This window comes from Rattus norvegicus, chromosome 11 (genome assembly GCF_036323735.1).
Source record: "Rattus norvegicus strain BN/NHsdMcwi chromosome 11, GRCr8, whole genome shotgun sequence".
NCBI classification, from domain to species: domain Eukaryota; kingdom Metazoa; phylum Chordata; class Mammalia; order Rodentia; family Muridae; genus Rattus; species Rattus norvegicus.
The window spans coordinates 83,374,409-83,446,497 of NC_086029.1; the positions used below are offsets into that span (position 1 = coordinate 83,374,409).

The 72,089-nt window shown below is 47.0% G+C and overlaps 2 long non-coding RNA genes across 2 annotated transcripts in view; both read right to left on the reverse strand.

The window, feature by feature from the left end:
• Positions 1 to 29,827: 29,827 nt before the first annotated feature.
• On the reverse strand, positions 29,828 to 41,613 carry LOC134481012 (uncharacterized). Its single transcript, XR_010056158.1, has 3 exons — positions 40,476 to 41,613; positions 35,818 to 35,981; positions 29,828 to 35,243 (listed from the first exon to the last, which is right to left on the reverse strand). It is a non-coding gene; the product is annotated as an uncharacterized LOC134481012 (long non-coding RNA).
• A 28,327-nt stretch (positions 41,614 to 69,940) lies between these two features.
• Positions 69,941 to 72,089, reverse strand: part of LOC120095679 (uncharacterized) — a 4,175-nt gene continuing 2,026 nt past the window's right edge. The window contains exons 2-3 of the long non-coding RNA XR_005491404.2: positions 71,299 to 71,474; positions 69,941 to 70,662 (exon numbers count right to left, since the gene is read on the reverse strand). This is a non-coding gene — a long non-coding RNA (uncharacterized LOC120095679). The remainder of the gene's footprint in view (positions 70,663 to 71,298; positions 71,475 to 72,089) is intronic.

The window sequence follows — 72,089 nt, forward strand, 5'->3', positions numbered from 1 at the left end:
ACTCGTTGTGTTTACATACTGTTTGAGTCCAGGGTACCATTCTCATCGAATCATGGACGCTGACAATAGGTCCCGTGGAAATGGCTTCACAAAGCTTGTAGTCATATGTTTGCCTCTGCAACCAACATCGTGTCCACGCTACAGCAGGGCAAAGGTTGCTCTCGCTGAGCATTAAGTAGCATTGTATCAGAGGTATGTGGGAGAGTGGCTTTGTCAGTGAGGGGGTGTTGTTATCAAAGAGGGACTAAGAGGGACTAAGAGCTCCTGAGAGCTCAAAACAATGGTTTTGATACTCCAGATACTGTGACAGTGCCCAGTCACCAGAACAGGCTTCATATAAAGAACTGTCAGGGAACGTTAAAGTTAGCTAGGTAGCTTCAAAGGTCAGAGAGGCCAAAGGCTGACAGGCATTGAAGCAGCTGTGGTTGAGGGAAGAGGAGGGCGTTTCTTCTAGCTCAGACCCATGGGCAGAGGTCAACAGCCAGCTGTTGGCGGTTCAAGGATGGGGGGAGGGGGAGGGAGGTTGTGGGGGATCGGGGATGCCACTGAAGCTGCAAGGGGAGAGTGGGAGATACCATTGAGGCTTTTTGGGGGGGAGTGGGAGATGCCACTGAGGCTGTGTGGGGGTTGTGGGAGATGCCACTGAGGCTATGTGTGTGGGGGTTGTGGGAGATGCCATTGAAGCTGTGTGTGTGGGAGTTGTGGGAGAGTGGAGATGACGCTGAAGCTGGGGGGGGGGTGGGGAGCGAGAGATGCCAAAGAGGCTGCAAGATGAAAAATAACGGCTGGGACAGGACCCAAGAAACAGGAAGCCTGCAGGAAGGAGACAGCGAGCAAACAGGAAGAAGCTGATCCTGGCTCCCACCTCCTGCCTGACTGCCTCCCTCTGGCGCCCCGTGTTGCAGGGACTAACACAGTTGGCTGTCAGAGCTGAACTATGGACGCAAAATTCTAGGATTACCCATGAGGAAGTTGGATGTCCGGTTGGGAGCACAGAGTCGGGGACTAACTATCTTTGTTCCTTACTTCAGGTTTCGAGCATGTAAAGGCCCCTAGAGGAAGTAGTTCATGGGACAATCCCGAGGTTGAGGTTGGGGACACGCGCAGTTACCTGTGTATCCCTCCCAGAGGCTGGTACTCTGCCCTGGCAGGGCACTGGTGTGTAGTATGGAGGAGAGAGTGGTGTGGCAGAAGCCTACACAGGTAACCTGCCACCTTCTCTCAACAGCCTGTGGAGTTCCTGTCCCATATTCACCAGGGCTGTGATTCCGGGCCCTGTGGACCTGCATGGGGCCAAGGAGCGGGTATTGAACCTTTTAGCTTGAATAACCCAGGTTTGGCCCCAACTCCGTGAATACTCTTAAACTCCCTTCCTGTCCTTACTGTTTTTTCTGAGTGAGTCATCAACAAGAATTGTTCTCAACTAAATAAGGCACTGTGTGGCCTTGGGCAGGTCCTTAAACCTCAGAGTCTCTGTTTCCTCAGAATGCCTTCTTGGTCCCTTGATTTCTGTGTAAGAAACAGGATGAGACTTTGGGCCTCTTCACCTTGTCATCTTCCCCACACACCTCCCACCCCCCTTCCCCCTGCCCTGCTCCTCCTTGCAGGAGTATTATTTCAGCGTTGTGCGTCATGATTTTGCTTTGAAGGCCGTCAATATCAGAAGGCAGAGATGTAACTTGGAAAGAAAAAAACAACCCTCAAGTCCCAGGATGACTGGGACTGGCTGGACAGAGATGGACAGCTGAGGCTGTGTCTGGGTCCCTGGGTGTGGAGACAGAGAATAAAGCAAGAGAGAAGAGGAGGGAGTGGAACCTCTCACATCTACCTGAAGGAGGCCAGAGACCAGGTGTGCCCAAAGCCCCAGGCTCCCGATGAATTCCAAAGCAAGTGAGCCTTTGAAGAGACTCAAGAGACTAAGGTGAAGTCTCCTCCCCTCTGGCTATTTCAGAGCCCAGTGGGGATGAGAGATGTGTACCTCATGAGAAAAGGGATTCGGGTGGCAGATGTTAGGTGGTTCCTTTGCTGAGATGTCTGTCTATCCGTAGTATGGATTTACCTGCAAGATGTTGGCTGCCTTCCTGGCTGAGCTCAAGTTCTTGCAAGTTCTGGTCCAAGTCTGAGAATAAGCCGGGCGCGTATCTGAGGACCACAGTCAGTGTGAGTGAACGCTAGGAAGGCTTGTATTCCCATGGCCTAGACCACTGTGGTGTCACGGGTCCATGTTCTGGGGGCACTGGCGAGTGGTAAACAGAGGGACTGTTTCCCAGAGGTGAACAGAGGGGATCCAATCACAAGACACTCTGTGTCAGCCAGAAAGGGGGTCAGCAAAGAGTTAGTTATTGGGTCCTGAGGACCGGCAGGTGTTCTTAGGCCCACTTGGCATCCCACCAGCCACCGAGCACCTGCTTCCTCAGAACTCATTTAATTTTTTCCCTGTTGAGTGCAGGTCTTGGGTGAAGAGTGATTTGAGATGTTTTCTTCCTTCCTCTCTTTTCCTTTCTTTCCACATTGTCTTGGAAATGAGCCACTATTGTGTACAGATTCCTGGTGGCTTTTAGAACAGGACCTGGTGGGCTGGGGTGGGGATCATTTCTCTGAGGTCCTTGGGACAATGAGAAGTCCCTCTCACTCCTGCCAGTCGGATTCATCCATATTCTAGTGATTTTGCTCAGTTTCCCTCCTTTCCTTGGAAGAGGCAGGGTGCTGCCTGGGTAGAGGTATCTAAGCCCAGAATGTATTGTCCTAAGGTCCTGACACACAGCAGAAGTGGACCAGCCTTCTCTCTTCTGCTTAATGCTATCCTGCTGCCCCATTTGACTCAAAGGATGGGGCCACTGCTTGATGAAAAGGTAACTCTGTTGTGTGCTTGCTTGCCTGTGTCTGAAACCTGACTCTTACCCATGCATTAACCATCCAGAGATATCCAGAGATGTTCAGTTCAATCATCAGGGTAGAGGGGTTAGCATAGGACCTGGGAAATATGAGTATCATGCAAGTCTTAGAAGCAATATTAGTGGGAGGCCATATTGGCTCCCCAATGACTTAAAAGAGCAGAAACTTCCTCTCTTAAGTTCTGGAGCCCAAGAGTAACAGGGTTACTGTGACTTTGTTCCTTGTCTCTTCCCATTGTCTGTGGCTGTTGATATTCCATGGCTTGGGTTTGTGTTGGTTACATTTTTGTCAACTTGACACAAGCTTAGAGTCAACTGAGAAGATGGAGGTCAGCTGAGGAATTGCCTTCAATAGATTACCTATAGGCAAGTCTATGGTACATTTTTTGATTGATGCTTGATGTGGGAGGGCCCAGCCTACTGTGGGTGGTACCACCTCTGTAGGCAGATGGTCCTGGGTTCTATAAGAAAGCAGGCTGAGCAAGCCATGGGGAGCAAGCCAGTAAGCAATGTTACTCCATAGCTTCTGCTTCAATTCCAGCCTCTAGGTTCCTGCCTTGAGCTCCTGTTCTGGCTTCTGTCAATGTCTTAGGGTGTCTATTGCTGTGAAGAGACACAATGACCAAGGCAACTCTTATAAAGGCTAGCATTCACATGGGGGCTGGCTTACAGATTCAGAGGTTCAGTCCATTATCATCATGGCGGGAAGCATGGCAGTGTCCAGGCAGACATGGTGCTAGAGAAGGAGCTGAGAGGTCTACAACTTGAGCTGCAGGGAGAGATTGCTACACTAAGCCTACCTTAAGCATGTGAGACCTTAAAGCCCACCTTCACAGTGACATACCTCCTCCAACAAGGCCACACCTACTCCAACAAGGCCACAAACTTCCTAATAATGCCACTTCTTATGGACCATGCATTCAAACAAGGAGTCTATGGAGGCCATTCCTATTCAAACCACAACAATGAACCAAGACTTGGAAGTGTAAGCCAAACCCATATTGCTTTTGGTCATGACATTTATTATAGCAATAGAAAGCAAACTAAGGGATGGTCTCATCTCCTTAACCTTCTGGGTCATCACTACCCCATCTCTCCTGAGTAGCTTTAGTCTACCTCGTCTGAGTGTGGTCAAGACTCCCTTGGCCTTACTTATGAGGCCTGAGAACCTCAGATAAATGTCACCCCACACCAGCCCACTCATCCTGGTCTCAAGAGTTTGAATTCAGTCAGATCTGCAGAGACCCCTATGGCAACTTGTATGGGTCTCAGGATTTAGGACGTCCATTACTTTGTGGAGGCCAAAGAGGAATAAGTTGCAAAGTGACGGGTAGGCTTGATGCCTTTGGTCACTGTCAGGGAGCTGTATTGTAGCTTGATTCGATGCATCATTCAGGATGGTAATGTAGATCCCAGCTCTTTAAGCAGTGAGTGTAACCCCATGTGGATTGGGTAAACTGAGCGTGGAGGTCACACCAAAATTGTTGAAAGTTTCTTCAACACGCAGTTACCAAAAATACATTCAAAAATCAAACTCCTCATGAATCCAAGATGTGCCTGGCAGCCCTCGCCTGCCTTGCATGGCGTGAGGCTGATCACATAACAAACATTTCGCTCTGTGATCTCACCATACCAGGCAGCACCCACAAACCCTGCCTGAAGCACCTCAACTCAGACATGAGACCGTTGTCTGTTATGAGCGACTGTGTTTTTACTGTACCCAGAAAGCTTTTTTGTTTCATAGAAATACAATGGTTAACATATAGAAAGCAAAAAGGAAATTAAGTATTTCCCCACTGCTGTTCTAAAGCATGTACGTATCGAATGAGTGGACCTTTGCTGTGGATTGTTTGAGAAGGTTTGATTTTAAAAGTCGATCTTTGAGTTGCTGACTTGCATTTAATAAAATCTTGCACCTGGCAATGGTACAATGGTAGTTCATGACTTTAATCACAGCACTCAGGAGGCAGAAGCAGAGGGAGAGAGAGAGAGAGAGAGAGAGAGAGAGAGAGAGAGAGAGAGAGAGAGAGAGAGAGAGAGAAAGGCAGAGAGGTAGAGAGACAGAGAGAGAGTGACAGAGATGGAGGGAGGGAGGGAGGGAGGGAGGGAGAGAGAGAGAGAGAGAGAGAGGATTTCTATGAGTTCGAAGTCAGTCTGGTCTACAAATAGAGTTCCAGGATAGTCAGGGCTATCACCCAGAGAACCTCTATCTTGAAAAACAAGCAAGCAAACAAACAAACAACAACAAGCCTAAATAAAAACTTGCCCATTGAGTTTTGGCTTGGGAATAGGACAGGATTGCCAGTGGCTTCTGAGATGGCCTTAAACATCTACCATTTTGTACTATGCATTTGTACAAAGCATCATAATAAACATTGTCAGTTTTAAAATCAAATTTCAGTCAACTCTGGGCTATGTTGAAGATCTATGTCAGTAGCAAACCTCCATTCAAGATTTATTTCTTTAGGTAAAAGCTGTCACATCCATCTCATCAGAATGTAAGTGGTAAAATGACATGCATGCCAAAGAATTGTCAAATAGACTTTTTTACGGTATGTGTTTAGCATTGTACACCTATTTTAAAGTCTTACTTACCGAGGTTCACAGTTCCCACAGTTCCTCAGGGGCCCTGAATGGGAAGACTAAACTCTGATGTAGAGGAAATCTCGGAATTCAGGTATACTTGGTACAGAGTTCATAAGGATTTTGTGCCACTGTAAAGTTGAAGGGAAATCATTACATCGAGCCCTGGTGTGGGAGATTGCCTGCATTTTAATTTCTCTGTGTTTTTAAACCACCCACATAGATGGTAATTAGTCAATACTTAATTAGATCTCACTGATCTCTTTGCTCACCTATGGCTGAGCCCCTGATACACCAGGGTATATCTCTAGATGAGACCTGCAGAGGGCAAGTTTAATTATAAAAGTTTCTAGGGGATAAGAGAATATTCCAGAGCCCAATATGAGAGACCATGGCTGGGGAGCACAGATTTAGGTTATCCTGAATACCATGTTCCAGCATGGTATGTGTCTGAAGTTGTTGTTGTTGTTGTTTAAATAGTAACAGAATGAAGAAAGCCGTAAATGAAGGCAGTTTTCAAATGTCTTTGTGGAAATGTTAGGTAAGCAGCTACAGCAGTAGAGAGACCTTTATTATAGGCCTCGGATGCTCTGAGCAAATCCTTAGGATTTGGTTGGAGGAAGCTTGTTCTCTGTTGATCCATCCCTAAAACATTTACCTCTTAGTTCCAAAGATGTTAAGTCAGACACAGACGAGGGCAAGGCATGGCCGTTAGAGTGGATCAAGGCAGTCCAAGATAAACTGTAATTAGGCTCTGAACCTGTAACAAAGTCCAACCTGTTGTCCACAATTGTTAAAGTTCTAATCTGTTAATCAGCCCTGAGGAAGGCGGGAGCTCTTTCAGGAACATCTGTGCACATCGCTTATTCAGTGCCCTATGTCCTTATGAGAGGAAGATGGATACACGCGTGTGCTCGTGTGTGAGAACATGGTGAGAAGACACCATCCTCAGGCCAAGAGAAGCATCTCACACCCTGCTCACTCTGTGGCCTGGATACCCACTGTCTTAGTTAGGGTTCCATTGCTGTGAAGAGATACCGTGACCATGACAACTCATATAAAGGACAACATTGAATTGGGGCTGGCTTACAGGTTCAGAGGTTCAGTCCATTATCATCATGGTGGGAAGCCTGGCGGGGTCCAGGCAGGCATGGGGTTGGAGGAACTGAGAGGTCTACCTCCTGTTTTGAAGGCAGCTAGAAGACTGGCTTCCAGGCAACTAGGATGAGGGTCTGAAAGCCCACACCCACAATGACACACTTCCTCCAACAAGGCCACATCTCCAAATAGTGCCACTCCCTGGGCCAAGCATATGCAAACCACTACACCCACTCAATCTTCCAAGCAGAGAGGACCGGTATTGTGTTATCAGGCCTGGAAGACAAATGCACCTAATCCTTCCCCTGTCTACGGCCATTCTTCTGGGCTCAATTGATCCACACACTAAATGCCTGCTCTAGTTCTTCCAGGGGTGTCTCTGGGTCTGAAGCCGTCTCTATCCCCAAAGATACTTATTTCGCCTCGCTCTCATACACCTGTATTCTTTTTCATTGTTTCCTCAAAGGGACACGATAAAAGGAGATGGGCGCTTGTTTACAGGGGTGCCTGCCCTTTAATGCTGGACAAGCAAAAAGAAAGCAAGTAAGCCTGTAGTCCCTCATAAGGTATCTTTCTTAGTGTGTACAGATGTAAACCATGGACGCTGCATCCATGCTGGTGGGGGAACTGCCTTTCAGCTCATGGCCATGCTCCCGAGGCGATCCATGCTTAAGGAGTCTTGAACCCATCACTCAATCCTTTGTTTAGATGGATTGTGTGTTGTTGCGGTTAAAAAAGAAAAAAGGATACCACTCCTCACTTTTCTCCTGGGCTCTCTCTGACCGGGGCAGTGGCTCTCTCGCTAGTTCCAGCTCCATAGGAACTAGCACTAATTTATTTCAGCGACTCCACTCTGCCTCCAAGTACTCTCTGACCTGGGCAGTCCGTGAGCCGTTCCAGCATGGCACCTTGCCACTCTGGTCTCTAGAGTTAGTTTCAGCACCCGTGGGGCCATATGGAACTAACCATAATTTATCTCTCTAGTATCTCTCTGGCGGCTCTCTGCTAGCCTCGAACTCTCTGGTACCAGCTACCAGGGCTCTAGAAGTCCAGCCTGGGCTAGCTTATCCCAGCTCCCTACCAGGGACTCTGCTCACACTCCCAACAACCCAGTGAAACCAAGACTCAACAAACTGCAACCCAACAATCAGATTTATATGTTAAATTCTCAGTCCACAATACGTCCTCACAACAAAGTCACAACCAATTGATAAGGATACAAACATCCTACCTAGATAAGATAACTTGGCCTACAGAAATCCATCCCAACTATCTTGGCAATTCAGGACCGTCTGGATCTGGGTCATCCTCTGTCTCCACCTTGATTCTCCCAGCTCCTCTCTCCTGCTTCTCTCTCTCCTTCTAAAATATCTGTTCCTGCCTCCCTTCCTTCTCATCCATTGACAGGCCTCGTTTTATCTTGTCTGCCTTCACCTGCATAATGACCTGAACCTACAGTGTGTTTCTTCAGTGCAAGGCCCTTCGCTCCCCTAAGCTATGGAAAGTCCTCTGGCACCACCTCTTTCTGGTTTCCTGTTCCAGGGGTTTCTCAGGCATGATGGGTGGCTTCATGGACTCCTTCGTGCCTCATGAGTCTCCATTCTCCTCTTGTTTTGATGCTGTTCACCATTACCTCGTGCTTTCTGCCTCACTGTACCTTTGTGATTTCCCCAGCAGTTCAGCCCGCTCAGGAATTTCTGCTTCTGTTCTGACCTGGTCATTAATTTTCAAGAATCAATTATCATACTGTTCACTTCTGTAATTTTCCTATTAGTACATATGTGTGCATGTGTGTGCATGTGCATATGTGTGTGAATGTGTGTGCCTGTGTATATGCATACGTGTGCATACATGTGTGCATGTATGTGCACATGTATGTACATGTGTGAATGTGTGTGCATATGGTGTGCATGTGTGTATATATGTGTATCTGCATGTTCCTTGGATGGGGCACTTGTGGCAAAGTATGAATGCATATGTGTTCATGTATGTGTATGTGCATGCATGCATTTGTGTGTATGTGTGTGCACGTGTATATGCATATGTGTGTGCATATGGTGTGCATGTGTGTATATATGTGCATCTGCATGTTCCTTGGATGGGGCACTTGTGGGCAAGTATGAATGCATATGTGTGCATGTCTGTGTATGTGCATCTTCATGTATGTGCATGTATGTATGTGCATGCATGTATGTGTGTGAATGTGTATGAATGTGTGTACGTATGTGTATGTATGTGTGTATATGTGCATCTTCATGTTCCTTAGGTGGGGCACTTGTGGGCAAGTATGAATTCGTATGTGTATATGTAACTTGAGGTTAGAGGTTGCCACTGTGTGTCTTCCTCCATCATTCTCCATGTTATTTACAACGGCCCTTTTATTCTGTTGCTTCTAGGCCCGTGGTGAGATGGACCATGTTAGCAGGACAGGACAGGCATGTAGACACATGGAGGAGGACACTGCCCACCTAAAGAGGGAGGGAGAGAGAAGAGACAGAGAGAACACTACCTAAAGATGTTCCAGCTTTCTCTGCTAGGGAAACTGAGGCACAGGATGGGGAGTGAATGAGCCAAGGTCACACAGTGGGAAAACAGTGACCTTTGGACCTGGGTCTCCCCAGTCCCACATTCAAGTCTTCTCTCTAGGTCTTCTTTCTTAAAAGTCTGTGTACTGGAGGGGGGCACAGGGGACAGCAGTTCTCAACATTTCTCTGGACCTGATCCTGCAGGAAGAGGCGTGGGGGGTGGGAGAGAGGCAGGCAAGGGATGAGGATGGGGAAGGAGGCGTAGCCTGCTCTGCTAAGCATTTGACCTACAGAGACAGAGGACTCCTCAGTCCCTTCAGCAAAGCCAGCACATAGGAACATGATATCCCAGGCTCTGAGAGAGAGAAGACATGGGACCCAGGCCCTTGCACTCACGGATGTAGGCGGTTGTAATAAGCAAGGTGGGGCTGACCTGGGAGCAGTGGTAGTCACCCCGAAAGGATTTGAATCATCTGACACAAGCTTCCAGTGTAGCACCTAGAAAGGAGTCTGGCATGAAGTACATTCATGAATTAATCTCTCCCAGTCAGGAGCTCATTCAGATGTGGGAGGAGGGGGGTGGGACGAGAAACAGGTCACCGTATCGTTGACCCCGTTGAAAACTCACTAGTTTGGTTTCTATCACCATCATAAACACCACAACCAAAGGCAACGTAGGGAGGAAAGGGTTAATTTTACACTCCATCTTGAGGGGAAGTCAGGGCAGCAACTCAAGGCAGGAACTGAAGCAGAAGCCACAGAGAAATGCTTTTACTGGCTTGCTCCTGATGGCTTGTTCAGACTGCTCTCTTACACCACGCCAGAACCACCTGCCTAGGGGTGACACCTCCCACCGTGGGCGAGGCCTTCTCACATAAATCATTAATCAAGAAAATGCCCCACCGTCTTTCCCACAGCCGATCTGAGAGAGGCAGTTTCTCAGCTGAGATTTCCCCCTTTCAAGAGATCCCTGGGTTTTTGTGTCAAGCTGACAAAAACGAGCCAGCCTAGAAGAAGAAAAAGGAGTCTGGTTTTAAAAATAAGACATTTCCATACACATAGGAGACTACTTTTATTCAGTTTTTACCACCGTTTCAATTCCCTGTAGAGCCCATGAGGAGCCTTTGGTATGTCCCTGCCTCAATCCACAGCCTGCAGGGCTGGCTTACCAGAAAAGGCACCTTGGAGAGCAAAGGTTGGCTGTTCCCGGGGTGGACAGTGAAGATGGCGAGGGAAGAGACTGACAAGCTGCTGTGTTTCGTTCTGTCCCCAAAGGTGGCAGGCGGGGCTCGACTATGATCCAGCCTCTGGGGAATGCTGCATCAATCAGTGGAGCCAGCCGGGCCCTTGCCAGAGATAACTGTTTTGGTCAACCTGTGGCCAGAACCTGCTTCCACAGACCAAAGGTTTATTACTGAGTAGGCAGAGCCTCTGCAGAGAGGCAAGAGACATATTTGTAAGTGGGTGTGGTCAGTGATTCTCAGTGGTCCTGGAGAGACAGACAATGGGCCTCTCTCTGTAGTCCACATTTCAGCCCCAACAAACTTGCAATTAACCTGAACAAGTCCTGCCCAAAAATATCAACACCAAGTGAAAAATTCCATTATACCAGCTGATCTTTGACTGCTCGCTGAGAAATTCACTTCTCTTATCGCCAGTTACCAAAACCCAACACTGCCATTGGTGAAGCTGAGTATTTCTGCAGACGATGGCAGTAAGCAAACCAGACGACCCCAGTGTTTGCTTGGCCTGCTGGGCTCTGCATATTGGCCGAGGGTGAATTGACCACTTGGTTTTCTGGTAACTGGCATCTGCTGAGGTGACCTGGACTCACCCATGGGATGGAGACGGAGAGAGACGGTGTTCCTGAGTCAGAGTCCTAGGTGATGAGAGGGGCATTGTGCTAAGAAGCCATTGCTTCTGAATGGTCCTGTTGAGTCTCCTCCAGATTCTCCTCTTCCAGTGTGGGAAGCATTTGGCTAACAGACCCCCTATGCACGCGCGCACACACACACACACACACACACACACACACACACACACACACACATACACACACGCATGCGCACACACCTGTGGGTGATGTTTGTCTGATCTATTTGCAAACAGCTCAACAAGACAAGTTCGTCTGGGTACTAGGGACAGTCAGGATGTGATGGTGTGTGGACAGAACTTGCACCCCCTGCTAAGGCCCAGCTTTTGGGGAAAACTGGAAACTGGGCTGCTTTGCTGTCATGTGTGACCTTGGGAGCCACCATGGTAACAGGAGAGCCAGTCAGTACCAGCCTTGTATCCCCTGGGCCACGCAGTGGACCGTTTTGGGTGATATAAGGACCGTATCTTGAATTGATGATGCAGACAAGGCGCTGTAGCTCACGCTTCTCTGTGCAGTCAGAAACCTTTTCCACTAGGCTTTGCCTAGGCTGTGGTGCCCTGGTACCTGCAGGAATTGTTTGCAACCAGAGCTTTGTTAGGGGTTAGTCAAGACCTTGTATCTGTCACTCTCCCAGTCTCGGGTTGTTACTCTTGCGTGAGAGTCAGGTATAAGGAAGGCGTTCTCGGAGAAAACAGAGAAATCTGTCACTACCCCATCTGTCTCCAGCAGTCTTCTGGGTTACAATGGCAGAAAGCATGCATGCTTGTTTGAGTCACTGGGCTAGTTGGAGACGTGAACTGCTGAGGATGCTGGCCCTGTCTGCTGGGAAACAGCCAACGTTGACAGCACCGTCTGGGATGCCGGGCACTCATGATTACTATGTCGGGTGTCCTGGACGCACCCTGTGACAGTGTCACGGGCACATAATGTTCTGCCGTTCACCTTTCTGGCAGGTCCCAGAGGCTGGGCCACAAAAGCATCAGCAGTAACAGCTACCACGAAATAGGTAGAGGTGCCCTTTGCTTACTCCCCACTAGTTTTTGTTGTTGGTTTTGTTTCAGATAGGATGTCATACAGCCCCCCCGCCCCCATTTTCCAGCTGAGGCTGGCCTTGAACTCCTGATCTTCCTGCCGAGTACTAGAGTAACACGTACGGCACGCCTAGCATCGTTTGGGGTTTGTTTTAATTAATTATTTTCCCTGAGCATGTGAGAAGTTAGAGTGGGCTAACCTAGGAAGGGACAAAAGGACATCGACAGGAATGTACGCTGTAAATGTCCAGCACTGAAGTGACAAGAAACAATCTCAACCTTAAAGACAAGAGTCCAACTTAACAGAAAATGTCTGCCGGCTCTAAACGGAAAGAAGATATACAAACGGCCAAGTGTCACAGAATCGTGAACCATCAGGGAAAACCCAGCCATCTTAAGAAATCATTTCATGGGGTTGGGGATTTAGCTCAGTGGTAGAGCTCTTGCCTAGCAAGCACAAGGCCCTGGGTTCGGTCCCCTGCTCCGGAAAAAAGGAAAAAGGAAAAAGAAAAAGAAAAAAAAAAGAAATCATTTCATATTCACTTTGATATCTATAACAAGACAATAAGAAGGTTTGTCAAGGCTGTGGAGAAACTGGAATCTTCATACATCGCTATATGCAATATATAAAATGGCACATGTAGGGTTAGGGGTCCCGAGTCCGCTCTGCCATAGGGCACAGCCTCTCAGGGAGACAGGACTCAGGAAGTTTGTGCTTACTCCACACTGTCATCGGGTGGGTGTCAGGCTGTAGGGAAGCCCTGGGACAAGGCTCTGGGGGTGGAGAAGCGCAGTCTGAGGTGCAGGACAGCCGGAGCTGGCTCAGGGGTCCTCGGACCTGCAAGGAGGCTGGGGCTGTCGGGTTCTCAGGCTCTCAGACACCCAGGCACCGCTGGATGCTGCAAAAGAGCTGCGAACCGAGTGGGGGTCCGTGGGCTGGCTAAAGTCTGGAGCAGAGAGGAAAAGAGGGGAGCTCTAGCTGGTGTGGGAGTCTTTGTCTTGATGGACTTGAGCTTGGTGTCGGCCGATGGCTGGGAGCACAGAGAAGTCTTCTACGGGAAATTGGATGGCGGCTCTGTAGGTGAAGGCCTTCTCCATGGCTCCCCATGGTGGATCAGAGTGAAAAGAGACAGTCTGTGATTTTAAGACATTTACTGTCATGTCAGAAGTGGATGAGTAAAGCCATACCTAGCTTTTCAGGGTGGGCCTGAGATTATATACCTTTTGCAATGAAGCCTCCAGGCCTTTAGGTACCTCATTATAATGGAGATCTGTCTTGAGCCTACATGACCTGTAGTCCCATCCTATACCTGTGGAGGGGCTTGGGGTATTGCCCATATGTAACTGACGGCCACAAACCTATGGAGGGCTGAGGCTAGTGACAGGGGCCTGGTTTCCCTTGGAGTCAGGGGGAAATGCCTACCATCCCTTCAGGGTCAGCAGGCTGCCTTTCACGGTCCCACAGACACAGCCATTTTGGAAAACAATTTCTATTTTGAGAGAATAAGTGGAGTTATTTTACGACCCACTGGTTTAATTCTGAGGCATATATCCAGGAGATGTGACAATATCTGTTGTTTGTGCTGAAAACCTGTACATGGATGTTTATGGAATCATTATTCCCAATGACCAAACGGTGAAGACAAACCAGATCTTCATCCGCCGAGGAGTGGAAAAACAAAGTGTGGTGGATCCGCACCATGGGATGTTATCTGACGGCAAGAAAGCACGCGGTACTGGTACATGCTACAGCCAGATGAACCTCGAAAGCTGCAAAAGGCAGCATACGTGAGTCTGTCTCTATACAATATCTAAGATACGGAAGTCTACAGAGAGACCACAGATTAATGGTTTCCTAGGCTGGGAAGAGGTATGGGTCTGAAGCTGATGCCTGAAGCATATAGAACTTATTTTTAAGAGAATAAAAGTGTCCTAAAATCGACATGGCAAAATTTACACAGAGCTGTGGATTTACTACAAATGATCAAACTTAAATGATCACCTTAAAGGGAAGGGATACACAGCACAGGGCCTGCAGCCATCATTTCAAACGGGACAGACTCTTGCTGGATGCAGAAAAGGAAGAAGGAGAAAGAAAATATACTTGACTCCACATTTTCACTCTGGCATAGTTCCTCTCACATCTTTTTCCAGATAAAAGTTTAAAAACTGACCATTCTTTGGAAAAGGAAAGTACCTATTTACTCCATCTGGTATACTTGTAATATACCTCTCTCCTTTGAAAATTACTTTTGGAGAAATGCAGTTTTTAGTGACTTGCAGTCTCTTCGCCAAGTGGGCATTTGTCAAGCTCCCAGCACACCTGTTGGTGCTGCTTGGGTGTTTCAAATGTCTCCCTGTTTCGGTTGTTAAAGGCCTTGATGAACAGCCTTGTTCTGGGAGACTATCCAAGATCTTAAGATTGATCCTTGAATGATTCAGTGCTAGGTGACTAGGGGGCAATGTTTGCACAGTTAAGACAAGAGAGAGGGAGAGAGAGAGAGAGAGAGAGAGAGAGAGAGAGAGAGAGAGAGAGAGAGGAGGGAGAGGGAGAGAGAGAGAGAGGAGGGAGAGGGAGAGAGAGGAGGGAGAGAGAGGAGGGAGAGGGAGAGAGAGAGAGAGAGAGAGAGAGAGAGAGAGAGAGAGAGAGAGAGGCAGAGACACAGACACAGACACAGACACAGACACAGAGACACAGAGAGATTGAGATTTATGTGTACAAGTATTTACCTAGACTTGCATGTATGTGTGCTAAGTGCCTGCAGAGGCCAGGAGGAGGGCATCAGATCCCCTGGAGCTGGAGTTGTAGGCAGTCGGAAACGGCCATGTGGAAAGCAAACCCAGGTCCTCTGCAGGAGCAGCAAGTGATTTTAACTTTGAGCTATCCCTAGCCCCAGCATTCTTAATACTTACTGATAACTTGTTCTGAAAGGAGATTTGCTCTCTTAAAAGATGCCGTTTGAGGGACTAGAGATACGGCTTAGCAATTAGAAGGACCAGTTGCTCTCCCAAAGAATGAGAATTTGATTCCCAGCACCCACTTGGTAGCTGACAGCTCTGTAACTTCAGTCCTAGGGGATCTGACCCCCTCTTCTGGACCCAGTGAGCGTTGCACTCAAGTGTTGCCCAGACATGCACGCAGGCAAGACACCGATAGGTACTTTTTAAAAAGTCGTTTAAGAAGGGGGAATAGCTTCTGTTCAGTAACTCGCCTCTTTCTTAAAGAAGAAAGAACCCTGTGTTCTAAACTAGGTTCTCATTTCCTGTCTTGTGCCTTCTTCCTCGTTTCTGTTGAAAATGGATTTGTGCTGTAATATATGCAGTCAATACTGGAGGTTTTCCACCTGGGCCCACAAGTTGATTGCTATCTGATAACATTCACGACAACATATTGAATTCTTTCAAGACATAAATGCTAGCAGATAAAAAGCACAGGAGGTCAGGTGATGCCTGTGGTACTCAGAGGCCAGGAAGCGACTGCATATTGCTAACTGCGCTGGCCTGGCACTGCTGCATAGGAAGTCAGCCATGGGAAGGAGAGGTGCTGCCTGATGGAGGTGTTCTGGATGGTGCTCAGGAAAGGGTGCCTCCTAAAAGGGAAAGGAAAGGCACCCTTCAAAGAAGAGGACTTGGTGGTGGCACTCACATACACTCCATCCCAGCCCTAGAAGGCTGAAGCAGGAGGCCAGCAAACTCCAGGCCAGCCTGGGATATGCGGTTGCAAGCAGATGTCCATGGGTACCTGAAGCTTTCCATGTAGAAGACTGTCATTTCACGGGTAAAGCACGGGTCTCTGGGCTGGGGCAGCAATGCCGTGATGGGATGGCAGCCTTTGTCAGGGGGAAGACAGTGAAGAGAAACTGTAGCTTCCTGCCCCAACTTCCTTTCCAGGACTCACTGTACCTGGTACTACAGACGGGAGAATGATAGATCACCTTAGGACCCAGGGCAAGAAGACCCGCAAAGGCTCTGGCCTCAGGTGCCCTATTCAGAAGCGCCAGAGTCAGATCACCTAAACATGACACCCCCAGCCTGCAAGCCACAAGCAGTTTTTGTGCAACTCCCTGAAACAGGGTCAGACAGTGAAGACTGTTCACTCCCTGCTGGGAGGCACACTCCTGTCCTGACAAAGGCATATTACTTTCCAAAGTAATTTCTCTTACTGCCTTGTTTTGGCTGTCATAGCTGAAGGAAAACCTCCCTCCCAGCCAGCATCTCCTAGTTGCTAACAGGGTGTGTCTGCATGAAAGTTATTGCTTGGTGTGTGTGTGTGTGTGTGTCTGTGTCTGTGTCTGTGTCTGTGCCTGTGTCTGTCTGTATCTGTGTCTGTATTTGTGTGTGTGTCTCTGTGTGTCTGTGTGTGTTGTGTCTGTATCTGCATGTGACTGTGTGAGTCTCTGTGTATCTGTATCTTCATGTGTGTCTGTGTCTCTGTGTGTGTGTATGTATGTGTTTCTCTGTATGTGCGTGTATCTGTGTGTGTCTTTCTCTCTGTGTGTATGTCTCTATTTGTGTTTTCTTTATGTATCCCACTACTCCATACAAGTTTTTTTTTTATTCATTCCAAAAAATTTCAGGTCAATATACCTTGCAAATTATGATCACCGAATCCCTTCTTTCTGTTTACAGTCTTTTCTTTTGGTTGTGTGCTTTGGTCCCACATTTCAGAGGAGTGTGGATTCCACTGGGATCGAGCGGTGTTCTTTCCTGTCCTTGACTTTCCAAAAGATGGCACTGTTTGAAGTTGGTTCAGGATGCTTTTTATTGTATGAAGGGAACACTCTCTTTTTTCTCCCCAACCCCCAGGAATTGATGGCGACTTTTATCGAACATCTTAGCCCTTCCTGGAGATGTCCATGCTGTTTTTCTTGGACTTATTGATACACTCTGCTGAACAATACAGATTCCCCACCCCCAGTGACCTTTTGTAAATGGGTTGAGTGGATCATGAGAGGGTATAGGCTTTCTGAGGCTTATTCTCAGCACTCCCAGAAGACTTTCCCTCTCCAGGTAAATCCTTCATTCCAGAATCTCTGCAGGCTTTCCCGGGATGGGTAGTCATTCTTATCTCTTGCCATTCCAAATGTGACCCTGGACCAGCAGCTTTAGCCTCACCAGGGAGTTTATTAGAAATGCAGGATATGGGCTGGGGATTTAGCTCAGTGGTAGAGCGCTTACCTAGGAAGCACAAGGCCCTGGGTTCGGTCCCCAGCTCCGAAAAAAAAGAAGAACCAAAAAAAAAAAAAAAAAATGCAGGATATCAGACTCCCTTCAGACCTAGTAAATCAGAGTGTGACATTTGACAAGACACCTGTGGTGATTTGAATAAAAATGGCCCCACAGGCTTATAGGGAGTGGCACTAGTGGGATGTGTAGTCTTGTTGGAGGAGGTGTGGCCTTGTTGGAGGAGGTGTGGCCTTGTTGAAGGAGGTGTGGCCTTGTTGGAGGAGGTGTGGCCTTGCTGAAGGAGGTGTGGCCTTGTTGAAGGAGGTGTGGCCTTGTTGGAGGAGGTGTGGCCCGTTGGAGGAGGTGTGGCCTTATTGAAGGATGTGTGGCCTTGTTGGAGGAGGTGTGGCCTTGTTGAAGGAGGTGTGGCCTTGTTGAAGGAGGTGTGGCCTTGTTGGAGGAGGTGTGGCCTTGTTGAAGGAGGTGTGGCCTTGTTGGAGGAGGTTTGGCCCGTTGGAGTAGGTGTGGCCCGTTGGAGGAGGTGTGGCCTTGTTGAAGGAGGTGTGGCCTTGTTGGAGGAGGTGTGGCCTTGTTGAAGGAGGTGTGGCCTTGTTGAAGGAGGTGTGGCCTTGTTGGAGGAAGTGTATTAGTGTTGGGGGAGAGCGGGGTGGGGAGGTGAGGGGGTGAGGGGTGGGAGGGAGGGGCTTTGAGGTCTCAGAAGTTCAAACCAGACCTACCTAGTGTCTCTCATGCTCTTCCTGCTGCCTAGTGGATCCAGATGTAGAACTCTCAGAAATATCCCGAGTGCCATGTCTGCCTGCACGTCACCATGCTTCCCACCATGATGATAAATGGACTGAGCCTCTCAACCGTAAGCCAGCCCCAAGTAAATGATTTCTTTGGAACAGTTGCTGTAGTCCTGGTGTCTCTTCACAGCAATAGAAACTCTAAGACAACGCTCTTCCAAATGGATTCATGTTCACGTTAAAGTTTCACAAACACCATTCCCACTTGGTGATGGGTGAGCTTATCCTGCCATTAGGGGCAGCCCTCTAGTCCTACCCAACAGATGTCAAGAATGACCCCAGTGTGCTCACGTGTGGCCGCTCACAGTGAGAGGGAATAGGTCTGGGGTGCGCACGTGTGAATGAACCCTTGGGAAATCTCTGAGCAGTTACCACAGATGAGCAGTGCTTCTGTGAGTCAGGCCGTCTGTGTCCATGGCTTGGGAAAGGGGGGTCCCCCTGAGGTAGTACAGGGTGGAGAGCAGAGAGACAACCAAAAGGACAGGATCCGGAGAGAGTGACTTGGTGGTGAGTCAAAGGTATTTGCAGCAGGAACCAGACCCTCGGGATGGTGCGATGGCTTCCTGAAGGAATTGATGTCACAGTGCCACAGTTCTCCAGGGACCTCATAGGGACCCAGCAGAGCAGAGAGCACAGCTACGCCTCCCACCCGCGTTCCCAGTTCATGTGAGAAAGAGCCATGGACTATGAGCTATGGGATGGAGACGGGGTTGACTTCAAAGAGGCTGGCTCATCTAACACATTCTAGATGAACATCCAGCTCCCCAAGTGAGGTCAGAGGTGATTGCTTGAGATGCTAAGGAACATGACTTGGTGGACAGTTCCGATAGCACTGACAGGGGACCCAAGTGGCTCTAACCAGCCAGGATAAGGCAGAAGGAGATGGAGACCCAGGAGCAATGACCCAGCTAAGGAATGGTTCTTTTTGGGGCTTGGGAGGCGATCTCGACTGATGTAGATTAAGAAAAGACCAATACAGAGCCTCTGCTTCTGCCCAACACAGTGCTAAGTTGCGGATGGCCTCGTGCATGGTCTGCGTGCATCCTCCGAGGGCTCCCGTGCTGGATGCTCAGTGCTTGGCGTGATCAAGAGGTGGCAGAAGTTTTAAAAGTTGAGATCTAGTGAAAAGCGGTTAGGGTATTGGGCCACCACCTTGGGAAAGGATTAACATGACCTTATGGCACCCCAGTTCATTCCTGGAAGAGTGAGCTGTTATACAAAGGACAAGCCTGAGGCAGGGGCAGATACCTACACCCAACCAATGGACTGAAGTTGGGGACCCCTGTGGATGAATCAGGGAAAGACTGGAAGAAGCTGAGGAGGAGGTGACCCCATAGGAAGACCAGCAGCCTCAACTAACCCAGACCCTGAGATCTCTCAGACACTGAGTCACCAACCAGGCAGCGTACACGAGCTGGTATGAGCTCCCCCTTCCTCCCAACTCCGACAGCAGAGGACTGCCTGGTCTGGCCTCAGTGAGAAAAGACACGCTTAACCCTCAAGAGACTTAAGGCCCCAGGGAGTGGGGAGGCCTGGCTGGGGATGGAGTGGGTGGGTGGGGGGACATCCTCTTGGAGATGGGGGGGATGGGATGAGAAACTGTGGGAGGGCAGATGAGGAGGGAGGTAACAACTGGACTGTAAAAAATAAAAGTAATAATAATTTAAAAAGGACAAACCTAGCATGGGGGAGGAGTTCAGTTTTAGAATGCTTGTCTAATGTGTATGAGACCCTAAAGACATTCCCCAACCCCACAAAAGTCACTCAATCAGTCAAGCCCACACACCTCTGAATTCCTGTTTTACCCGTGAACTCTTCTTCATGTGTTCCTGCCATGATGCCATCTGTCGTAAGGTCCTTGTCAGAGCCCAAAATATGAAGCCACTCACTCTTGGGCTTTTGACCTATACGATTGTGGGGTAAATAAACCTTTCTTTATGAAGCACCCAGTCTCTGGTGTTTCCAGGTGACGCCGACATTTCTGGTTCCTGAGTTGTGACTCAGAAAACATGATTTTTTTTTCCCCTGGCCTTGGTGCAAGCTAGAGATTCCCAACCTTGACTATATACTCGCTTTACAGGGTACCCTGGACCAGACACTTCGAAATGCCCTCTCATTAAATCTAATGTCCCACGAGGACAGAGCTGCTGATTGGTCCTCCAGTGGGACGATGGCAATGGTGGTGTGCAGGGGTGGGGACAGTGAGTGGGGCTAGAGGTGGTCTGTGGAGAAGGAGAGTGCGGGAATAGGGGTGAAGGGGGTAGAGATGGGATGATGGTGAGTGGGGACGGAGACTGTGGCGATGGAGACGGAGGATGGGGGTGGAGAAGTTATAGGGGATTTCTGTACAAACCATTTGGCTTTGCTTTTTAAATGTGGACGTATGTTTATTTTTTAAAGAATGTGCACTTTCCAAACTACACGTTGCTGCTTCATTCAGGCCCAGGCTGGTCTCGAACGTATGAACTAAACTCCCGGATGGATAGCTAGCTACGACTGCAGGCCTCCACCGCCCTTCATAGTTTCTATATTGAGTGTCCCCCAAAGGACACCACTGGGAGATGATGGGGCCTTTGAGAGGCAGAGCCCGGAGGTAGGACCGAGAACAGGGAAAGAACTGAGAGACTCGTTTCTTGGTCTTCGCTTTCCGCTTGCCTGGCCATGTGCCCATCCGAGGTTCGCAGCCACGAGACCCACTCTACAGTACAACCTAGAAACCCTAGAAAAGTGAACTAAAACGAACCTTTCGTTTTTATAAGCTTACCCCGGGTATTTTTGTTATGGCAACATGAAGCTGATTAACGCAGACCCTAAAGCCATCAAGAGGACCAGCGGACCCTAGCAGCCTTGAATGCAATTTAACAAGCAGAGCCTATGTCAACATGTGTTTTCAAAATGGTACTGTTTTATCCCCAGTTAAAGAGAATATCACATCTATATCAGAGGATACTATGTAAAAAAAAATCTAAGACCAATAAAGAGAGATTCAAAACATGGTGAAATAATGGGTACTACAGGAGCAATTTACTACTTGGAAAGGAAATCTTCCAATATCGAACAAAGGCACAAAGGGAGAAAATATTAGGGAAAGGCCAAGGAAACTAGAAAATGGGCTGGAAATTCCAGTATTTATGGAACAATAATTTTACTAGGATTGATTTTAGTTTTTTAAAAATATAACATTTATTTATTGTATGTGTGTGTGTATATGTGTGAGTGTGTGTGTGTGTGAGAGAGAGAGAGAGAGAGAGAGAAAGGGAGAGAGGGAGAGAGAGAGAGAGAGAGAGAGAGAGAGAGAGAGAGAGAGAGAGAGTAAGGGTGGTTGTGCAACCTGGCTGGCCTTAAACTCACAGAGAGCCACCCACACTCTGTCTGAGTTCTGGGATTAAAGGAGTGTGCCACCACACCCATCCACATCCGATTTTGAAATGAGTTTTGGGGATTAAACTTGGGCTTTCAGGCTTACAGACTAGCTTTTGTACCTGCTAAGCCATTGCCCTGGCCTCAGACTTAGTTTTAACCGGTCCTTCTCAAAATACAAGCACCAGTGCGCTATTTCCTAAACCAAGGAAAGGAGCGGTCTGCAGACCAAGATGGTCACAGAGTGCCAAGCAGAGTTCACGTGGACACGTTCTGGTGATGTGGCCGAACTCTGAAGGTAAGCATAATAAGAAGGTAGAACAGGGGAAGCATGGGGGATGAGATTCAGCCCAGTGCACAGGTCCCATCGGCTATGCCGGGGCTAGAAGCCTGTGTTGTAATGTCCTCAAATGGGAGTAAGGATGAACTACAGTATAGAATACAGTATTCTACGTGTTGTCAAACTGTCAGAAAGAGGGTGGCACCCTCACACCCCCAGTAGTTTTGGGTAGGTAAGAAATGACAACGTCGCTGTATTAGTTCCCTGTGGTTATTCTAACACATGGCTATAGCTTTAGTGCCTTAAAAATTATTGCATTCTGAAGATAGAAGATTGAAACTGACGTCATCAGCCAAAATGAAGGCCCTAGCTGGGCCACGCTCCCTCTGGGGCTAACTTCTATCTGCACACATGCCCAGTGTTGCTTTAGGCTTGCTTGTTTATGGTTTACTTTATTTATTCATTGATAAGGTTTTTATTTATGATTCCTTTGACACAAGGTCTCGTGTATCCCAGGCTGACCTCGAACTTATTAGTTAGCCAAGACTGGCCTCGAACTCCTGCTCTTGCTGCCTCCGCCTCCAAGTGCGGTGATTCTAGGCACGCACCACCGTTCTTTGCCAGGGTTCCTTGACTCATGGCTGCGTTACTCTAATCTCTCAAATCTCTCCCCAGTCCATGTCATAGCATTTTCTTCTCTATGCGAGGGTTAGAAAGAATCCCTGCCCACCTCTCTCTTATAAACACAATAGTGACTGATTTAGGATACTCTCTCATCTCAAAAATCTCTACCCTAGCTCTCACTCCTTGTTCTTTCCCTTTGTCCCTTCTCTCCCCATTCCCCTCCTCCCTTCCCTCCACACACTCATGGCCAGCCTCTACTCCTCTCTTCTTCTACTCTTCTCTCATTAAACCTTTCCAAAAAAAAAAAAAAAGAAAAAGAAAATCTTTACCTTAATCTGGTGGTTCTCAACCTGTGTGTCACAACCCCCAGGGATTGCACATCACAGATTCACATTATGACTCCTCCTCACAGTAGCAAACTTATGACAGAACTATGAAATAGTTTTATGGCTGGGGTCACCACACCATGAGGAACTGTATTACTGGGAAGGTTGAAGAGCGCTGCTTTAATCACGCCTGCAGAAATCCACCCCCACCCTCTGCCATATGAGTTGATATTCCCAGACCCCATAGATAAGGACATGAGTATCTTTGGAAAGGCCAGTTTTTAGCCAACCAGCCTTATGCCCTGAATGAAAATAGAATCTGGAGAATTGTCCTAGCAAATCTAAAAGGCATATTTGAAAGAGGATAACATGGGAGACAGGACGTAGGGTAGCTACAGCTGCTCCAGATGTGAAAGGATATAATGTCTCCACATCTAGCCAGTGTCTCCATGTCCAGCTCCTGGGACAAGTGTGACATTCAGTGTGGTAATGGCCTTATAGATGACACCATCTAGGAAGTCTCGTGAAATGTCATTTGCAAGCAGAAGATCCGAGAAAGCTGAGTCTCAGGGCCTGGGCCCCAGGGAAATTGATGGCATGACTTGCAGTCTGGTGTGTGGGTCTCAGCTCATGAAGAGGAGGTCACTTTGCTCCCACACTTTCTTCTATTCGGTCTGGGCCACATTAATGAGGTTGATCTTTGCTTTGTCCAGTAGCTCAAATGCTAAATTTCTTCCGGAAACACATTCTCAGCCACAGGCATCATGGCACAGCCCTGATGGATTCTCCAGCCCAGACGCTCAGGCAGACACTGCTCTCCCAGGGCACTGACCACTTGCCATATATAAAGACAGCTTTCACATAATCACACCACCCTCTATGCAAGGACACGACCTGCCACATGGCCGGAAACCCGCACTCCACACGCTTGGCCTCCGCAAACACCACGCTGGAAGTGATGAAATCTGTTTCTCTTCTAAAGCCTTTAGCTGTGAGTGGCCATGCGTCTTAGCTCATTTTATGCTGCTGTAAAAGACTACTTGAAAGTGGGTGATTTACACTGAGCAGAAAAGCCCTTTTCATGCTTCTAGAGGCTGGGAAGCACAAGACTAGGAGGCTGGTGTCTCTGATGCTTCCTTGATGTGTCATCCTATGGCAGAAAATGGAAGATAAAAGGCTAAGAATATTAGAGTGGGGAGGGCCAGACATCAAGAAGTGACTGGTGTCTCACAGCAAACCCATTCTTGTCAGTGTGATGGCGCACACCTGCGTCATCCCCACACTTCCAAGGAGGCAAGAGGATCACTCAGAGTTCAAGGCTGATTTTGCCTTCGAGTGAAACCCTGAGTAACACGTGCCCTTATTACTTTTAAAGGTCTCACCTCACAACACTGTTACAGGAGGGACTAGCTTTTCAATGCATACACTCAGGGGAACACGGTCACCACGGTCACCTGTGTTTCAAACAGTAAGCCAAGGGTGTTCTTGTAGAATAGTGCCAGGACCCAAGGGCTCACTCCTTTGTCTGGAACCCTCAGCTTGGTCACAGCCCCCGGGCAGAACCACAGAGCCTTAAGGGACACAAATACATACATCAGTAGAAATGGGGTTGGGGAGACAGAAAAGGAGACCCAATAAGGGACCTACATTATTCACTCCTAAGATTCTGTTAAATTTCTGAAGCGCCTTTAACAGACGACTTAGGGAAAGAGGGACATAGCTCCTATGTGACTATGCAATGAGGACCTTACCATTAGCAGCAAACTGATGTAAGAGGCCTTAAGAAGCTATTATACAGGGTTCCCTAGAGAGAGAACTGGAGTGGTTGGGGAGGGGAGTTAGAGTTGAGAACAAATAGAGGGAAATCTTAGAGAAAGGGTATGTGTGTGCCAGCCATGTTTATACTCCCAGAACCACTGGGAGGTGTGTGTGTGTGTGTGTGTGTGTGTGTGTGTGTGTGTGTGTGTGTGTGTGATCTCACCTGTCCAGGGCCTGTGTGGATAGCCCCTAAATCTTCCATATTAACCTGTGACACTTCTAATAGCCAGGCTGAGCTCCTGCACCAATCCAGAAGGGCAGGGGCCTCTCATGCAGCTTCCTCTTCCACCCGTAGTGCATCTGTTTGCACATAGTTTGCATATTGTGTAAAGCCGTATAGCTTCTTCTTTAAGACTCCAAGGACTGATACGAACAGAGACTATTAAAAACCAGTAGCTCCAAAGTTCATTGATTAATTATACATGCAGTTAATACAAAAGCAGTGAGCAGGACATAGGGAGGTTAGAGACGGTTTGGGACAATAATTATGCTAGATATGTAAAATAGATTGCACACATGCTAAATGCTTTTTAAACGAACAGTGTAATAGTAGGTTGAGAGTGGAAAGTCTTTGCAGGGTGGGAAGTGGCTGGTGTCCAGGGGGAAAGCACTGGTGTACAGGCGGCAGGGCCAGCCTCTGGAGTCACAGGGAACTGCAAAGCAGTTCACCAGCAATGGGAATGCCAGTGAGGGTGGGAGCCAGGGTCTAGCAAGCGGAGGTGCTGATGGCTAAGGTGACTGTTTGCTAGGTGCTAGCCCTCTGCGAAGTGTGTCCTGTCCACTGTTCTGTGTCATCTCATACAACCCTTTCAGGGAGGCAGTGTGAGTGGCATGACCATTCCTACTTATAGGTGAAGAAACTGGTGCTCAGAATGCTGAAACTGAGACAGCAAGGTGGCTCGGCAGGTAAAGGCCACCAAGCCTGACTAGTTGAGTTCTGTCCCTGGGACCCACATGACAGAAGGAGAAAACTGACTCCCACAAGTCCTCTGAGCTCCACATATGTACTGTGTCACACACGCATAGAGAGAGAGAGAGAGAGAAAGCTAAAATAATCAGCTAACCTTTAGATAGCTGCCCAGTGGTCAGGCAGTTTAAGCCTGGATGCCTGACTCTGCAGCCCACGTGACCGCCCTATGTAAGGCCCTAGGTCAGCATAAAAGCTATTGTCTTTGGTGCGGCCCCAGCTCTATACTAGTCCCTCCTAAAGGTGAAGAGTGGCAGGGGACCACTGGTAATGTGTATTCACCGACCCCATTTGTAGGAACAAATATGACTAGACCTGTTTGAGAGAGGTTTACCCTTGACCTCTGCTGACAAAGTCTAGGGAGTGGCCTCAATCCAGAGGATGACTCTGCTTGGAAGTAACAACTATAGCCAGACCAATGACTTTCAGCAAATACCTCTGGGTGCTCAGAACGGGTCCTTGCCTGTGTATTCTACAATTCTAGAAGTTCTCAGACAGTCTCCTCTTGGCAAGCAGAAGTGGCGGGCTGGTACTGAGGACCACGTGCAGAACCTGATGTCTCCGTCCACAGGCAGCAAGAAGGGAGGGAGCTCAGTATGGTCTCTAACTGCTGCCTGGAGAATGCAGTGAGACAGGGCTAGTGCCAGGTTTTCTCACCCTGTGTTTGGAAATTTTGCCTAAGCCGTAGGACTCCAGTCATAACTTATTAAGCATCATGCCAAGAGCCCATGTGACCATTTCTTGTTTCCCTCATGCAGGCTTCTCAAGACAAGTGATTTCTTGGGAACCTGCTAACTGCCATAACAAAGACCCCAGCTTTTAGGAGCTTAACACAGCGACAGGCCCTTAGTTACAGCCCAGTGCATGTAGGATGTGGGGGGCTCTTCCAGGGAAATCTATGGCCTCCTATCTATCGTGTGGCTTCCCCTTTTCCTAGAGTCCTGAGAAGACTATGAAGGGATTGTGGTGGCTTAGGGACCAGTTTGGAAGTGTTGTAGCTGTTCATGACCCATTGGACTGGTTTCCTGGATGCCTACGTGCAACGGAGCTGTGGGATTCGTATTCCATGGCATTCCATGCCTCCCTCCACTGCTTACTACAGCCCACATGCTGAAGCCCCTAACTCCAGAATCTCAGAATGTGGCTGCATGTGGAGACAAGGGCGTCAGAAGAGCTGAGTAAGTATGAATGAGGTTGTTGGGGCAGGCCCTAATCCAGTGTGACTGGTACTCTAACAAGAATAGACCCAGAAGGCCAAGAGATGCTAGGGACCTGCACACAGAGAGGAAGGCCATTTGAGAACAGGAGGATGACAGCTGTCGTGAACACTCTGTATCAGAGACACAGATGGATATGTTTTGTGTCATTTTGCACTGTCACAATTGATCAAGCAGTAAATTCCTGAGCCATGCTGGATTCATTGGCTGCAACGTGCCAACTAGTTCTGGGTCCTCTGGAGAGCTGACCATTGACAATCACAGGCTCTTTTGTCCTAATCCCAGTTGCTAGTATTAATTCTTATATTACACACTCCACATCTCACAGTTGTTAGAGTTCTTTCTGTAACCATAATAGAGTGACTACAAAGGGGTTGAAGAAGGCATCCGAGTGCAGAGTTCCGAAGGCCTTACAAGAGATCGGCAGAGAGCGGGCGTTATAAATGCAGTCTCTGCAAGTGATTAGGCAGGATCTACTGAGACAGGTTATAGCTCTTGGACAAGTGTTGCTCTCACAGACTCTGCAGGGTTGCAGAGTTTAGGCACCTGCAGAGGAACAAGACTATGGTGGTCACGGCATGGAGGTACACGACTGGAAATCCACGGAAGGGAGACCGAGTCCAAGAACAGATGGATAGATGAAGAGAGAGCAATTCAAGGATGTAGCATCAAGCCGTGGGGTTCGGCTGAGCTGACGGACCCCCTAGGGACAGTTGGCAGTTCCCTGCTACTCAGTGCTTCGATGCACATACCAGAGAGGCCGTTGTTAGCATCTGCATGGTATTAATATCCTCCTCTTCATGGGGTCCAGATCGGATATCAAACCCTTCACGAGTCTGGTGTGTTTGCGAAGTTCTTGGACCTGATGCTGATGCTGTGGCTCTAATTACAAGCATGTGCTGACACCGGGCCAGTGTGCTTTGAGAAGTTTCTATGGGATAACTTCTTACTTTCAAATCAAGTTTGTTTCTCAGCCTGTGACTCAGGTGGTGCTAGGAAGTTGGTGGCAACTACGTGCACAGTGACACTCATCTTGCCTCTGTATACACTCAAAATGGATCCAACTGCCCCTTGTAAAACGGAGTCACCCAAGGCCACGGCACAGCCTGAAGGCCATTGTTCTACATGCTGTGGAGTAACCATGACCAAGGCATGCCTGATTTCCACGGTGCCCACCTATGAGCGAGCTGATTCCTTTCACCTTGGCCCTCTGCCCTCCCAAACCAAGAAAACAAATGTCTGTGGTTTAACACACACACACACACACACACACACACACACAAAACCTGTAATGTTCTGTTTAGCAGCCTGACTAAATAGTATAACACTTACAGTGGGAACTTAGAATAGACAAGGTTAGCTGTCTCAGCTGCAGCTCACCCACTTGTCCCCTCCCCAGGGAGGACAAGCATGGCTCCCCAGCCCTTGCCTTGAGCTCAACATTTATAATCTTAGGGTAAATTGGATGATCCTCAGCTTTAAGCATAGACTTCCAGTAGATTTTCTCCTAGCCAATTCCATGTTCCAGTAACTGCATATAGAATTTTCTCCTGAGTCATAATTCTCAACCTTGTCAGAGCTGGGTTAGTGTTCTGGTGCCGTTTCTTTTCAGTTTAATGGCGGCTACCTTGTAGCTCCCTGGCTGTGTAGAAATGTTTAGTCCTGGAAATGACTGGTTTTGTTGTCGTTATTGTTGTTATTTGCTTGCTTATTTGTTTTTTGTTTGTTTTTTTTAGGACTAATTCACTGTGCTTAGCTGAGAGGAAAGATTCACTACACACAATCTTTTTATAAAAGTGTGTCTGAGAAAGAAATTTTCATTATGCAGGGCCCCCTGGGACTTGTAGATTATCACGATAGTTAGTAGACAATTACTTACTAATACGGGGCTCCATTGTATATGGAAAGGTAAAAACTGAGCCCAACGGAGGAAATGTGTCCTAAGAGGGATCCTCTGTTCCCCTCACTTCAGGACCAGATTCCCTGATTCTATTCCATTCCCTCACGAAAACTGACCAGTTCTATTTAAATATCTTTGCTGAATGCAGTCTGCAGGCAGCACCCAAGGCTGATATTCTTGATCTCTCTTTCCACCCTCTTTCCTTAGGTGTGGACACCTTCCAGGTTATCACAGGCAGTGCTGGGATCAAATACCCAGGCATAGCACAGACCCCTGCCTCTCCCTTCTAGCTAGCTTTACGTGTTCATTGCTTTTCCACTCCAAGGGCAGGGGTGGGGTCTTGTATTACTCAAGGAAAGGAAATACTGAAAGAAACAGCTATTAAAGCCCAGTAAACATAACGATACAAAATTAAAAATCTGTCTTCCGGTTGGGGATTTAGCTCAGTGGTAGAGTGCTTGTCTAGGAAGCGCAAGGCCCTGGGTTCGGTCCCCAGCTCCCAAAAAAAAAAAAAAAAAAAAAAAAATCTGTCTTCCTCATGTCTCCATATGCTACTGATTAGCTTAGGGATAAAGCTCAGCTCTGTGCTGTCTCTCAAAGGCCCAGGTTCCTTCCATTGGGTAATCTAGAATTGCCTAAAGCACTGGGCTCCTTTGCGATTTGGGCGTCATAAGATTTGAGGGCATTCTGGCTGCTCGCTAGGGTGTATCTCCTGGTAAGAACCCTTCTTACAGCTCTAGTGAGTGCCCTTAAAACTGTCACTCAGTCTAGGAAGCAATGGGGGACACATACGTCCGTGCAGGAGCCCCCTCCCCACCCCCTGTATGATTTTGCTTTCACCATATTGCTGACGTTATGGACACAGAGCTATATCTCTCCGTTCTCCCTTTAGTGAAGATGTCCTTGTGCTATAGGGAGTACTGCCTGCTGGTAGCCTCTGCCTTCCAGCTCTCTCGGATGCAAAGAGTCACTTCATCCAAGATGAGATCCTACCTGAGGTGGCCCACACTCAGTGACGCAGCAAAACCCAGCTAGTTTGATGCAGTCAGGGAGTTTAGCCAGTGCTAGTCCTGGGTTTCTCTGCATTTTTCTCTGTCAGTTCTGACGTCCCCTTCTTCCCGCAGCTGTTACTCCCAAAGCCACTCACTAAGAAACCTCGACACAGACTGTGCTACCTTACAGAGCCTACCCTGCCCCACGAGTAAATATCATGAATATTTCAGTCAGAGTTCTGTTCCAATATTAATCAGACTACCCCTCACCCAGTCAGCGTTGCTGTAGTTTTAGTGCTTGAATACACAATAGGCTCTGTCAGATGTCTTTTAAATGAATATTTATTTAAATATACTTGTGTACTGGTCACTCTCCCCAGCCAGACCGTAACGTCTTCAAAGACGGGAGGCCATCTACATTGTCACTAGCTCCTCACCGAGTGCCTGACACTTCACTGCATTCGGCAACTGTGTGGGTAAGATGAACAGTTGGAGAACAGTAAGAAAAGCCTTCGTATCCCACAGGCCAAGCCAGCGCTTTTGTGGAAGAAACTAGATGTCAATGGTGTTGAGGTATGAGCATTGAGTGACTACTTTAAGATGGCGTTTGCTAAATAGGTATTCTTAGATGATTTCCGTTTGAGAGAGCCAATGGCAGTAATAAGGAATAATGCCTGTTCCAGCCACCATGCTCTCTTTAGAGTCACTATGCTGAGTTGAAAGAATTCTACTGGGTAGAAGGTTGGAAGCCTGTGTGGTGGGTGAGGGGCTATGCTGACACTTCGACCTACTTCCTGAGCACCACTGGGGAGGGGGGCTGGCAGGAAGGACTGGCAAGAGATGCCTGTGAAGAGAATGGGCTCCCCGTGATGCTCTTGGGAAAGTGGAGGAGACAAAACAAATTCATCATGAAAAATTAAACACGCTCGGAACGGGAAGGGAGACTGAACAAATACACACAATACAAACGCTACTGTAGTCGGCCTCTGAGGCCAGAAATAAACTCAACAGAGGGCCTCAGCTCTGTGTCAGAGCAATCTGTCATCCGTTTGGGTTTCTGAGTTTTGGACACGCCGAGATGGATATATATAGAGAAAAGGGGGTACATAAAGGCTTCAGAGGGGCTAGAAAGACATATAATAGATGAAGGATACAAGTCTGAAAAACCAGGAGACATGAGAAAATCAATAAAAGAAATTCTATAAAGTGAGAGGGAAGCACGGAGGAGGGGGGGAGGCATCGAGCAAGGAGGGGAAGGAGAAGGAGGGTGGGAGAGACTGCTGACACAAACACAGTACTAGGTCCTCTCCATTTTCAGGTTGCCATTGTTCCCCATGTCTCCTAGCTTCATTAGGAGTGCAGAAAGGGGCCAGGAGCCTCCTCGCCTCCACACAGTCCGGTCTCCTGAGAGCCCTTCAGGAGCAGTGGCTCTCTGGTCTGAGACTTGTATGCAGAGTCCGGACCACTCTGAGATGGTGACCTTTCTGTCCTCCCCTCTCTTCATTTCCACCTTCCCTCCCCTGCATATCCTACCCTAAGCTGCCCTGCATCTGGCAACCCTGCACTCTCCACTGGTGAGTCAAGGAACCATTTCTGTCTCGTCTACAAATGGCGGACAGCGCCATCTCACTTGACTGGGGATAGAATTTGATGGAGGCAAAACTCAGTGTAGATGTGGGGGGAAGGGCAGAAGGATGCAAACAGCTCTTTAAATGCAAAAAGAAAAAAAAGAAAAAAAAGAAAAAAACCCCAGCAAGATAAGACTTCTTGTTGGAGGTTGGAAATTTGTTCTCTGGTAACTCTCAAAATAACACACTTTAAATAAGAAAAATAAAATTATGCAGGTATTCTTCAGAGAAGAAAAGGAGCACAAAAGCCAAAAATTAATTGACCCAAGACTTTGGATAATGTAAAAACAATTTAATGAGAGTTCGCTAAGTGCCTTTTTTAGCTAAATGGGAAGGAGACAGAGTCAAATCAGGAGACTCCATTCTGCCTACAGGGGTCACCTTGAATAGCTGGCTCTCCCCTCAACTGCTGCTTCTCAGAAGAGAAGGAAGGCTGCCCAATACATTGTTCCCAGAGTCCCCAGGTGGTGACAGCTGTCCAGCCGGACCCACCTCGAGGATGATCACCCTAGGGGGCTCAGCACACGAGTCCCCACTCCCCAGCTGCTGGTTCACTAGCTTGAGTGCTACACCAACCCACAACCAAGCTGTCCTCTGACCTCCACACACGTGCTGTGCTGCACACGCCTGTGTGTGTGCACATGTGCATGCATATATGCACACACTCATGTGCACATACATATATGTACAATGCATATACATGTATATGCATATATATATATATATATATATATATATATATATATATATACTATTTTGGTGACTCCCAAGTTACATCATGAAAGATAAATTGAGCAGGCTCTGAAGATGCCTGGGGTGGAATTATAATTTGATAAGGTAACTTTTGATTGCATGGTGGGGTTAGAACACATCTTCCTGTGAGGTTTCTGGTGAGATTGCTAGAAACTTTATAGTTATGAAGGGGGAAAGGTATTAAGCAGTTGGTGCTGGAATTCTTTTTTTGTTTCCTTTTAAGATTTATTTATTTGCTTTATATATATGAGTACACTGTAGCTGTCTTTAGACACACCGGAAGAGGGCATCAGATCCCATTGCACATGGCTGTGAGCTACCATGTAGCTGCTGGGAATTGAACCCAGGACCTCTAGAAGAGCAATCAGTGCTCTTAACTGCTGAGCCATCTCTCCAGCCCTGATGCTAGAATTCTTACTCCTCTATTGGAAAGGCTCCAACCAGATTCTTGGGTGAGAGGTTCATCCTGTCTTCCCCAAATTTCCCCACCTGCGTCTTAATTGTGAGATTCCCAGAAAATACCCAGGAGAAAAATGAGACTGTACTTGAAGTCTTGTATACTAGGGCCTTAATCCTGGTTGGTTGTTATTTTAGCACCCTTGTTTGAAAATATTTTTACATGAGCGGAATATTACGTCTGTGTCCAGGAACCTCCCCAGTAAATGCTAACTGTGCTGGAATTTTCAGCTGGCAACAGACGTTATCCAGATGGCAGTGAGGACGCTCCAGCCCCTCCTCTCACCACTTCCCTGTCTACCCTACCTCAATATTAACTCTCAGACTTAGTCCAGACTCCCAAGAGTGCCCTCACTTCGGATGTCAGGCTGAAAGTGGAGGCCCTCTAGCCATCTGCACCACTGAATGACTTGACCACCAGTCTGGAATTGACATAATCTCTTCACAGGTTTGGTGGTTCATAGAGCAAGTTATGGAGCTCAGGATAGACCACCAGGTCAGCAGTTTGCTACAGAGCATTGATAGATTACGTGGGAAATATGGGCTTGAAGAGGGACAGAAAGGGCAGAAGGAAGGAAGCTTCTGACCTTATATAGGCAAGACCTTGTTCACAGCAAGGAGCATCTGACCGCCCATGTGTATGGATGCAAAATGCCTACAGAAGATGGGATACCACCCGTTTGTTATAGGGGATGAAATTGTTACCACACTGTATCCATATTTCTTCCTTTCCAGAGCATCTCAGCCTGGCCACAAGGAGAGCTGGGAAATGTAGTCTTGTAGCAGGAAACTATCAGGCACCCAGAACAGGCTTGCCTGGGAGGGTGTGTGTGTGTGTGTGTGTGTGTGTGTGTGTGTGTGTGTGTGTGTTTGTGTGTTCTTGCAGATTGGTACAGAATTTCCATGGCTTTCACACCTTCTCTGGACACACAATCTCCCCAAATCTCTACAATTTTGTCTCTCAGGGTAGGGCTGTCTCTGACCTTTTAAGGATTTATTCAATCTGTTTGGTGACCAGTCCCTCCTGGGAAGCTAAACAGGGCTTCCTATATTGAGTCATCTCATTTGCATGAGCTCTGAAGAAGTTTAAAAAGTCATTATGCATAACAAAGCATTTCTTATCACTCGGGGAAATTCCAAGGTGCTGGCAACCTGGGCTTTTTATTATGCCATACGGATGGACCCAGGGGAACCCAAAGGTGAGTCAGTTAGGCTGACAGCCCAGTGACTCTCCTCTCAAGGCACAGGGAAGAGTGGAGAGGGCTGGCTGGCAAGTGACCATGGAGGCCGAGTAGAAAATGTCCCGGACGTCTCACATCACAAGCACCCTCTTGTGGATGCCTTCGCCTTCCCAGAGACCAGATGAGGAGGGAGAGAGAACACTGCAGCAGACTGGGAGAGAGATTTCACAGCTGCAGCACATCAGAGGGGCATAGCCTCTGATACCCAACCTGAATGCCCTGGAGGCCACACAGCTGCTTGAGGGAAGACTCTTGAGTTAGACCCCTGGTCCCAACCTTCCTCCCACTCTAGCTGACGGGTAGGCTGGTGCTGTTAGTCTGAATGTCCAGCATCTCCTTCCACTCCGGTTTTCCGGTAGCCGTGGCTCCTTAGTTCCCGCTTAGAGCTGCTACCTCTAAGCCCCTTCTGGGGCCAGCCTCTTGCAGGCCTGCAGGAGCATTCCCAAAGTCACGATCCCACCTTCTAACTTGCTACCCTGGACCCCATTTCCCAGTCTGCTCCTAAACTGTGCTGCAGAGAACCCTGGCTCCCACTGAGACAGACAGAAAGGGGAAATTATGGAGACACGGGAAGAGAGAGTAGCCGTTACTTCAGAGTCTGATTGAAGCCTCTCACCAGCTGAGAATCAAGAACTCCAACACAGTTAACATTTGCTTAAACTCTCTAGGCAAAAACAGCAGTTCTCAACTCAAGGGAGTGAGAGAACTGGTTCCAGAGCAAACGTATGGGTGGCTGTGGCTCAGAAACACGGAGCTGGCATTACCACAGGTTCCATGGAGCTTTTATGGTAACAGTACAAAGAAACATATAAATCAAGGTGGTTTTAAAGTAAGCGGAGCACAGTGGAGAAATCTTAGCTACAGGTATTGGCTGTTATCTGATAGCATCCTTAGTCCTTGTGCGGTGGAGAATAGAGTCCCGTCCAAGTTCCTACATTTCAAAGGTTTTGCTGTTAGGTTACCAGGCCTAGCAGGATGTCAGGTCTGGCACAGCTGGAGTACAGAATGGTTGTTGACTAAGCTAATTATCACATAAATTGTAATTGGGCCTGAAACTGCCAGAGCCCAGCCTCTCCACCTCTTTGAAGTTTTAATTAGCTAAACAGCCAACAGGACAGGCTTCTTCCCAGGAATTCTCATTCACAAGGCCTTTAACTTTCAGAAACAGGGCTGTGGACCAAAAGTTTTTCCAGGAATCTCATGAGAAACCTATTTATAGGAAAAGATCCATCCTAAACTTCGGTGCAGTCCAAGTGGCTCCCAGTTTTATATGGTCAGATTATAATCCCATCCAAAGCGCCCTATAATCTCACTTAGCAGCAAGAAAAGGAAAAGGAAAGTTTCTTGGCAATCTTTTGAGATGTAACTCGAGAGCCAACAAAATGGTGTACGTGGCTCATGCTAAGACTCTGAGCTGTGGCTCTTTGGAGAAGCCAACAGCAAGTGCACTTGGGTTTTGCCTCATTCTTTCCCAGGATATCTCTCTCTCTCTCTCTCTCTCTCTCTCTCTCTCTCTCTCTCTCCATCACACCTTCTTCTTCTTCTTCTTCTTCTTCTTCTTCTTCTTCTTCTTCTTCTTCTTCTTCTTCTTCTTCTTCTTCTTCTTCTTCTTCTCCTCCTCCTCCTCCTCCTCCTCCTCCTCCTCCTCCTCCTCCTCCTCATCATCATCATCATCATCATCGTCCATGTGCTAGGAAGGGTGCTGTGGAAAAAGACATCAATGGCTTCCTGCAGCCAACCCTGCTTGTTATGTTCATATGAAACTGAGGAGCTGAGAAGATACTCTGTCTCGGGCAATAGTGGTATGAATGCTGGGGAGGTAACAACTTCCCCTGAGTTGGATTTGAGGCTTGCTCCACAGGAAGGAATTCACACCGGAGACCATTATTCTGGTCAAAAGCCTGTGGCTCAAAAATTGCAGGCCCTCGGGAGGAACCTACTGCTAAATGAATGAGCTTGTTTTGCTAAATGGACATCGAAGTGGAAGCTACTGGTTTCGTTGGAAAGTAAGTTCTGTCAAATGATGTTTTCCTGAGGCACACAGGGAAGGATGCTTTCCTGAAGCAGACACTGGCGAAAGGATGTTCTGCTATAGCAGACGCGTGAAAGGACCCGTGAGGAGGGATTGTAAATCTGACCCCACAGACAGTGAGAGCTTGAGCATTGGCTTGCTTTGCTTCACCTCACTTTTCCTCACTGACTGCACACAGGTATTGGTTTGCCTTACATTGCACGGCTCAGGTTTGCTGGTGGTGATGTCATAGAGAGAAACTCACCAGAGAACGTCTCCTGAGGTTCCTGTGGCTTCTTGCCGCTTGCAAGGTGGACTCTGGCCAGTTGGTGAGCCTTCTGGATTGAGCTGCCCGCGCTGATCCCTGTGTGGCGTCTGCCAAATGGACTGGACTGTAGCCGCTGATTCATGGAGTGGACTACCGATATCCTAACAACGAAGACTGGAATCACCCCAAAGAATTATTTCTAAACAGGCCCACTTCCCCCGTATCCTAATAACCTTCCTTTGCCACTTCTTCTGGTGGGCTAGAGGAGAGGTTGAACCCGTATTAAAATAGGCAGAGAAAAATATACGGTTACAAGACACATTGTCTACTACCTTCTAAACATTCATGTTTACATATATAAGACACATAATGCTGCCTTCAACCTCAGACAGAGAAGCTTCTCTCTATAGTAGTCAGCAATTGCATGGCCAAAGTGCTGAGAGTGTCTATCGAAGACTCATTCTCAATTGTGAAATCTGTATCAAACACCGTCCTTCCACCATGAGGCTCCGGGAACACTGCAGAATGGCAGGAAGAAGGTATGATTCAGAGAAGGACTATGAGGTGCTGTCACTGGGACACAGTGTGGCCATTTCTCCCATGAACTCACTGTAGATATAAATACCTACACGAGACCTAGGCACACGATCCAGCAAACTAGGTCCGTCACCATTCCAACAAGCAGAGCTCACGGTACTCAGTGGGTCGTTATGGGTATTAAAAAGAAAGGATTGGACATGAAGAGGGTAGGGCATGTGATGTGTCCCTGGGGGTGGAGTGGGTTGGAGATGCATAAAGATACAGTCATCAAAGTCCAAATAAGATATATTTTATTAAAAAATCTTCTGATAAAAAAAAAGCGGGGCTGGGGATTTAGCTCAGTGGTAGAGAGCTTACCTAGGAAGCGCAAGGCCCTGGGTTCGGTCCCCAGCTCCGAAAAAAGAACCAAAAAAAAAAAAAAAAAAAAAAAGCAACTGTAAGTCAGCCCCAATTAAATTTTAGGTTGGGGATTTAGCTCAGTGGTAGAGCGCTTGCCTAGCAAGTGCAAGGCCCTGGGTTCGGTCCCCAGCTCCGAAAAAAAAAAAGCAACTGTAAAAAATCTTCTAATAAGCTACTGTTTTTATTTTTTATTTTTTATTTTGAGAAGTTCACAGTCATGATGTGTACATTTTTTACCCCTTTCCATGGGTGCCTTTCTGTTTTGTTTGTTTGTTTGCTTGGAGAGTCATTGGCCCCAAGGTGGCTCAGAGTGCCAGGTTCCTGGCTGGCCTGGAACTCCCTCTGTAGATGAGAGATCCTCCTGCCTCTGCCTTCCAAGAACCAAGGTTAAAGGAGGAACCAACACACTCACCCTTTCTAGTTTCAACAAACCCCAACTCTGTTTCCTACTGGTTCATCCTAAAAATCCTTTTCTGCTGTGAAACGGAGCACCCGGTTTTACCGGGACTGGGGTTCCTAAAAGCATCTGCAGGCTGCAGCAGGTGACATGAGGTAGTATCTCTGTCCCTGCCATTAGTGCCACCAGCACCTACTCCACTGTGAGTACCTTGCCCAGCTCCACTTGCCAACCATAGTTTCTCCTCACCCACCAGTCCCCTCAAGACATCTCCCCCTCCCTTTCTACCAGGGGCCTAGCATAGCTCTGACAGTGACCCAGTTCTCTGTTCATTTCCTGTCCGTGTGTTTTTCCAGAGGATTTTCATAATGTCCGTACTCTGTCCAGCCTCTCCATGGAGAGCAGAAGGAAATGGGCCCCCTAGCCTATCTATGGAGCTTCCAATCAGCCCAGCTAGGAGACATAAAATAATCAAATAACCACACCGAGATCTGTACATTCTGTCAGGGACAAGTGCTGCTGAGGAGAGAGAGTGTAAAGCTAGGGGATTGCCTGAGTCACCCAAGGCAGGGAAGACTCCAAGGAAATGTCACTGGGCTGAAAGCTGAGGGGGGAGCAGGGCAAGTTAATCAGGGGACGAGATGAAGGAAGGGGAGTTCCCATAGAGGGCACGGTGTGTGGAAAACCGTCTGTCAACGTCCCCCGTTGCTATCTCCCTCCTGAACCGTTCACTGTGATCTCTCTGGGGCCATATCTGCTTCTGGTTCTGTCTAAGCTCAGCCCAGGGACCGTTCTTCTAGGGACTCAAGAAACTCTTAGGTTGTGTTACATTGAATTATGCTGAATCCCAGTCTCCAGCCAGGACGCAGGCAGTCAGATAAGCCTTCATTGCCCCTCTGAGCTGGGGCACAGGGCCAGAGGACAGGGCATTTTTCACTAGCTGCCTATACCGCAAGTCACACTCAGGCTTCAGCACGCTGAGCCACCTCGGGTGCCAATGTGGACTCGCAACACTAGTTGCCAGGGGTTATGAGAGTGGCTGAGGGCAGTGGCCAGAGTGGACAGCGTTTTATAGACTTTGCCCTTGCAAACAGTGCCCGGAGGATGCCATCTGGTCTGGCGACCCATACGTCAGAGCAACTTCAGCTTTGAGAAGTCCTCTGATCCTGATAGGCAAAATCCTCACCTCAGGGATACAGGGTCAGAGACAGGAGCCCAGAGTCCCAGGACACCAGGGAGGCACTGAGTGTCCGATTCAAGTCATCCAGGTTGTAGGCATTTAGGCAAGATGACTATCTGCTAAAAGAGCCTGCTAGGAAGCATGGTGGGTGGGAGGAGCTCAAGCAAGCACACCACCTAGGCATCGTAAGTGTGGAAGGAAGGCAGAAGGTTGAGTCCGTATTTTCTCATTCTGGGGATAGCAGAAGGCATAATTGTCCCAAAACTGGGCCAGATGTGTCTGGGCTCCTCATGTATTGGGAGAGGATGGAGGAAGAGTACAGCCTTGGGGACCCTGAAGGTTTGTCCCTCCAAATATCAAGTGCTCTACTCATGTCACCTGACTAGTAGCCAATAACCCAGGTTTCCAACTAAGACAAGACCGGAGGACTTGAATTCATGGGAGCCCAAGTAGGGTAGCCCCAAGCCTCCTCTTCTCTCTGATTACCTCCCAGAGAACCCCAAGTTTATTTCGAAGCTGCAGTGTTGAGCATCACCAACTGCGAACTCCCTCGGGCACGTACCCATCATTTTGGCTTCTGCTCCGTTCACAGAGCATTCTGGACTCTGCCCATGCACCCTGGAGTCTCTGTTCCCTCTCAGCACCTGCCAAATCCTGGTTCTCTACAGGATCTTTGGGCCTCTCTGAGATTAATGGTGATGCTATCACACTGCTAAGGAGCCTGCCTTACCCCCTAGCCAGGCTTGTGTGCACTAATGGGCTCTGTCAGGATTCACCTGAGTATTGGCAGTGGGTCCCCATCTGTCCTTCCTGCTCCATTTCTGAGAAGCAGTGAACAGCTGCGTGATCAGCAGAGGCTTAACCCTGGGAGCCCAGTGGCCTGGTGGGTCCATCAGCATTCAGCAAGCTGAAATGTCACGTTGCTGTCCCAAAGTATCTCACAGAGGAGGCAGAGGCCTCCTTGTCTCCAGAAAAGCAGAGTTGGGAGGAGGCAATGACTTCTGGATTGTCAGTGTCTCCAATGATTATGAATCCCTAGAAAGAGTGCACTGAGGTCACTATTCAGAGGAAAATGTATACGCTCAACCAAGGCTGGCTCTTGGCAGCCGCTGTGGCTGGAGAAGCAAAGGCCATTTATCAAGAGGGAGGCAGCTGCAAGGAGGTTTTTTTTTTTTTTTTTTTTTTAATGGCTGCTTCTCCCAAGAGACAGCACGTCTAAGCTGGCTCCTCCAGCTTCTGTTGCTTTCTGGCTTGCCTTAGGATGTCCCTATTCTGGACAAATGCTGCCCCTGGTCTGGAGAGAGAACAGTCTGAGGATGATGATACCAAGGAGAGGGGACTGTGGATGGTGCACAGTAGGGGAGAATGCCGCTCTGTGAGCCATACTTCCCTTGGGGGACAGGGGTATTCTCCATTTATGAAACTACTCTTCCCTACCACAATCCAGAGCAGGTGAATAATGAGGGAGCCTGTGACAGTCACCTCTCTGCTCCGCCACTACCACACCCAGGCACTGTGTTGGGTACCAGATACCCATGATCAACTGTTCTTCCTGACCGTGGTGTAAAATGACTGGTCTCATGCTCACTTAAAACTTGGGGTGTGCACGCCTTTAAAAAAACTTGGGGTGATCTGGGACGAAGAGGCATTAAATAACCTGTCTAAGATCATGCAGACTAAAAGGCATGATTTGAATTCAAGACCGTCCACTTCAAAAGCTGCCGTCCCCGATACCCAGAACCATCCACACGCAGCTAGGAAGCCATAAGTGAGGCCATGAGGAAGGCACCTTCCCCTTCTAGAAAACGGAGCAAGCAACTGCAGAGAGGATCCATTATCCCAAGACCAGAGTGGCAGAAAGTCACTGTGAGGACAGACACCAGACCCGCAGGTGCTGAGGTCTTCCTGCGGGCTGGGTTGACCTGGTGACACGGGATGGCGAAGCCATTGTCAGAGTCACAAGGCCTTGGCTTGTTCTACCCAATGATGTCATCTCTGGCAGTGGGGCTACCTCCTTGTCTCCAGGACTCTGTGTTCAGTTCCACAGAAGAAAGTAGATTAGGCAATGGGTTAAGGCAGTGTAGTTTCCCTTAGCACCTCTGAGGGAAGGGAGGATACAGCAGCCTGCTGAGTTCTTACCAAATATCTATTCTTTCATCCAACGCTTTGCTCCCAACCCGGCCTGATGGCTTTCTTCCCAGTTTCCCAATCATAGACTTTAGATTCTTCCTCATAAATTCCTGGTCAGAATCCACAGAACAAACAGCCAGTGGGTCATTAGGCAAAGCCTCTGACCAGATCCCTTATCACTCTTCTGCTTGTGAGAGACACACTTGTTTTGTTTGGGTTTTTAGTGTGTTCCAGCCTGGGTGGACCAACAGGAACAGGCTGACTGACTCACGGCTTTTCTATGTGGCTGCTTGATTGGAGCAGCAGAGACCAGTTTCTGGAAGGTTCCATATCTCTGTACAGGAGGGAGATTTAGGCTGGAAGTGATCCCCAAGCAGTGTGGGCTTTGCCCTTTGTTGACGATGGAGTCTTCCCTTCTCTATGCCCAGCAAGTGGCTGTCCGACCTCCCTTTGCATCTCTTTGTGGGTAGAGAACTCATTATCTCAGAATGAAGGGAGGCAGCTCTTCCGTGCTTTCACAGTGGGACCTGAGCAGCTCTAACAGAGGCTCCCTTGGAACTCAGAACTGGAGAACCAGGGCTATTCGCCTAGCTTAGCCTGCCAGGGGCTAGGCAATTACTCCTCGGCTCCAGCCACTTGCTTTACAGATTGGAAGCAGCTCTTCTAGGATTAGATCATCGGGGGCAGGTTACTCCTGATGACCTTGCTGGTTAACACGACTGAACTCTTATTCTCCAGGAACTCCAATGGCGTGCACGTTTCTGTGTCTTACTGGATTCCAACCACTCTTAGGCATTTGTGCGACAGGCACTCCTCCTCTAACACCTGAAGTGACAGCGGTGCCAAGGTGTGAAACAGTGAGTCCAATGTCACAGGACCTGATTAACGACAGAATCAGCTTCTATTTGGACCCATTTGTGCTGGTTAGATTTTTTGACAGCATAAGTTAGAGTAACCCAGAACAACCAACCACCACCATCAACAGCAACAACAAAACCCCACACACTTGAGAACGTACCGCCATCAGATTGGCCCAAATGTAAGTCTACGGGCATTTTTTCCTTTAAAAACATCATTTTTAGGTGTATGAGTGTTTTGCCTGCTTGCTCATCCATATACCACACACGTACAGTACCCTTGGAGGCCATAAGAGGTTGTGGTGGATGCCTCCACTCCCCTTACCCACCCCCCCCCCCCACACACACACCACTGGAGCTGCAGATGGTTGTGAGCCACCATGTGGGTGCTGGCTCTGAACTGCTGAGCCATCTCTACAGCCCTGACATTTTCTTACTTCAAGATTGATCTGGGATGGCCTAGCCCACTGTGGGTGGTGCCACCCTCGTAGGTGGTCCTGAGTTGTAGAAGAAAGCAGCCTGAGCAAGACAGGCGGTAGCCCTTTTCCGTTGGTTCCTGCTCCCAGGTTCCCTTGATGCTGGACTGGAAGTCGAAAGCCAAATGAACCCCTCCTCCACGAGGCGCTTTTGATCCTGTGTTTATCACAGGAACAGAAAAGCTCACCAGGACACGGACTTTTCGGGGACACTACTGATCTTTGAAGTGCTCTGTCTGGCTTCAGAGATGCTACAAGTGCTGTATTTTTCTTGTGGAAGAGATTGACTGAGGACCAGCCAGCCAGATGGCTTGGTAGCTGACAGTGCTGCCGCCAAAACTGAAGACCTGAGTTCCTTCCTGAAACGTACACTGTGGGAAGAGAAAACTCACTCTCTGTTTGTCCTCTGACTTTCACACATGCAATGTGGCAAGACATTCACAACATATATACACACAACACACACATACACAACACTCACATATACAACACATATACACACATACACAACACACATATACAACATACACAATACACACAAAACATACACATACACAACACACATATATACAACATACACATACCCAACACACAAAAATACAACACATATACAACACACATATACAGCATACACATACAACACACGCAAAACATACACATACATAGCACACACATAAACAACACACATATACAACATACACATATACAACATACACATACCTACACAACACACACATACACACAAAGAAAGAGAGAATAATCATAATCTTAAAAACCTTTAAAAAAGAATTTGATTGCCATCCAGATACACAATAAGTTCGGAATCCATGTAAAACTCTGAGGGTGAGTGTCTTAGTCAGGGTTTTACTGCTGTGAGCAGACACCATGACCAAGGCAACTCTTATAAAGGACAGCATTTAATTGGGGCTGGCTTGCAGGTTCAGAGGTTCAGTCCATTATCATCAAGGTGGGAACATGGCAGCATCCAGGCAGGCATGGTGCAGGAGGAGCTGAGAGTTCTACATCTTCATCTGAGGGCTGCTAGCATAGATCTTCAAGGACAGACACCAGGTTTAACCGCAAGTCAGTCCGCTCAGCTGTTCACCCAGGCTGGCTTTGTGTCTGATCACAGCAGGCCTGGAGGACACCTGCTATTCTCATCCCGAGGGCAATGTGTTCCATTTCCCAATCCATACGATCACTGGATAAGATCAGGAGAAGTTGGAGATGCTCGATATTTGGTTTACACGCACAGTGTACCAGAAAGGCCTTGTAAAGTTTGGAACAGAGGATACTACTTAGCCGGGAAAGACGTTAGCATGAGCTTCTTTAGAACAACAGGGGGGACTGGAGGGATAGCTTAGCGCTGGCTGCTTTTCTGGAGGACTTGAGTTGAATTCCCCGAACCTACGTGGCAGCTCACAACCACCTGTAACTGTCGTCCCAGTAAATCCAATGCCCTCTTCTGGCCTCTGTGAACACTAGACATGCACACCATATATAGACATACATGAGGGCAAAACACTTATGGATGAATAAGTCTAAAAAACCAGTATGAGCTTGCTGGAGGTTATTTAGAACTAATTTTCTCTATGGTTAAGCCTTTTGCTAACTTAATGTTCTGATGTAAGACTTAGCTGTGAGAACTGATCTGTTGCAAGGCAGTTGGGGGGATTTTAAGGTTTGCAGTGTTGCCTTAAGTAGGCTTTAGGGCATCCCTAGGCACTCACCTGTAAAAGCTTCTGTGTTGCCTCCTTCACTGTCCCTGGAAAGGTGGGTGGTGTCATTGTGACTGGTTCCCCTTGATTTTCCAATACTCTCTTCTCCTTGGCAGGTGGCGTTTCTTAAGAGCTGGGAGACGACAGTTCACTAAGAGGAATGAAATCCTTCACATTTCTCTTAAGTCTCGTTGGCCTCTACCAGCCCTCTGCTTTCCTACTGCTCGTGAGAGGGCAGAGTGAGCAGAGGGCAGGAAACAGAACTGCCCTCTGCCTTCCTAGCGGTCTCAGAAGGAGCTTTTCACGGGACCATTATGTAACTTCTTATGCAGAGCTGGTACTGAGCTCCGATCACATGCTTGGTCATGCCTTGGCTTGTCTTTAATGTGTGTCTTGCATGCATGTGAATATGTGCCCTGCATGTGTGCACGGTGCCTGGGGAGGCCAGAAGGGAGTTCCAGATCTCCTAGAACTGAACTTAGGAGAGCTGTAAGCTGCCTTGTGGCTGCTCAGAATGGAACCTGTGTCCTCTGCAAGAGCAGTAAGTGCTTACAAAACTGCAATGCGTGGGTATTGTCCTGGGAACCTAACCCTTAGCTACGTGTTCTAGGCAAGTGCTTTGCCAATGAGTTTTAACCTCAGCCCCCTTTTGGTTTTTTTTTTTTTTTTTTTTTTTGGTTCTTTTTTTCGGAGCTGGGGACCGAACCCAGGGCCTTGCACTTCCTTGGTAAGCGCTCTACCGCTGAGCTAAATCCCCAGCCCCCCCTTTTGGTTTTTTTATTTTGATACAAGGTCTTATCAATTTGCCTAGGCTGATCTTGAACTTGCAACCTTCCTGCTTCATTCCTCTGCCATTCTTGGCCCATTCTAGTAGTTTCGATATAGGTCAAATTGTTGCTCAGAAGATGATGGCTGTCCTCTAAAAGTCACTCTATGTAGGGTCTCTGCCTCATGTGCTGGTCAGCACCAGGCAGCACCAGGCTTGCCAACCAGAAAGGTGGAACAGATGTTGCGTGCGTACACTTGTATTTCTTAACAAATAACAAGAAATTCTGGTGAAGATGTAGACAAAAGGAAACCAGTGTATACTGCTGTTCAGAATGGAAACTAGTGAGGCCATTGTGGAGATCGGTGTTGAAGTTTCTCCAAAAACTAAAAACGGGTCTGCCGTATAACCCAGCCCAAGCACCCGTTGTTAGGGTTTAAACCTCAGCTTGAGTCCAGACAGACCACACCAAGCCAACATGGTTCCACATGGAAAGGTTTAATGAGAGAAGAAGAGTAGAAGAAGAGAGGAAAGGCTGGCCATGGGCACGTGGGAGGAAAGGGGGGGATGGTAAGAGAAGGGACAGGGACAGAGGGGAAGAGGGCATGAGAGCAGAAAAGAGAAGAGCAAAGAGAAAGAGAGGAAGGGGCAAGCAACCTCTTACATAGTGTCAGGCAACCTTGGCTGTTGCCAGGCAACTGTGGGGCGGAGCTTAGACAGAATCCCAACACCCCCGAATAGTTAGGGTGCTAACCCACGGGGCGTGTCATCATGTTGCAAAGGAACTTGCATATCACCACTCACAACGGCTGTGTTATGGAAACAATCTAGGGATGGAGAAAGAAAATCTAGTTTTTTTATGGCCAATGGAATTTTCCAGCCATAAAGAACTAATTTGTGTTGTCTGCACGGAAAGGGAAGCAACTGAGATACTAAGTGAATCAAACATCTCAGGAAGACAGGCATTGTATGTTTCCTTCCCTTTGTGGTTCCTGGATTTTGCACAAACGTCATCTATACATGACATATGACATAATGTACATGAAATCAAATATATATGACATGGCATAAAGTGCATGAAATCATATATATATGACATGACATAAAGTATATGAAATCATATGTGTGTGTGTGTGTGTGTGTGTGTGTGTGTATGACATATGACATAAAGTGTAAGTAAAACTGCCCACAGGGACAATGGGACCGATGGGAGAGAGAGGGGAGGGAAGGGAGAAAGCGAAGGAGTCATCTTAGTTTGTTTCCTATTGCTGTAAAAACAAACAAACAAACAAACAAACAAACAAACAAAACCACCATAGGCAAAAGCAGTCTGGAGAGGAAAGGATTTGTTTGGGCTTATGGTTCCAGAAGAGGAACCCACCATGATGGTGGGATGAAGGTGAGACCTCACATATTGGACATGGACACAAAGCACAGAGCCAGCAAACTGGGAATGGTGTGAGGCTTTAAGGTCTCCTGTGCACCTCCAGGGATGACTTCCTCCCACCATGCTTCCAGGGATGACTTCCTCCAGCCACACCTCCAGGGATGACTTCCTCCTGCCACACCTCTCAAGCCTCCCCAAACAGCACCGCCAACTGGGGAACAAGTGTGCAACTGCCTAAGACTATGGAGGACGTCTATCTCATTTAACCCCCAGAGGGGAGTATTTTCAACATAAAATAAACGCTTGGTTCAAAAAATTAAAAAATACATTATTTTTAAAAAAATAATTGGCTGGGTGTGGTGGTGCACAACTTTACTCTCAGCACTTGGGAGGCAGAAGCAGGTGGATCGCTCTGAGTTTGAGGCCAGTCTGGTCTACAGAGTGAGTTCCAGGATAGGAATACACAGAGAAACTCTGTCTCAAAAATCAAAATATAAAATAAATAAACTTGCATTTCTTTAGTTAGGAGCAAGGTTGACCGTCTTCTTACATGTTTATTTGGTTTGTTTTGTTCTATTTTTGTTTCTCCTATGCTGGGGGTCAAACCCAGAGCCTTATCCCCGGAGGCAAGCTCGCTACTGGCTGAGCTACACCTTCAGCTCCTGCCTTTGCTTTCCTCTGGATTTTTGTTGTTTGCCCATTTGTTGTGCACCTGTATACTGTTGTAGCCATAAAAAGCTCTTGATCTATGGTTTTGATAGACAAATACTCCCCAGTTTATGAGATTACCTTCCAATAAGCTCATGCTAAGTTGAAAATGTCATACACGGATGTGAAGATGTAGTCAGCCTTAGGGTTCCCATTGCTGATAAGAGACACTGTGACTGAGGCACATCTTAGAAATGACTATGTTTAACTGGGGCCGGCTCACAGGTTCAGAGGTTCAGTCCATTATCATCAAGGCAGGAGCATGGCAGCATCCAGGCATGATGTTGCAGGCAGAGCTGAGAGTTCTACATCTTTATCTGAAGGCTGCTAGTGGAAGACTGACTTCCAGGCAGCTAGGGTGGTCTTCAAGCCCACTCCCACAGTGGCACACCTATTCCCGCAAAGCCACACCTTCTAACAGTGCCACTCCCTGGGCTGAGCATGTACAAACTGTCACATATACCAACGTGACAGCTAAGCAACTCTATCGGTTATCTGCTATTTCCCCCCTGGGATTCCTTGCTGGCCTCAGGGCTTTAGTTTACTTTTGCTGCCCAGCCTCACAGGGGTTTGATTTATTTGTCTTCCAAGCACGTGCCGCTGTGTTCTGCACGACTTGGGTCCGGAACCCTGGCTAGCAGTGTGGAGGGGATGGAGAAAGAATAAAGATACCTACACGTGTTCAGCGAAGCCGGGATCAGGCGAGTTTCTCTACTGCTACAATCAGCATAGCACCAGGGAAGGGGTCACCTAGTCCTGTAGGAAGTAGTCTCTGGCTATTAACGTCTGCAGGAGTAAGCCACGGTTGTAAGTCTTTGTACACTGATCAGTCATCCATGAACACTCAAGCTCAAACTCCCAAGAAAAGATGTGTCTTAGAGCCTTTAACAAGCCACGCCCACATCAAAATACACCGTCACTCAGCCATGAGTGTTCACCATACTAATGTCCACCGAGCTTCTGTGTGCCAGCGACTTCTAGGTGCTCCTTGTCCCTGAGTCCACTCTGGGGTCTCCATATGAGTCCATCTCGGATTGATGTGCTGTCTAAGTTCCGTGTTAGTTCAGGTTCCCCACCCCCAACGGATTTGATTTCCACTCATGCACTTTGGTGTTAAACTCTTCACTGTTGTAGCACAATGTCAAGTGTAAGCAGTTTAAAGGACAAAGAGTTTTACTTAGGTTCATGGCTTCAGATGTTTCGGCCCACCGTCCCTTGGCCCTGTTGATTCTGGCGGCAGAAGCATAAGGCCGAGGCCACTCAGCTCCTGTGTCTAGGAAGCAGAGCGTCTTAGATGGGGTTCTACTGCTGGGATAAAGGCCGAGACCAAAAGCAGCCCATCTCAGTCCTAGTCCATCACCGAGGGAAGCCAAAGCAGAAACTCAAGGCAGAAACCCCGCAGGCAGGGAGGGACTGAAGCAGAGACCATGGAGGAGAGCCATTCGCAGGCTTGCTCAGCCCGCTTTCTCGTGCAGCCCGGGACCGGGACCGCCTGCCCCAGACTGATGCCACTTACTGTGAGCTGGGTCCTCCCACATCCATCGCTAATCAAAAAAATGCCCCAAAACCTTGCCTATTGGTCAAGCCTATGGAGGAGGCATTTCCTCAGTTAGCTAGTGTCCTCTTCCCAGATGGCCTTAGCTAGTGTCCTCTTCCCAGATGGCCTTAGCTAGTGTGAACTGGGAAGATAAAAGGAAGAAGATAGAAAATAGGAAAAGACTGGTTTCAGCCATAATCGTCCAAAGGACACCCCACAGTGACCTACTTCCTCCGGTGAGGCCACACCTCCAAAAGTTTTCATCACATCACAATAGGCTCAGCAGCACAAGAACCTTGGCGGATACCACAGTCATAGCAACAATGGCACAGTTAGACACAGGCATTCTCAGGCAGTCCGCCATGATCCTTTTTTTTTCCTGTCCCTTTTAAAGAAAGTACTTTCTTCAGGTGACACAGTACGCTCGTGGTTACTTCTGGGGGTGTGGCATCGCAGGCTGTGTTCATAACTGGTAGTGACTTGCTAGAGGCACCCGGAGAGCCTACCAGATCCACCATTTACCAATTTTTTTTTTTTTGCACTGAAAATCTTCTTCGAAATCCCCTCCTCTGGCACTGTCTAGAATTCACCCCTCTGCTAGGACAAAATGAGTCAATTCAAGCCAGATTAGATTATATAAAGGCAGGTTTATTGGGAAGCCACTCTCTGGTCCCAAGGAACAAGGCCAGAGAAGTCACCATGGGGAAGGAGACAGAGGGGGGAAGAAGAGAAAGCAGAGAGAGGAGGAGAGGCGTGGGGGGGGGCAAGGAGCACCACAATTTCAGTCTTGTATAGGGAAAAGAGCTTCTGGAGGAGCAGAAGCTCAGTTCCTCAGCTGGAAAGTTCAGGGTAAAGTATGACATAGGTCAGGTAGGGACTGACGGATGCTGGGAGAACCTGAAGGGTCCACTTTGGTATGTAAAATATGCACCTTGGCGTTTTTTTCCCATGTGGGTGTGATGCCAACACTACCATCTTCCCTAGAGAGCAGATCAGTATTTATTCTGCGCTTCTTGCAGACATCCATTCATTCATGGTAAACATCATACCATGCTAAGAGGAGCACGTGGGATGAGTCGGGCCCCTACACTTAAGAGGACCCAAACCGGCAAGCGGGAGGACCTTCTCAGAATGTACTTCTGCTGGGAACTTGAGCCTGGTACCAGAAAATCAACTTCCTGGGGGAAATGGCCTTTGATCGCCTTGTCACTCTCTGAGTCAGTGCTTACGGTAGACTTAGCATGGTTCTGCCATCCTCTTGAGCCCTTCCCACAGTCTTCCCAGCAAAGGGCAGTGTACCAGAGATATGCCAAGGTCAGGAATTTCAACACTGCCCAAGGCGCCCTGGCAGAATGGCATATTGTGGAGACCGGGTTTCTGCTCGACTCCTGGGTAGTCTGGATCTGCACAGTGGGAATCTGCTGGAGTTTTTCTCCTATAGCAGATCTGCAGAGATTGATGGTCCCTTTCATTCATTGTGTCCACCGTAGATGTCCCAGGATTCACCCCACCCTGATCTCCACCCAAAGTCATGAGCTCTCCACGCTGCCTTTTCCAGGGCTCTGCCTCTCCGCTCACTGATCGTTGCCACTAGATAGGAAAGCATATTAAAGCCCAGCCTGACTAGATCCCATTTATCAGCTACGCGTGGGAGGGAGCGTGAGAGATTCCTGGCAGGGACCTGTTCCTCTTGCTGTTAATGACTTCAGAGAGCTGAATGCACTTTGGAATAGCTAGAGGTGCGCTCGAAATGCGCTAAATGTCTTTTTCCAGAAGCCTTACACGTGTCTCTTCTCTTCGCTTTGGTATTTTGGAGCATTCTCAACAAATGTCATTGCTGTGCTAAATTAATGAATAAACAAACAAACAAAACTCCATGAAACACTCTTGACAGTTGTAAGCAGGCCGTAAAGCTACGACATCTGCTTCACTGATCAGAATTTGCTCGGGGATGATAGTTGCGAGCAGCATGTGAAACTTTTACTTTGGCTTTGGTTTCTCCTTGTGTCCCACTTCGAATAATTTCCACTCACATCCTTCTGTCCTGGGGCCTTCAAGCCTGGTAAACAAGCAGACCCCAGAGATCTCCAAGGAGCCAGCAACATCCGGGAAACCGGGCAGGGAGGTTCTGCGCAACCCTCCCCCACACACCTCTTTCCAGGAAGGAGTGGCTGAGCCAGAACAAGGACTTTGGCATGCAATTAGTCCTAGTTCAACTTTCCCCCACTCTCTTCCTCTCTCCTCCTGTTCTGTGACCTCGGGCCGTTTAGAAGGCTCCGGGTTAGCCCCCGACTCCGGAATGCTGAGTTGATCTACCACGCATTTGGCCCATACCTCAGGACTCCACGCAGAGCTGAGCTGAGTCAAGCTTCCTCCCCAGCTCCAAGAAGAATGTCAGTCAGGAAGCTCAGCTATCCAGAGAATGTGAAACAACAATATTTTAATGGAATTTTTTTTTTCTTCACCTCATCTAAAGCAGAACGGGTAGTCTGGCTATCTGTAAGTTACTCCTTTTGCACAACTAGAGCGATTTCCTGATTGGGGCTCAACAAATCCTTGGTGCTTTTTTTTTTTTTTCTACCACGGAGAGGCGTTGCGGTGGTGCTTCGGTTTGCAAGTGCTGTGCATGAGCCCGGCTGCTCTAACACAGGCTGTGCTGTTAACAGAGGGATGGACCTTCCTTGAGATGTTTTCCTGCAGTGATGTTGGCGAGCCGTGCTATGGCCAAGAATCGCTGATGGTAATTTCTAAGACTTGGTGCTCAGTCTTGAAACCATAGCTTAATGTGTGACAGTTTAAACTGGAGCAGCTCTGAAGCTCTGCTGGCCCCAACACACGAAAATAAAGTTTTCTAGAGCATTTAGAGAAAGTTTTCTAGAGCATTTACTCCCCCCACCTTCGATTTTAAAAAAAATTAAGATTTTGTGTGTATGATATTTTGTCTACATGTTTGTCTGTGTACCCTGTGCATGCCTGATGCCCACAGATGCCTGAAGGAGACATCAAGTCCTGTGCAACTGGGGTTCTAAATGCTTGGGGTTGCCATGTGGGTTTTGGGGTTAACCTGGGTCCCCTGGAAGAACAGCCTGTACTCTTATCTGCTGAGCCATTTCTGCAGCCCCCACCCCCACCCCCTTACTTTTCACTGTTACTCTGATGAGATGTGCTGACTCCATGACAGGCTTCAAAATGGCAGTCTAGAAGACTAGGCCTAAGAACTGGGCAAGTCCAGGCAAGTCCAGGCAAACCCAGGTAAGTCAGTTACTAGGGAAAAAAAAAAGCAAAAAAACCAGGTTTCAGGCAGCTAATTAGAAATTGCCCTGTCATCAGAAGCTGCCCAGCCACCTGACCTGAGGCAAGGACAATGGGTCAGCAGCAGTTTCCAGACCTCCCCAGTAAGGTTTCCAGCCCTGTCCCCCACACCCAGTAACCAAATGCCCCTGGAGACAGAGTAAGATAAAGGTCACCTACCCTGGAATTCCCTAATGTGCTTTAAGTCTAGCCTGCAGGCTCACTTGGTTGTCTCTCCATCTTGGCAATGGGAGACCCCAGCATGCTGGATTTCAGCAGAATAAAACACTCTTTGCATTTACATACTGTTTGAGTCCAGCGTATCATTCTTCAGCGAATCATGGACACTTACAATTCTTCCTATGGTCAATGTCAAGCCTGGTGAGAGCAATGAAGATACAGTGTTTGTTAGCATTGTCTAAGCTCCACCCCACGGTTACCTGGCAACAGTCAGGTGCACCTGACACTATAAAAGGGGCTGCTTGCCCCCTCCTCACTCTCTTGTTCTCTCTTGTTTTCTTACCCTCTTCCCCCTCTGTTCCTTTTCTCCCCATGCCCCTCTCCCGTCTCCCACATACTCACGGCTGGCCTCTACTCCTCTATTCCCCCTGCCCCCCCCCCCCCGCTTTCTCTGCCTCTACGACTCTCTTAACTCCCCTCCCCATGCCCTGAATACACTCTATTTTATACTGTACCATCCTGTGGCTGGTCCCTCAGGGGGAAGGAATGACTCAGTATGGGTCCGCAGCTGCTCCCTCTTTCCCCATACCTCACCACACCTCCATAGAACATATCTCTTTATCTTTCTATAAACACGTCATATGGTGCCGTGACTTGGATTTAGAAACTCTTCTGGTTTTGCACCCCCTGCTATCACATGAAGATTCAACACTCACTAGCCTAAACTTGGGAGAACTGGTAAGTCCCCTTCCCCCACTGGTCAGAGTAAAAGTCCACATGGTCCCAGGGAAGAGTTCTTGAGCTTGGAGTGACCCCTGTGCTGCCCTTGAGGGTGGAGTTTTTCACTGACCCTCATTCTAGTACCTTTCCCTCTGGTGAGACTTTCCTCTCTCCCTTTGAGACAGTTTCTTTCTCGCTGCTGAAAAATGCAAGGCCAGGCCTGGATAAACTGATCCAGCTCAGGGGCACCGGCTCCTAGTCTCTCACCCAAGGGTCTGTCGTCACTGCCTTGTCCCTGTTTACTGAGATGCCTTGGTCTAATTCACAGTAAGCAGAAAGCAATATCTCTCCATGGTCACTCAACTATTGATCGCATCCCCCTTCTCTTTATCTTTATACAAACGCATCGATATTCTTTATGAAATAGCATTTGATATTTGAGCTGAACATCAGTAGAATTTTGCATTATCTGGGGTTGATTGCCGAATAAATTCTTGACTTTATTGAAATAGCTGCAATCTTTGTGTCATAATGACGATTATAAACAATTAAAATAATGAAGTCAAAGGCACAATACATATACATCCCTGGGCTCCGAACACGTCACTATTAGCAACTGGAAGGGAAACAGAAACACAATTTTTTGTTAACATCTCTGGCTTCCCCAGATGAAATGGGCCCATCGAGGTATACTTTCAAAATCTGAGATTTCAATTAAAACGGCTCTCCTGGCACAGAGACCTTATACAAAAATCTCATTGAGTCTGGGAATTCAGAATCCTTCTTTTGGTTCGCTTTACGAAAATGAGAAGCCTTGAGGCCAGACTGTTTTTTCCAATATGGAAATGTGTCTTTAGTGCCGTGTTAGACACTACTGCTTTCTGTTGGGGGCGGGCAACAGAGAAGGGAGGAAGCTTAGATGCAAGAAGCCAAGATTCTAGGGTGAGCTGGGCCATCTTGGAATTCACTGTCTGATCTCCTTCATTTTGCTGCCCGCCCACCTGGGAGGAAGGCAGGCAATGGAGGAGCAGGGTTGGAAGAAGAGGCAGGAGGGAAGCATTTGAACGCCTGCCTTTGAGCTGAGCAAGTATGGGTGTGTGGTTTCCAGATGCTCCGGCTTGACTTTAAAATTGCCTTTGACCCAATGGCACAGGTGTTGCTTTGCCAGTTTGGAAGAGGAAGGAGACCACATCTGTTTGCAATGTCCTGCCACCCCCACTGCCTGAGGTGGGAAGTTCTGAGGGAAACAAGACTTCCGAGTTCCTGACGGGGAAGGAGAGTTCCTGTGAACTCGGAAGCCTTGTTTCTCTTAGGACTCCCCACCACATGTGTACAAGAATTCTCTAGCTTTCCTGACCTGAAGGAACTTAGTGTAGACAAGGAGAAAAGGAAGAAACCACCAGGGGCCAGCTTCGAAGACCTTGATGTCTCCCCACACTAACCAGTAGGAGTTAAGGACATGTGGGGGGTAGGTCAAGATTCCTTTGCTTGTCAATGCCATAGCTTCTCCAGGATAGCAAGTGAGTCTGCTGGGTGGGGTGGGGCATGGGGGGGCATCTCCTCGGAGATCCTTCCTGCCAGTTGGCCTCATACTCAGTCATCTCATCCCAGCCCGTCAGAGAGCTACCAATAATGCAAATCTTCAAAAGAAGGACTCAGGGTTGCTTTCCAGCTCCTTGACCTCTGAGTTTGCCAGCTCCTTCCCAGAGATAGGGCAGTGGGCTGGAGGAAGGAGATATTTGTTTGTTTTGGAAAATCTCCAGTGAACAATCTCAGGTTTAACTCCTTCTGCTCCTAAGGAGAATTCCATGTTGCACTGAGGAGGTCTCATGAGACACAGGAGAGCTGTGATGGTCACTGGCACTAGAGAGCCTGAGACTTGGGACAAGTTTTCTAAGGCACAATATTTATTCCAAAGAGTTTGACCTCAGCCACAGCTGTTTATCCCAAGTGTACGAGGCCTCAGGAAAGAGCAGCATCACTTTCTGCGTCGGCCTGCTGAGGCGTGCGCAGTGGACTCAGAGTATGCGTGACCCAGCCCACTCCTTGCTTTCATCAACATTTTACAACAAAACGTTGGAGTTCTTTCAACTCTAAAGACAAGTTTCAAGAAGTCCACAATGTACACTTGCACTGTGTGCTGCCCTCTGAAAATGGAACACATTAATCAAGAAATGAAGATCATGGGCTGGAGAGATGGCTCAGTGGTTAGAGCACTGACTGCTCTTCCAGAGGTCCTGAGTTCAATTCCCAGCAACCACATGGTGGCTCACAACCATCTGTAATGGGATCTGATGCCCTCTTCTGGTGTGTCTGAAGACAGCTACAGTGTACTCACATACATAAAATAAATAAATCTTTAAAAAAGAAAAAAAGAAATAAAGATCATGGGCTGAGCAGATGGCACAGGTCCTGAGTTTAATCCAAGCCCATGTTAGTTGGGGAAAGAGAGAGAGAGAGAGAGAGAGAGAGAGAGAGAGAGAGAGAGAGAGAGAGATATTGAGAGAGCAGACACAGACAGAGAGAAGGAAAGAGGGAGAGGCAGAGGCAGAGGCATGCCTGTAATCCCAGCATTGGGGGAGGTAGAGACAAGTAGATCCCTGGGGCTTGCTGGGCAAGCAGCCATGCTTACTGAATACAGTGAGAGATCCTGTCTCAAAAGAAGAAACACGGATGCACAACGGAGAGTAACACCCAAGGCTGACCTCTGACCTATCATATGCACAGCCACACACGTAAGCAAATTAAGACAAGTACAACAAATATGTTATTTCAGCTAAATTTTAATATTTTGCCTCCTTTGTACTCTATCAAAAAAAAGTGGACACACAAAGATACTGCATCCACTTTCTATTTAAATGTGTACGGACAAATGTGCGAGCATCTCTGAGCTTGCTTTAATCATGAGAAAACAGGCTGTAGTCATGACGAGTACTTGTCTGAGAGATCACAAACTAAGTATAAGTATGAATCCTAGGTGGTAGGGTTATTAATGCTATGTCAGTGTCAATGTCAGTGTTTGAGGACATTTAGCCTTTATAAAAACGTGTCACCTAAGACGTAGTACATGTCAGGTTTTCTGAAGTCCATATATATACATATGATATCACATACACATATATATATATGTGTGTGTGTGTGTGTGTGTGTGTGTGTGTGTATCATCTAGTATCTGATCAATCACATTTTGCATTTAACTACCATTCATTTTTAGTCATTTTAAATTTATAATAATCCCCTGAAGGTTGTATTTTTGTTTTTACTTCAAAAAGAGAAGACTGCAACACTGTCATTTTTGAACAGTCCGGGCAAATTGTTTTGGACCTGAGTGTTTGCCAGCTTCCTTATGCTCTGTCATAAACATTTTTGGAAGGCAGAGGTCTCGCTATATTTCATGGGAAGACCTGATGTCTCTTTGCCCATTAGGTTAAGGTTTGATCATTCACATAGGGTGATATCCACTCTGGCAGGGAGTCCAGAAGAAGCTGTCATGAAACTTTCATTCTCCAGAACAAAGACGTGTTGCCAAGGAAAAGAACTTCACCAGAGTCTTGCTTCTCACCTGGGGAAGACATCTACTCAAGCCCCTTGTCAACTAAGGTGGCCACAGAGATAAGAAAGGTAAGATGTACCTGTGAGAGTCGCAGGCCAGGAACAAAAACCTAGGCATTATATGATTGACACTTTGCCATCACCCCAAGTCACAAGGAGTCATAGCTGGAAGAGTTGAAGGCCCAAATCCTTATGAAGAAGAGATGAAAATTACAACAACAGGAATTTGAAACCTCTGGCCTCTACAGAACACAGGAAACACAGGTGAGCTTCCAGCCATGTTGACATTGACCCCCACCCTGAAGGCCTGTTAACCTTACCTCAGCTCCTGCATGTACTACTTAACTGGTTTCAGAAACAGCCACACAGTTGTCCTAAGGTCTGCTTAAAGATAGGAAAAGCATAAAGACTGAAGACAATGGGACTCAGAACCAAACCCGATTACCACACCGCCGCTGGAACTCTCAGAGAATTTAAAAGAATTATGATTGGTGGGTTAAGGAGCCTATGAGCCAAAGGGGACAACCCACAAGAGTAGATCACCTGAGCTGAGGGATGGAGTCTCCGGGACACAGGAAGTGGGGAGATTAGATATTCAAAGCATGAGGGGTGCATGGCTTTGGTGGGTTCTTCAGACACTAGATAGACTGAGGAGACGCTGAGCTTGAAGACAGGTCAGTTAAGCTTCCGGGGGGATGAATATGAAGAGAAAAACCCAGAAACCACCGAGCAGGACAATCAGCAAAAAACACACTTACCACGTTCCAAAGGAAATCCCAAAACAGAGAGACAACCTTAGAAGAAATGGACACTATCTCTATAGGCAAACAGGTAAGAATTTTTAGTGGATTTCTTGGAAACTGTACAAGCGGAAGAGCATTGTGTGAAGCACCAAGAGAAAAATCGCAGCCTCTTAGAATTTTAGCCAGTGAGATTACCCTTCGGAAGTGACCGAAGGGGCTGCGGGGAAGGCACAACGGTTAAGAGTGCTTGTTGCTCTTGCAGAGGACCTGGGTTTAACTCCCAGAACCCACATGGTGGCTCACAACCGTCCATAACTCCAGTTTCCTGGGATCTGATGCCTTTTTCTGACCTCTGTGGGTGCCAGGTATACATGTGATGTACATATGTACACACGGGTAAAAACATGCATACACATAAAATAAAATAAACCTTTAAAAATGTGTCTAAGGTGAAGGAGACGCTGAGCAACTTCATTCACAAGTGAAGGCATAGAGGGTTTGCCACCAATAACCCTGTTCTGGGAAATGGGAGTAAGAGTTCTTCAGGGACAATAGAACCCAAGAAACTCCCATCTGCACAGAAGAAAGAGCAACCGGAGAAGAAATAAATGAAGGTTAAGCAGAGTCCGCAGCTTTTCTGTGCTTGGTATAAAGATCACTGTTAGTTCAAGGTGGACTTGGTAACCACGTAAAGGCTGATTAGAGCATGGGAGAAATCACAGCAATGGCTGTGAACACACGTAATCAGTACTGTCCTACCGCCACGATAGGCACCATGACCCAGTCAGTTTACAGAAGAGACAGTTCATTTGAACTTACGGCTCCAGAGATAAAAGTCTATGATGGCCGAGCAGAGGCATGGCTGCCGGAGCAGGAAGCGGAGCTCTCATTTCAGGAACCACAGTCATAAAGCAGAGAGAACAAGCTAGAATGTTTATTTATTTACTTACTTATTTGATGTATATTACTCAATGCAGGCCATCAGACCCCATGTAAGCCACCATGTGGTTGCTGGGAATTGAACTCAGGGCCTCTGGAAGAGCAGCCAGGGTTCTTACCCGTCGAGCCATCTCTCCAGCCCTGTTGATATCTTTTCATTTTCAAAGGGCATAGTAAGTCTTTACACCGTCAAAGCTCACCTCTAGCGACACAATTCCTCCAACAGAGATCACACCTCCTAAGCCTCCCCAAGCAGTGCCACTAACTGAGGACCAAGATTGGCATCCCAGAGGCGTCTCTAGTGTAAGCCACCACGGTAGGGGACTCTTAGTACACCATCTGTGGAGTGCTGCTGCATTGAAGATGCTCTTATGTTAGTTTAAGGTGAGCACAGAGAACTTAGGGCAACAACTACACTTTTAATAAAGATAGCTGCTATCCTAAGAAAGGAGATAAAATGAAACGACAATGTGTTCATTAGAAGTAGAAATTTATAGAAACATAAAATAGGGGGGCATGTGCAAAAGACATGTGCAACCTGTAGAAAACCTTCATAAACACTACAGCTCTTCGTCCAGCTCTGTTAATGGTCATTTTAAGTGAGAACAGTATAAATACGCCACTGAAAAGGAGGAGAGTCAGGCTGAATAAAATCCAAGATTCAGGGCTAGAGATGGCTCAGCAGTTAAGGACACTGGCTGCTCTTCCAGAGGACCTGGGATCAAATCCCAGCATGTACATGACAGCGCACAACTGTAACTCCAGTTCCAGGGGATTCGACACCCTTTTCTGGCCTCTGAGGTACCAGGCACGAATATATACAGGCAAAACACACACACACACAAACACACACACACACACACACACACACACACAACTAAATCTAAACAATAAAAATCAAGACCCAACTATATTTAAAGAAATAATACAGTTTAAATATGAAGCCTCAGAGTAGAAGCAAAAGGATGAAAAGGCAATGCAGGGTTAACACCAATCCACAGACGTGAAATCCCTGTATTAATTTTCAATAAGGTTCTTCAAGGGTTAGGGGATGGTTCAGTCAGGACAATGCTTGCTGACCTGAATTTGATTCCTAGCATTTGTGTGATAAGGTAGACATGGTGGTATACACTTATGATCCCAGAGCTGGGGAGTCAGGAGTGAGTGGATTCCTGAGGGTTGCTGACCAGTTAGCCTAGTCTAAGGTCCCAGGGACAGACTCCATCAAAGAGAAGGAGGAAAAGGAGAAGATGGTGGTGGTGGTGGTGGTGGTGGAGGAGGAGGAGGAGGAGGAGGAGAAAAGGAGAAGGAGGAGCAGGAGGAGAAAAAGAAAAGGAAGAGGAAGAGGAAGAGGAAGAAATCACCACAGTGCAGCCTCAGGCACTGTCCCTAGGGAACTTGGCTGACCTCTGGCTTCCACATGAACACAAATGTAACTGCATACCCATATACAAACAACCCAGCCCATCACACACACACACACACACACACACACACACATACCACACACATGCACACACACACACATGCACACACATACTGACACACACATGTATGCACACACACATGCACACACACATACTGACACACACATGCATGCACACACACAGAGACATACACATACATGCATGCACACACACATGCACATACACAAGCACCACACACAAACACACACACGCACGCACACACACAAGTGCAATTCAGAACATGAGAAATTACCAGGAACAAATAGCAACATTTCATAATGACGAAGTTTAATAAACAAATGTTAGTATGTGTGCATTTAACAATAAAAAACGAAACTGATGACACAGAGATCTTGCAACTCCAGGAGAAGTGGATGTAACTACCACAGTACTACAGCCGGAGCTGTCTACACATCCCTTCCACGAAGCGATAGATGACACAGGCAGAAGATCAATAAAGACAGAGTTGACCTAAATGACACTATCAATCAACCTGATCTTATTGATGTTTCTAAAATATTCTCTTGGAACAGCAAAATACACCTTCTTCTCAAGTGTGTCTGTGTCATTCATAAAAGAATACCATGTCCATTCCAGAAAACACACCTACACCCTGAGAGAACAGAAAGCATATGACACATGCTCTTAGACCACAATGAATCAAACTGAAAATCACTGGCTGAGAGATAGCTCCAGAGTCCCTATCATCTCTGAGACTGGACGATCGACTTTCCAATCATACATGAATGAAAAAGTCTTGAGACTTTTAAAAATATTAAATTTCAAGTTAAATTGAACAAAACTGTAAAGTAAGTTAAACAGAAATGAAAATACAATCTATAGAATTCTAGGAGACGCCAGGAGGGAGCAGAGTGTTTTGGGGGCAAGCTATCATACTGACTGCGCAGATAAGAAAGAAGAGACCCCCAAAATCAATTACCTAAGATATCTTCGGAGACTAAGACAGAAGGGCAGCCTAAACCAAGAAGAAGGGGCAGATATTGTGACACAGAACAGAGAAATTGAAAACAAGAAAGACAAAAAGCCACCAAGGTTTTGCAGAGATCAATAAAACGGATAGATCGCCAGGCAGACTGACCAGTTAAAAAGGAAAAAGACACAAATCACCAATAACCAGATAGAAAAGCCACTGCACCTGCTGATTGGCCCTCAAGTTTGATGATACAGATGAGTGGGTAGATTCCTTGAAATATCAAACTCTAAAACTCAAGCCAGGCGCGGTGACACACAGCTGTAATTTCCAGCACTCCCGGGGAGACCCGGGAAGGAGCATTATGAGTTCAAGACCAACCTGGGCAGCAGAGTAACACATTCTACCTAAAAAGAAAGCAAATAAAAAACTTCCTAAAACACATACAAAGAAAATAGAAAACTGGCGTGGGCCTGAATCTATTAAGGAAAAAAAAAATAAGTTTAACATCTTCCAGACCAGAGAAGGTGCCGTGGTTCTGGTGATGGGTTCTGTGAAGGATTTGAGGAAGAATGACCTTCAAATATTCTGTTTTCTCTGACGTCTTTTGCAGAAAATGTCTGGCTCTATCAATTGTAGCAAGAGTGCAAATCCTAACAGAAGATGCAGAAACAAGGCACATTTTGGTGTGGGACACGGGAGAGCATTTTTCTCCATAATTTTCCTGGAAATAGAAAATTGTTCTAAATATCTGTTTATTTTTTTTCTTTTCTTTTTTTTCAAAGCTGGGGACCGAACCCAATATCTGTTTATTTTAACTTTAAAAATATGTTATGTGTCTGTGTGTGCCATATGTGTGGGCACTGTGTGTGTGCAGGAGCCCATGAAGGTCAGGAGAGCTGTTGGTCGTTGTGGAATTGGAGTCACGGCTGGCTGGGAGGCACCGTGTGGATTCTGGGAACCAAATCTGGGTCCTTGGCAAAAGCTGCAAGTGCTCTTAACCACTGAGCTATCTCTCCACAAAAGTTCATAGTATTCTTCTTTGACAAAGTGCAAATGTAACACTTGTTATAAGACATCGCCCCTCGTGAAGGAAGTTAAAATCAGTGTGGACTTGGAAGATGCTAACATTTAAAGTGGAAAACATGAATACTAAGTAGATAAATAAATAAAATCTAAATCTGGAGAGATGGTTCAGTGGTTAAGAGCACTGATTGCTCTTCCAGAGGTCCCGAGTTCAATTCCCAGCAACCACACGGTGGCTCACAACCATCTGTAATGGGATCTGATGCCCTCTTCTGGTGTGTCTGAAGATAGCCACAGTGTACTTACATACATAAAATGAATACATAATTCTTAAAAAAAAAAAAAAGAAGAAAATCTAAGGGTATCTATTTGGGACTGGAGAGATAGCTCAGGGTAAAGAGCGCTTGCTGCTCTTGCAGAGAACCCAACTTTGGATCCCAGCAGCCTAGGGGGATCTGGTCTCCACAGGCATTCACACACGTGCAGCATGCAGACACATAAAATGAAAGTTCACAGGCACTCGCATATATGCATCATACACACACACACACACACACACACACACACACACACACACAAAAGTACACTGAATGCACACACTGAAATAGGGCAATCATTTAGACACGATATAAAGTTATATGGATTAAAAACTGACACGGAAATTAGAATATTCCAGAAATTATGAAATTATTCCCAAAGACAGCAAAGGAGGAGGAAAGGGAGGAGGAAAAAAAGACAGGATGTCACAAACAGGAACCAGCAAACAGTGGGTCCGCATGCAGACTTACCAGTACTGAAGGAGGCACCCAGTGGAGAGGCTGTAGGGATGACTGCAGAGGAAAGCAACCCAGCCACACTGCAGAGCCACGTCAGTGGGGCGGGGATTCCCACCCTGAACCACCCCTGACCCGAGGCCCACAGGACCGCAGCACAGCAAGGAACAAACTGATGCATTAACCTTGTCAGAGAAGACGGAGCTCCAGGTAGCTAATGATACGATCGTGTGTGTAGCACGCCCCAGGGGACCTGCTGAATGCTCATAAGAACTTATGAATGAATTTAGCCAAGTTTCAAGATAGAAAGCTAATATACAAATATTAATTACCTTTCTATAAGCCAACAGTTGGGAGATGAAATTTTTTTAAAAAATCCATTTACAATGGTGCCTCTGGATCTGTAAACCACTGGGGTATTTATCTAACAAAATGTGCCCAGGGTTTCTTCGCTGAAAATTAAAAATTAACGAAATTATAGAACATCTAAGCAAGTCAAGAGATATATCATGTGTAAGCACCAGAAGACTTGAATTCTGAGGGTGGGAGAAATAGACTTCTCAGAGAAGAGCACTAAGTGGTTGTCCAACACCAAACAGATCCAACGCCCTAAAAACATATACATACAAATAACATGCAGACGGAGCAGGTGGTGTCTGTGTATTTAGGAACGTGTATGCATGTGTATTTGTATGTAACAATAATTCGTGAAGAGAGTTCATGAATCTGAAAAAGAGCAAAGAGAGGCATATGGGAGGGTCTGGGGGAAGAAAAGGAAGGGAGGAATAATTTAATTACATTATCATCTCAAAAATTTGAGCAATAATTAAGAAACAAGAATTGGAGAATCTGATAACATTAATATCCAAATTCTTCCCAAAGTGACTCACACAGTTACCACGCTGGCAACAAGAACTCCCGCGCTATTTTTAAAATCACAAATTGGCAAGGTGATTCTGAAGTTTATTTAGAAATGCAAAGGACCTCTTAAGAAGCAATTTTTAAGATAAAAGAGACCTCATGGGACAAATAAAACAAATGGGTTCTTTGCTTGGGAAGGTTTGACCTTTTTTTTTTTTTTTTTTCTTTTGAGTTTTCTCCTCAGAAAACGGTGCAGAGAACAGCTTGAGCCCGAGTCAGCTCTGAAAAGCATTTAATCGGAATGTTTGGGAGCTTTCCTCCTTTTTCAGGCTACACTCGGTCGGTCGGTCGCAGTCGTGGCAGCTCCTCCCCATGTCAGCTTCTTCCTCCCCTCCCGGTGTCCCACAGGGCCTTCTTTCCACTTCTCCGATTGTCTAGGCACAGTGCAGGAGATGCTGGAGGTGGCAAAGTCCTAGTTAGCTTTATGCTGTGGCTTTTCCATGTGGTTTGGGTGAAGAAGGTTGCCCGGTCCCTAACTGTGGAGTAGACTCTTCTCACCAGTAGCTAGTAGATGCATGGACGTGGGACCCATCAGAGCTAACCAGAGTCCTTAAAGGAAAGGGCCTGAATATAATCAATCTCCCATTCCTTTTTTTTTTTTTTAAAGTTTAGACTTTGAACTCATTCTAATTCTTGCTTGGCTTTGAAAAGTTCAGCTAAGAGCCATGGTCTGGCCTCAAGTAAGTGGCCCAGGGAAGACCCAGCTCAGTTTTCACGGAAGCGCTCAGTGACCTGTGTGGCCTCCTTCTGAACACAGCCAAGACCACAGTCGAACCGAACACTCCAGTGAACCTGGTCTTAAGGATCATTTAGTTTCCCAGCCCTTGGTGTGTTTTCTAATAAACCAGCTGACTTTGACTTTCTCTCTCTTCTCTTCTACAAGTGCAGTGGGTTCTATTAATCTAGGGCTAAAGACACAATCCTGTATGGAATTCCACCAGCTATTTTGCTGCTGTTTTAATGTCATCTCACTCTAATTTCATAGCCTATAATAACCCCGTAATAATTGGGACAATGACTCGAAGAACAGTGGGAGAGCTGTCCATGCAGCTGTGTGAATGTTTCCTTGATCAGGTGGAATGCTGCAGTCACCTGAGCCTGCAGGGAAAGGGTCATGGGGCAGCGTGGGGATGAGCACAGTCATGGTCTGCCTGGAAATCTAAGTAAAATGGGGGAAGGGGACTCCCTGATGTGGAGTGTCAAGGAAGCCCCGAGAGGATGTGTAATGAGGGAATATGTATGGTTGACATGGGCATAGCCATGTCAAGGACCAAGGCTTCATGGGAAATTGGCCAAGTTTGTCCCCAGGTTAGGCTCAGAAGGATAAAGCCTTCCCCTGAGTCAACCACCATCTTTGCTGTCGGTTGACCAGTGTGACAGAACTTCAGCTTCCTTTTCTCAGATGTTTCTAGGCTGAGACTGTTGCCTGTGGAGATCTCCTACAGGGAATGGCTAGCTCCTCCCCATACACAACAAACACGCTGAGGATCCAGGCTGAGGCACAAGGCCACCTCAGATTTTCTGTATGTGTGCCTGTGCGTCTGTCCCTTCTCCATTCCCCTGCCACACCTAGTCGAGATTCCAGGACCGAGACGCATGGGACATGGCACCCTGGAGGCTGACTCGGATAATGTTCTCTTGACTTGGGATATGAGCAAAATGGTGCCAAGTGTCTTTAGGGTTAAGGTAATATGTTTGACTTAAACCAAGGACCAAGCAAGGGAAATTTGAAACGAGTTTAAAATTAGAGGCCCTCTGGCATGGCTGATAGTGTGAAGTCACATTGGCAGAAAGACGGTTCTGAGATGGATCAGAAGGGCCCAGGGCTCCGTAGGGCACCGAGCAGAGGTCAGGGTGTGCGTGCATGCATGCCCTAATTTTTTAAAAATTATTTTGTCACTGTTTTGTCTGCATATATGTATGTGCACCACATGTGTACTTGATGTCCTTGGAGGTCAGAAGACAGTATCAGAACCCCTGGACCTGGAATTACGATGCTGTGATCTATCGCATGGATGCTGGAAATCAAACCCAGGTCCTCAGGAAGAGCAGCCAAGTACTTTTAACTGCTGAGCCAACCCTCCAGCCCATCTTTTCTTCAGTATGTTTGGGTGTTTTGTCTGTCTGTCTGTATGTATGTATGAATGTATGTGTATACCACACGTGTATCTGGTGCCATGGGAGACCAGAAGAAAGCCCTGGATCTCCTGGAACTGGGGTCACAGTTGTGACCCACCTCGTGGGTGCTGAGAACTAAAACAGAGTCCTCTGGAAGAACAGCCAAGTGCCCTTAACTGCTGAGCTGTCTCTCCAGACTTGAGGGATTAGGTGTTTTTAAGCGCCATTGAAAATATTCATTTTATCCTGAACTTTAAGAGTTTTTTTGGGGGGGGGGCTGGAGAGATGGCTCAGTGGTTAAAGCACTAACTGCTTTTCCAGAGGTCCTGAGTTCAAATCCCATCAACTACATGGTGGCTCACAACCATCTGTAAGGGGATCTGATGTCCTCTTCTGGTGTGTCTGAAGACAGTGACAGTGTACTCACATACATAAAAATTAAATCCTAAAAAAAAAAAAAAAAAAAAAAAGCCCAAGTTTCTTTGGGTTGGGGATTTAGCTCAGTGGTAGAGCACTTGCCTAGCAAGCGCAAGGCCCTGGGTTCGGTCCCCAGCTCCAAAAAAAAAAAAAGGAGTTTTTTTTTTTTAAACAAGTACCCAATAATCTCTTGTTCTGTGTAGAAGTGAAGTCACACGAGAAGTCCATTCATACCCTTCCCCTTTCTTTGGCAACTAAGTGGACGTCTGTCAGAGGAGCATCCCCTCCTGTGGCACCCGGCAACCAACTCCTACTCCAAGAGGTCTCAGCTTAAATACAACCTCTTGAGACACCCTGGGCCAACAATGGAGGGCAGCCCTGCAGCCCAGACAAGCCTCTAGGACCTTCAGACCACTGAAGCTATGGTCACCTAAGAGGGGGAGGGGAAGCACCCCTCACACCCAGCAAGAAGGACTTGAGACTGACCTGATCAAGACATGTGACGGGTCCCTACCGTCTTATGAGGATTTTGCATGCATATATGTATGTTTGTTCAAACACGGGTGTGTTTGATGTGGGTTTTAGGAAATTTTTTATGTGTGTGGGTTTAGGAGCTTTGAACTCAGATCCTCACACTTGTGCACCAAGTGCTCTCACCCACTCGGCCATCTTTCCAGCTTGAGAGATCAATTTCTTTTCTTTACACAGCACTCGGTCTCCTAAACGTTGTTATAGCAACACAGACAGATGAGTTACTGGAGCACAAAGGATTTGGGAACCAGGGCAAACACTGTGTGGTAGCACAAAGGTAGACATATGTCATTATAAATCCTTCTAAATTTGTAGAATATATAATGCCAGCAGGGAGCCCTAATGGATTCTATGTGTCAATGTGAGGTCGTTCTTTGCAACAAATTGGCCACTCTGGTTGAAGATATTGGTAATGAGGGAGCTATGCTCACCGGAGGGCTGGGAGTATATGAGAAATCTCTACCCTCAGCTCAGTTTCATTGTAAACTTAAAATTGCTAAAAACAACAACAGCAACAACAACACCCCCCCAAAAAAAACCCCATTAATTAAAAGCAAAATTCATAACCCTTTCACACGCAAGGCATCAGATGTTCAGAGAAATCATGAGACACTGAGAGGTCGCATGAGTTGACTGGCAAGATGGGATGTGTATGCAGCCTGCCGACCCAACACTGCTCTCCTAAAAGAGCCATTTTAGCTTCCATCAGCTGTCCCTGAGCAGAAAACCTGGCTTGGGGAGGAAGTCAAAGCAGAGGTTCATTGGCCTCACTCCTCTGGGGACCCCTAGTTTACTTGGCTCCACTCAGTGTCTTGTTAGGCTCTTCTCTGACACTGATCATTAAATATTAAAAACATCCTACATCACAGTGCCCAGACCCCAGCCAAAGAGCTGGGCTGGCCTCTCTGAGGCCTGGGTTGTCAGTGAGCTTCAAGAACCATAGACAGTTTAAGGGTCTTCGGAGAAGCTGGGGAACTCGGCTCATATTCACAGCACCCTTAGAGGATTCTATGTGTCAATGTGAGGTCGTTCTTTGCAACAAATTAGCCACTCTGTTTTATTCATGATGAATACATACTACAGAATTACCACAGGGAAGATTTAGTGGAGACAGAAAGAAACTGAGTTTCATAGGAAAGAATTACTGCCATCAAGTTGATATAATTACAAGCACTGGTTTGTTAAGGCTGTTATACAGGGTTTTTTTGCAGGCGATTTTTTAGCATGCTTTAAACTACACCCAGAGAATAAAAGGCCTGTTTTAATTTATTTTCAGGTTGCTCCTCTGCTCCCGACTGGGGCTCTAAACCATCAAGCTGTGTGGCCACTGCTGGGTCTGGCTCTGGGCACAGGACCAGCAATTACCCCTTGCCCTTCTTCCCAGAGACAGGAATAAATTCAGATCTATACAGGCAGGATTCCAGTCTGATTATCTTTCTCTTTGATAAGTCACTGTTCTTTGGGACACAATCCAAAGGAGAAATGAACTTTAAAGATTTTGCAAGGAGAAATGGGAGAAACAGAATAGAAAGAAATATTCCTTTTAGAGGTGTATTTGTATCTATACCCACGAATGCACGTTTGTGTAGAGTACATAATGGTGCATAGATGTCGGTGCTCATGACCCCCAGTTTACTCAGCTCCACTCTGTCTTGTTAGGTCTTCTTCTCCGACACTGCTTGTCATAGGTTAAAACCATCCTACATCACAGTGCCCAGACCCTGTTTGAGACAGGGTCTTGTGATGTGCTCTAGGCTGGCCTTGAACTAAAGATCTTCCTGCCTAAGTACTGGAGACTAAGCATTGCATCATTAATCAACCAACATTATTTTTTCTAACCAGTAAATTTACCTAATCGTTTTAAGGTTAAATATGTTAGTTTGGGATTACATATTATTATCATGATACCAAATGTGTTGCCCTGAGGTTATATGATTTGTTTTGAGGCTAAATGTGTTTGTAAAGCTATTAGCACAATATCTGGTGTGTGTGTGTGTGTGTGTGTGTCTGTGTGTGTCTGTGTGTGTGTGTGTTTCTGTGTGTCTGTGTGTGTATATGTGTGTGTGTCTGTGTGTGTGTATATATATGTGTGTGTATATGTGTGTATATGTGTGTGTGTGTGTGTGTGTGTGTGTGTATGTGTGTGTATTCTACTTTTTGGCTCTATTATCCAACAGATTTCTTTCCCTTTGCTCTTTAATTCTTCTGTCGAGCCTTTCATTTCTGCTGTCATGGTCATAAGTCACAGGGTTTGATCCTGTTGTATGGGCTCCTGGTTCTGTTTCAGTGTTGCTCAGAGGAACCTAAGGACAGTTTTTCACTTGTCCCTTCCAGACAGTCACTCCCTCCCTCTCCATGTCGTGGACTGTTGCACTAGAGACCACCATCACTGCCAGGTGATCCTTGGCTGTCACTGTATCTAGAAAAGAGGGTCCTTAACCATTGCTGCGGCTTGCACACATTCCTCAAACTTCCCACACAGGAAAGCCCTCACTTCCCACCAGTGCCATGTCTGTGGATATGCCAGCCTCTGGACCCATGAGTTCAACAAACATGTTTTGATTTGTTTTGTTTTTAAGTAATCTTCTCAGCCTATGATATGGCTTCACCTTGGCAGAAAAGAACAGTTAACCAGACGCTTAGGAAACAAGGAGTTCATCAATGGTGTTTTCCATCACAAGGCTGGAGCGCTCAGATAGTAATATATTCTCATATTTTCTCTTGAGCTATTGTTCCATTGCCTCGGAGAGCACCGTTCATCTCCTACTTGAATGATATCCCTTTGGAGTTTCCTAGACTCAAGATGCTGGGTGGAGAAGAAAGTCAGTAAGTCCAACTTGTACTCCGCCAGCTTTTAGTTCATTGCTGTTCTCTGCCCTTGACCTTCCTGGTGTTCCTCCAATAGAGAGCTGCTTCTCTTATTCACTGGAGATCAGCCTCTAGTCTTCAGCAGAAGACAGGACTGCTGTGTGGAGCTAGAGCCCAAGCTGAGGCCCATGACTTTATCATACAACTCTTAACCACCCTCTTCATTCCCATCCCCTCTCCTCTCTTCTATACTCGTGGGGGTATTTGGTGTCTAATTCTTCATTATTCTGAGTAATCTGAGCATCCTTTCATATAAAGCCAGGCTACTCTGGGTTTCTCTAGTTACCATCTTCAAGTTCAGCTTTCTCAAGATGGCCCACCACTATTCTATCTGCTTTGTCACCTCTGGAATGTTGATGTCTCCGGTCCCACTCTGTCTTTATGCCACTGTTCCTTTAACTTTTTTTCTGTTTGTTATTTTTAATGTTTGTTATGTTATTGTGTGTAATGTATGTAATGTATGTAAGTGTATGTAATATTATTTTCTGTTTGCTATTTTATGTGTATGGGTGTTTTGCCTGCACGAATGTCAGTGAACCATGGGCATGCACCCTCAAAGGTGGGAAGAAGACATTGGATTCTCTGGAGCTAAGGTTACCACTGGTTGTGAGTCACCATGAGAGAGCTGGGAACTCACCCCAGGCCTTCCTCAGGAACAATAAGTACCCTTAATAGCTGAGTCATTTCTCCAGCCCTTGTATTTCTTTTCCATTTTTAAGTAATATTTTGAGATGGAGAGAAGATTAATGCATATATTCCACACATCATTTTAACCTGACGTCCTGATCATATTTCATTTTAAAATATTTCAACAAACATTTCTTCTAAACAGCAATCTGCTCTGTTGCGTTTAGAATAATATTTGGTTAGCAAGGCCATATTTCACAATCTTTATAAACTGTTATTTTATGGCAAGCAAGGTGACCTTTGAGGTGACAGAGACAATTCATTATCAGGGAAAACAGGGTATGAGAGTGTATTACAAAATCTCAGGTTTGGGTCTTTTTAAAGATTTTCATTTCCACCGAATAGTAAAGGTTTGCTATCTGGATGAAGAAATAGTATTTATCTCAGAAATACAACTGGAAAAAGTCTAGTGGCTGTCTGTAGGGGTCAGGGCTGTTGGCTCTCCAGCAGGCTTGGGCTTATCCACCAATTGGTTTAGGAACAAAAGAATGAGCCAAGTTCAACAACTGGCTGCTAGTGTCCTGACTCTGTGTGTGTGTGTGTGTGTGTGTGTGTGTGTGTGTGTGTGTGTGTCTGCACACACACACACACACATTAGGTTCTGAAACCCCATATATAAACCCAACCACTGAGCAACACCCTAACCCTTCCCAGGAGCCTGTTGGACCAAGTTTTCTTGCTTCTAAAGAGAGAAAGAGACACGCATATGAAAAGAGACATCTGTCAGTACCCTGGATACTGTTGTTTCTGGATGTCCTGCCCAGGGCTGGGGCAGCCATCTGGCAGGCAGTCTTACTCTCCCAACAGAAATGCAACAGCCAAGGAAAAAGAATGAGGAAAAGAAAAAACAACAACAAAACCCTGTGGTTTCCTGATGACTTTATGGAGCCTCAGATTAGCCTGATCTGGGGCTTTGAACTCCAGTTACAGATGGTGGTAAATGTATGTCCTTGTTTCCCAGCCAACTGGAGCCAGGGGTCCTCCACCGTTTGCAAGGGAAAGCTTTAGCGGCCAAAGGACAAGCGCATTCCTAGGCAGGAAGGTATTTGTCCCTCACAAAGTATGCAGAACGGCTGATTCACGGCTCCTTCAGAACATGCAGATAAGTTCAAGTAGAATGTGCTTAACATCTGTGCAGGTGATGACCAAGCATGTGACTTGCACTCGGTTGGGTCTGAAGGTTGCTTTTCTGTAGGCATTTATTTCATTGTCCTGCACCCACCTTTCCATCACACAAGATTCTGTCACAATTCCCGAATTCACTTGAACCTTAGAACTTGGAAAATAAAGCAGAGAAGGGGAAGGGATGGAGTAGAACTTCGCCAGTGATTGGGAGATACCATTGTTAATTGCTTGTATCCATTTTACTACTGTTTTGAGATTATCCTTTGGATGGGATTTCTTTCCTGAAGATGATTCTGAAAACCATTAATTGAATTTCAAGGCTACAAATTATCCCCTAAGAGAGAGAGAGAGAAACAAACAAACAAACAAACAAACAAACAAACAAAAAAACGTTTCTTATAATGTGCCAGGTTTGGCAGAAAATACCAGGTCCAGGGTTGGTGTACGACGGGCCAAAACCTAGGGGAAGAAATGTTTTAAATTAGGCGTCCTGCTGCATGATGGGGCAGCACTGAGGGGTGAGTGGGTTCAAAGCCTGTCCTGATCACTGATCCGATGGGGAGCTGTGGGTAAGTTCCCTAACCTCTCTGTGCCTCCACCTTGCTCACCTGTAAGAGGAGGCACCAGCAATGCCTTTCTCACCAGTCCTTGGGGAGGTTAAATGAAGGATGCTCAGTGTGTTTCTCCCATTCCTGCAGCATCCACTCAGACCATTTCCTCCCGGTCTCTTGGCCTCACTCTGACCCTGGAAAATACTCCTGTCCACTTGTATTATGATCTGCCTGGCCTTCCACCGTAGGCGTTCTCAACTTCCACCTTGGGATTTCTGTCCACTGTTTGTTCTGATAATGCCTTTCTGGTTCATGAACCTCCAAAACTCTCTGTCACTCAAACAAGCCTAGACAAAGGGACCAGGAGAAGGCAAGTCTTCTCGTAATATTAGTCATTTGGATGGATTGTGTTGGGTTGGGAGGGTCAAGAAGTCTTCTTTGCAAGGAATGTCTCTAGGCTGTGAACACTACTGTGTCTGCAAAGAGATAAGACACACCGGAAATCTGCTCGCTGCTGGACTCTATTGTCAACACTGATGCTCACCTTGGCTGTTTGACTGAGTGGCTGGCCTTGCCATCCATTCCCCAACACTCTGTGTGAATATCCTTCTTGTACAACTACACACAGTATGTACGCTGATGACCATCACTGTAGAACTGTACTCCTGAAGTTCAAGGATCAGTGAACATACCTCTTCCCGGGGATGTCTTGCTTTCTTCCTGCCAGGGAGGATGGAGAAGACTCAGTTACCTTTCAAGGGCTCACTCAGTGGCCATCCCCTAAAAGAAGGAATATATCTATATCTATATCTATATCTATATCTATATCTATATCTATATCTATATCTATATCTATATCTATATCTATCCATCTATCTGTCTGTCTGTCTGTCTGTCTGTCTCTCTCTCTCTCTCTCTCTCTCTGTGTGTGTGTGTGTGTGTGTGTGTGTGTGTGTGTGTGTGTGTGTGTGTGTGTGTGAACAGCTGGATACTTTCCATAGTCTCTCCTCGAATCCTCCTATCTTGGTGTGAATCATCACATCGCAATTGCCTTGGGTGGACTGAGCTCTCCGAGACACTAACCTCAAGCTGGGTGTCTGTTCTCTCAGAAATGTCAAAACCGCTTCCTCCACTTCTAACAAGGGCAGCCAGCAGACTCCAGTACACAGTGCAGAGTGAACCAGGTCTTCAGTTCATTGGGGGATGTGGCTGTTTTGGGAGACGAGCCAGCGATTTCCTAAAGATGTGCTATGGTGACTCATGACCAGTTTCCAGGAGAGAATAATCCCGAATCTATTGCCAACATTTAACAATAGCAGTAACACTGTCTCCTAG